We start from the raw sequence: 70,286 nt of genomic DNA, 5'->3' as shown, positions 1-70,286 counted from the left end.
GTTACACTGACTATGGAGGAACCTCGTTAAAATCTTGGTGTCTTTTCTATATTGTTCTTGCATTTTCATTTGATAAATTTCCTGTGGGCTAGATTGAGTTGGTTCCATAAGGTTTGGTGCTATCCTAGCACAACATTATTTGCCAACAACAATCTTCTGTTTCTCCAAGCTTCTTTTCAAGAATGTTGGCACTTGCAAGAAATCCTCCATTATTATGAAATGGCTTCAAGGCAATGCATCAATTTTTAGAAAAATGCAGTTTCTTTCAGCCCTAACATTAGGCGCGCAATCTAAGACCAACTTGCTACTTTCCTGGGGGTCACTCGTGTAGACGTTCAAGATCGTTACTTGGGGTTACCGCTGGTTCTTGGTTGTCGACGTTCTGAGTGTTTTGCCCATATTAAAGACTAGTTATGGAAGAAGCTCAAATGCTGGAAGGATAAACTTCTTAGCGTAGCCAGGAAAAAGGTTCTCATCAAAATGATCAAACAATCGCTCCCGGATCAATACAATGAATTGTTTTCTGTTGCCCAAGACGTTTTACGATGATCTACAGCGCATTCTATGTTGGTTTTGGTAGGGGGCACAACGAGAATTCATTGGCTTTCATGGGAAAACTTGTGTCGTCCAAAAGATGAGGGTGGGCTCGGCTTCTGTTCCCTCTATGATTTCAACCTTGCTCTTTTAGCTAAGCAAAGGTGGCGGCTCCTTCACAACCCACATGGAAGGTAGATCTGATCAATGCTTTATTTCCTCCAGGCGAGCCGGCTTTAGCTCTTTGTATTCCGTTAAGCGGAAGGCTTCCCCCGGATATATTAATGTGCCACTATGATTCCAAAGGTGTTTTTTCGGTTAAGAGTGCCTACAAAGTTGCCTATGGTATGCGGGATTCACCATCCACATCGTCTGCAAGTATTCCCACAGGTCCGATATGGAATTGCATCTGGAAAGCTAAGGTTTGTTGAATTATAAGTATTTGAGCTGAAAAGTTTTTTAGAATAAGTTTCTGTTTTGAATTGGTGTATTCACTTGTGCAAATGAGGCAAAGTGTAAATGTCTAGTTTTGTAAAAAGGCCATGAGTGCCATGTGTTGAGTGATCCATGAGATTAGAAAGATGTGTGTCTAGGATGAAATGTAGTGTATGTGTGGTCCCAAGTGTTAGGCCATCAGTTATGTAAAAGCATGTGCTTCGTGCTTTTTCATTAACACAGAAAAAATATTCCTCTGCAATTTGACAGAGAGAAGAAGAAAACTATTCATCTTCTATTGTGTTCTTCGGTTTGTTTTTTGCTCTTAGTTAAGCTTTCTTTCTTAAGTTTAAATCTCTTGAATTCAGAAACACTAACATGGCCTCAGAGCCTGGTTGGATTTAACAATCTGGGCGTAAATCTGTGAAGTTGTCGAGCTCAATCGAAGCTCTCTTGAAACTCTGTGAAGGTTGTCGATTCAGATCAAAACCATGTCTGGATCTGGAGGCTCGGAAGTGAGGACTCCAATCTTCTCCGGTGAGAACTACGAGTTCTGGAGAATCAAAATGGTGACAATCTTCAAATCACATGGGTTGTGGAATCTGGTGGAGAAAGGAGTTAAAACGTCGGATCCGAAGAAGAAGAAGTCTGAAGGATCGTCGGAGGATGATGGAGATGAAGAAATGTCAGATGTGTTGATGCAAGACGCAAAGGCTTTGGGAATCATTCAGAATGCAGTCTCGGATCAAATCTTCCCTCGAATCGCCAATGCCGAGTCAGCGAAGATGGCATGGGATTTGTTGTATGGAGAGTATCATGGTGGTGATCAGGTACGATCTGTGAAATTGCAGAATCTTAGAAGAGAATTTGAATATGCTAGGATGCGAGATGATGAGTCTTTGTCTAGCTATCTTACACGGTTGAATGATCTAATAAATCAGATGAGAACATTTGGTGAATCTTTGTCGAATGAGAGACTAGTGCAGAAGGTCCTGATAAGTCTTAGCAAACCTTATGATTCTATCTGTTTGGTTATAGAAAATACAAAGTGCTTAGAGACTGTGGAATTGCAGGAAGTAGTTGCAATCTTAAAGAGTCAAGAACAACGGTTCGATTTGCATATGGTTGATGCAAATGAGAGAGCATTCTCTTCACTCTCTGTGAATCCAAAGGAGCAGAACAAGAGTGGTGGTCATTCGAGTTCATCTAGAACTCAGAGAAATTGGAATTCTAAAGGCAAGAAATGGGAATCAAAACCCAAATTTCAGCAGAAATCTCCTCTGCACAATTATCAGAGTGCAAATGCACCTCAGTCTGTGGGTCAGGAGGTTGCAAAGCCTCAGTGCAAAGTGTGTTCTAAGTATCACTTTGGTGAGTGTAGATACAAAGGGAAACCAAAGTGTTTCAACTGTGATAAATTTGGGCATTGGGCTATGGAGTGTAATGTAGGCAGGTCAGTGCAAAAGGCAAATAATGCAAGTCAACTGGAGATGACAGGAAATCTGTTTTATGCAAACAACACTGTCACAGAACCAAAGGTGAATGGAGAGTGGTATGTAGACAGTGGTTGTAGCAATCACATGACAGGAAATGTCGATTTGCTTGTTGAGGTTAGAACCAATGTAGCTGGTAAAGTCCAAATGCCAACTGGAGATCTTGTGAATGTTGCAGGAATGGGATCTTTAGTTATTGATACAAATAAAGGGAGAAAATATGTTAGAGAAGTAATGTATCTTCCCGGGTTAAAGGAGAACTTACTCAGTGTTGGTCAGATGGATGAACATGGATACTTCTTGGTGTTTGGAGGTGGAATGTGCAATGTGTATGATGGTCCATCACTAGAATGCTTGGTTATGAGAGTGAAAAAGAAAGTAAATAGGTGTTATCCACTGACTTTGTTCTCTGAAAATCAAATGGTGCTGAAAGCAAGTGTTACTCACTCCACTGAGATTTGGCACAGGAGATTTGGACATCTACATTTTGGTGGTCTCAAACAATTGAGAGACAAGGAAATGGTACATGGTTTGCCACAGCTTGCAGAGTACAATGGAGTCTGTGAAGGATGCCAATTTGGTAAACAGCACAGAGAAGAATTCCCTAGAAATCAGGTGTATAGAGCAACTGCTCCACTTGAATTGATTCATGTCGATTTGTGTGGACCTATGAAGACTGAGTCACTTGCTGGAAATAAGTATTTCATGCTGCTGATAGATGATTTTACCAAAATGATTTGGGTCTATTTCTTGAGATATAAGTCAGATGCGTTCAACTGTTTTAAGAAATTCAAAGCTATGGCAGAATTACAAAGTGGTTTCAAGATTAAAACATTGAGAAGTGACAGAGGAGGGGAGTTCAAGTCTGCAGAATTTGATCAGTTCTGTGAGAAAGAAGGTTTACAAAGACAGCTTACTCTTGCATATACTCCACAACAAAATGGAGTAGTGGAAAGAAAGAACAGAACAGTGATTGAAATGGCGAAATCTATGTTGCATGAGAAGAGGATGCCATACTTTCTCTGGGCAGAAGCTGTGCATACATCTGTGTATATTCTGAATAGATGCCCCACAAAGGCCTTAAACAACATTACACCTTTTGAAGCTTATTCTGGTAGAAAGCCAGGAATAGCTCATCTGAGAGTATTTGGATCTCTGTGTTATGTTCATGTTCCAAGTGAACAGAGACATAAACTGGAACCAAAAAGTCTAAAAGGAGTATTTGTGGGGTATGCAACTTGTGAGAAGGGGTATAGGGTGTTTGATCCATTATCTAAGAAGTTGTTCTTGTCAAGAGACATTGTGTTTGATGAAGAAGCTGTCTGGAATTGGGAAGAGAACTCAGGGTCAACATTTCTTAATACTGGAAGTTTCATGCACAGTGATATAAGCACAGAGAGTAATGACAGAATGGTGTTGTCCCCTACATCACCTATTCTATCTCAGTCTAGAAGAACTCTTAATAGTGAAGACTATGAATCTGAATCAAGGTCACCTATCTTAGGTGAATCTTCAAGCATGTCAAATGCAATTGAAGGACAAAATCAAGCATTTGATAATACACCTTTGAAATGGAGAAATCTGAATGATGTATTGGCTAAATGTAATCTGTGTATCATGGATCCAGAGAAGTATGAGGATGCCAAACAAGATGAGTCTTGGTTAAAAGCTATGGAGGATGAGCTGTTTATGATTGAAAAGAATAGCACCTGGAAGCTTGTTGACAGACCAACTGAAAAGCCTGTCATAGGGGTTAAATGGGTTTACAAAACCAAATTAAACCTTGATGGTTCAGTGTTGAAGAATAAAGCCAGGCTGGTGGCAAAAGGGTATGCACAAAAGCCTGGTTTGGACTACAATGAGACTTATGCACCGGTTGCTAGGTTGGACACCATTAGAACCTTAATAGCTTTGGCTGCACAAAAGAGCTGGAAACTGTATCAACTAGATGTGAAATCGGCTTTTTTGAATGGAGTTCTACAAGAAGATGTCTATGTTGAGCAGCCTGAAGGTTTTGTAGTAAAAGGCAAGGAAGAAATGGTGTACAAACTTCATAAGGCCCTCTATGGTCTAAAACAAGCTCCGAGAGCTTGGTATGGAGAGATAGACAGTTATTTCTCACAGTGTGGTTTCAAGAAAAGCTTGAGTGAACCAACACTGTATATAAAAGCAAGGGGAGAGGATATTCTGATTGTCTCTATCTATGTAGACGATATTGTCTACACTGGCAATTGCAAACCAATGCTAGAAGAGTTCAAAGAAGATATGAAAATGAAGTATGAGATGACAGATTTAGGTCTCCTTCACCACTTCCTTGGGATGGGAGTGATACAAACTGATTCCTGCATCTTCATTAATCAGAAGAAGTATGCTAGCTCTTTACTGAGCAAATTTGGTTTAAATGAAGCAAAGACTGTCTCAACTCCTTTGGTAGCTACGGAAAAATTGTCTAAAGATGATGGAAGTGGATCTGCAAGTGATGAATTGTATAGGAGCATTGTGGGAAGCCTTCTATATCTCACTGCTACAAGGCTGGATATAATGTATGCAGCTAGTTTATTGGCAAGGTACATGCACTGTCCTACCAATAGACACTATGGGACTGCAAAGAGAGTACTCAGATACATCAAGGGAACTCTGGATTATGGCTTGGAGAATGTGAAAGGAAGAAAATCATGTTTAATTGGCTTCTGTGATAGTGATTGGGGAGGTTCATTGGAAGACAGCAAAAGCACATCAGGATATGCATTCTCCTTTGGCAGTGGTGTGTTCTCTTGGGCTTCTGTCAAACAAAACTGTGTGGCATTGTCCACAGCAGAAGCAGAGTACATAAGTGCATCCGAAGCCACAGCACAAGCAATATGGCTGAGATTTGTCTTGGAAGATTTTGGAGAATTACAAACTGTAGCCACTCCTCTTCACTGTGATAACACATCTGCCATTGCTATCACAAAGAATTCTGTGTTCCATCAAAAGACAAAACACATTGATAGGAGGTATCACTTCATTAAGGATGCACTGCAAGAAGGAATCATTGATTTGATATACTGTCCCACTGAAGAACAGATTGCAGATATCTTCACAAAACCTTTGGCTAAGGATCGGTTCAACTTTCTCAGGGATATGCTTGGTGTGAAATCAGCTCAAAACTTAAAGGGGAGTGTTGAATTATAAGTATTTGAGCTGAAAAGTTTTTTAGAATAAGTTTCTGTTTTGAATTGGTGTATTCACTTGTGCAAATGAGGCAAAGTGTAAATGTCTAGTTTTGTAAAAAGGCCATGAGTGTCATGTGTTGAGTGATCCATGAGATTAGAAAGATGTGTGTCTAGGATGAAATGTAGTGTATGTGTGGTCCCAAGTGCTAGGCCATCAGTTATGTAAAAGCATGTGCTTCGTGCTTTTTCATTAACACAGAAAAAATATTCCTCTGCAATTTGACAGAGAGAAGAAGAAAACTATTCATCTTCTATTGTGTTCTTCGGTTTGTTTTTTGCTCTTAGTTAAGCTTTCTTTCTTAAGTTTAAATCTCTTGAATTCAGAAACACTAACAAGGTTTGGGGTAAATCAAGATGTGCATTTGGAGAGCTTGCCGTAATATACTCTCTACCCGTTCGGCGCTGTTAACCAAAGGGGTGGCGGTGGACAACACATGTCTTTTCTGCAGTTTCTCTTCAGAGTTGGTGCTACATGTGTTTAATTCTTGTCCTTTCTCCCACTCTATCTACCTTGTTGCCAACTTGAACCTTGTTGTCCCTCATAGCGTGTCAACCCAATTTTGTGAGTGGTTCCTATTATTGTGTGACCTTGCTTTCTACCGATCAATGCAATATGTTTTTGGTGCTCATTCACTCAATTTGGCGGGCCAAAAACACGTTAATATGGGAGGATAAACTTGAGAACCCTGCTTTGGTAGGCTATATGGACAATCTTTTTTTTTTTTTGCACAATTTCCTCAAAGCCCAACCTGCTGTTCCTCCCAAACCTTTGCACTCGCCATCCCGCTAGTGTCTTCCCCCCTCCGGATAGGTAAAAACAAACGTTGATGGGTCTTTTTGTTCTACTGCGAATTTGGGGGGTGTTGGTGTAGTTTTTTGTGGCGAAGTCGATAGCTATGTAGGAGGTTTCGTCCGAAAAATACCACACGTGACTAACCTCAACATGGTTGAACTTATGGCTGCTCGGGATGGGATTCTATGGGTTGTGCAGTGGCACTGGCAACAGTCGTTTTGGAGTGTGACACCCTACAGGTGGTTCAAGACATTGGTAGCTTGTAGAAGGGCTTCTCGCCTACTGATCTCTTGGTTGAGGATATCAGAGAGGGTCTGAGAGTCTTTGTTGAATCTAAGGTTTGTCATGTTTGTCGATCAAATGTTGCGGCGCACTGTATGGCCAAGTTGGCATTGTCCTCTAATTTCAATTCTTGTTGGTTTGAGGAACCTCCATATTCATTGTCGGAGGTTCTTCTACAAGACTGTATGCTTTCTTGATTTTTGATGAATAAATCACTATCTTTTTTTCTCCAAAAAAGAAAAAAAGAAAAAAAAAATTAAGTGCACAATAAAAAGATAAAATGTTAGAATCACAAATTCGTTTCTCTAGTTTCCTAATAAAGTTATGAAATAACACTGTGGAAGCAAGAACCAACAAACTGATAAAAATACGACATGGACGTAGCCAATGGTTTGACTTGATTGTATTTTTCTTTAACAACCGAAAAGAGGGTCAACCATTTGCTTTGAGTTTGAAAGTTGGTTGAAAATGGAAAAATAAAATTTTGGGCATTGCAATTTTAACCGAACTGCTAGAGTGGAGGAAAACAAGTAATAAAAAGGGCGACCTAAAAGTTGTGGAATGTGTCATGGTTGAGGGGAAAACCGAATGTCATACGTTTGTTGACATACTCATGTTGAATATTTCAAGAATATATATATATATATATTTCATATATATGTGATTGGTGCTGCATTGTGCAGCATGTGTGTGGTGCTGCAGTGCGCAGCATGTGTACAGTCGGCAACTCCTTACAAAATGTTGGGTTTCATTCAACCTTTGTATATTTTGTTAAACGGTTGCAACTTTGGTTAAAAGACATGATGCTTACTCAAATTATATGAGTAAAATTAAAAGATATAAATAATCAATATTTATTCTCTGAAAATTCTAAATAAAAGACATGTCTTTTGGGTCAACACTATTAAGAAGAGTTATATATCTTCAACTAAAATGAAATGACTCGATGAACGGGTGCTTTAATGCCTATAAATACATATTGTGGCATAATGTTTCACATACATTTCAGAAATTTGTTGTCTAAATAATTTCTTTGCTCTCTTTTCGCTCTTCATCACATTCATACAATTTCTTTCTAGTTATTTCTAAGGGAATACAATTCGGTTTTGCTAATCAAATATTCCATACTTTATTGTATCATGTAAATGATTTGCCAAGAACCCTTTAGCAAATTCATTCGAGTGTGGGCAAATAACACTTTAAGAAAACGATTCAAGTCGTACCTCTCATTCGGATTATTCTCTATATTTCTACATTTACTCTAACAACTCATGACATCAACAAATTAGATAAAATCATACGTTTTTAGAATAATGAGTTATTCTTCTTATATCACGACTTAACATTATTTTATTGTATAAATTACATTATTCGAACAGTTGAGTCAAAATGACTATCAAAAATCAAAGGGAGATCACGAACATCTTTCAAGAGCATATCAAAAGTTAAGTGTAGTTAGAGAGCATTGAAGTATGCTATAATATTGTGCGACACAACGATGACATCATAAAAAAAACAACATTAGTTCCAAAATTATTGTAATAAGGTTTTTGGTGCATTATATGGCTTTCATGTATTAACTCTTGAACAAGTAATTTTTAGCGTGAATGTAACACATGTTAAATTGGAGTGAATTAGTAAGACTATATTAAATGTTAGATGGTGTTATTTTTAGTTCTTTTTTCTCTTTCAAGATATAAAATTAAAATAGTCCTAATTAACTTTTTATATATAAAAAAATTATCAATATTAAGCGGAGAGAGAGAGTTCGAAACTATTATAGTAATTTAAGAGAGGTAGGAGGAGTTTCGTACACAGTACTTGGATAAAATTATTAGTAAACTTATACTACCACTCTTCCTATATTTCTTGTGTGACCAAGAAGGAAATTATCTACATCTCTATGCATCTCTTATTATACTAGGTGGCTACTAGGTGTCCACGTTATCACTGAACGCCAATAATATTATCACTTCACGCTGTTGATCTAATAGAAGTCTAATTTTCAAAATGTTATGTAGTCTTATCAAATGTTTTAAAAGGTTGAAACCAATTTGAAATCAGACGAGGTAAGGTGGTTATCTGTATTAAACCTAAAATCCATTCTTCTTTTACCTGTTCATTTTTTAGGTAAGATAAAGGAATTGTTTACGAAATATGACAAAACGAGAGAACTAGGGAAGTGCACACAATAGTCAATACCCGGACATATCCGGATTTTAGGTCAAGCAATGCCATTGCTTTGCCATAAGGATCTTTAGCAGAGAATTCAAACCAAGGTCATGAAATCTTGTTCATTTTTATGTTTGTCAGAATGTTTAGGTTCATAGTCCAGCTTTCTTCCACGAAATATTTTGACCTATACCAAGAGATAAATTTAGGAGACATAATCTAGTGCTACATGCAAGCAGCCCTCTTCATTTCGTAGTTGAAGAGGCCGTCTGCGTATATTATGCAAAGAGGGGAGGGGAACTAAAAATATAGATAATTATATATGATGTAATTCGGAAACATGCGAAGTGACTGGAGCATGGATGCATACCATTTTGTATGCGTTTTTACACACGAAGACAAACAATTAACGCTCAAAATTTGCAGGTTAACAAATTAAAATATAGGACCCTTAGATCTTCACAACTTGACATTTAATGCACCACCTACATAGAGTAGCATACTAAAACTTTTTTTCCTATCAACAAGGTATTCAACAATGAAGTGGCAAGCGTTCAGTCGAGAAGGTATGCCTTTTCAGAATGGTACGAGCCGAGCATCTCCCTCGGCCTTGGTTATCTTACCCCGTCTCTCCGAGTGCTGCTCTGAGCACATTTATGTTCCATCTTGTGGGCTGATTGTCCTCTGCCAGACTTGCCCCAAGAGACTTGTGTCATAAAGCTGTCAGCCTCCCACGTGCCCCTAGTGATTGAAAAGTTCTTTACATATCTTGGTCGAACTGGGTTTATAAGCAATCGACTTTAGCACGCGGGATCATTCTTTTCTAAGCTTATCTAGCCTTGGGCTTCTTGAACTTCTTTGGGCTTTTCATGACTTCTTTTCGGGCCTACACCATTATATGGGCCTAAAAGTGCCTTGTTAACAGGCAATAATGTAATTTTGCATATACCAAATTTTGCTTTTTTTTTTTTTTTTTTTTTCAAATCTCATCCACATATCATCATAGCATCTTTAATTTTTTATTTTTATTTTTAAACCCACTCTCTCTCTCTCTCTCTCTCTCTCTCTCTCACTCACATTTCTCTCTAACTACTCTCTTTTCCATATTATAGTTTTTTTAAACTTTTATATTTACACACACAATAGGTGAGCTTCATCTAGTTATAACAAAATAATATAAAATGTTGAGTTGGCAACTAAAATACTGATGTGAAAAGAAGTCAAAAGACTTGATCAAAAGTTGAAAAGATACAAGTTTCAATCGAAGTAATATCATCACTACAGATAGGCACTTAAATTTCCTTTTTTTTTTAATTTTTTGAAAAGGCAATGTAAGCTTTAATTAGTACAACAATATCATTAACCTTCAATTTCAATTCCAAAAATATTATTCAAATTTTTTGGTTAAAAAGTAAAAAGTAATGCTAGGGAAATTAAATTTGGAAACTAAAACTGCAAACTAAATGATATGTCACCAATAGAAATGAGCATGTCTTTCAAGACTTAAGTAATAAACTAATCATTAACTTTCATGTCCTTTGATTTTCAAAATTTAGTCTCCAAATTGAGTCTCTGTAACATTACTCAAAAGTAAAACATCACTACAAAGAACAAAAATTAAATACAGGACATATCAATACCAATGTGACTGCTGAACTTATCAAATATAGTCTCTCAAAAACTTGCATACCAAGTCTTATTATTTGCTTAAAAATAATTGATTATGAATATAAAGTGTGTTGTGTTCATTGTCTTTCAGCACCAATTGATCATTAATGCCAGCCGCGAAACACTGGGAAGACGGGGAACCTCATAAGCCCGTCCTTACAATGTAAACCATCATGTTCACCGCAAGCGAAGTAGTAAGGCCGCCACCTCTTTAACACAAACTCAAAGCCGTCTCCGCCTCCTTGTGTCTGATTTCCCACCATTCTTGCTCGACTCAAGTTACAGTTCCAGAAGCTCTGAAAGTCTTGGAACAAGTATACGCTGTGAGGACGTATGGTGTTGCTTGGTGGTTCATACTTGAAAACTGCAAACATCCAAAACACCATTTATCATGTAAATACTTGTTCACTTCTATTTACAAAGGAAAAAGCATTGCTCATATCGAAACAAATTGCGGAGACTCGATGAAAGTTTCGTTGTTATAGATCAACCATTTGACACATCATGTTACCAAATTGTTGATATATAATTTACAACAGGAATTATATTCTAGACTTAAAACCTCTTATTTACAAGTGAAGAGAGATGTTACTAGATCGTAGCACTAAATGGCAAAACTAGAGAAGCTAAATAAGTGACATCTTTGCAAACAACAATTTAAGGGGGGAAATGTACAACAATTTTGAGAACTCACCTAGAGTATCCTTGATGTAAATTGGACCATTCTTCAATGCCCAATCTGTGTAGTTAAATCCGAAATGCCAATTTTCCGAACCACCAACTACGATCTTGTTGGGTCCTTTGGTCTTATTGAGGTGGTATGAGCCATTGTTGAACCCCGAGCCAGTGTAATTACCATATTGCCAATCTTTGCTGGCTGTGCTAACTGCCAGCATCGAAGCAATTAGCACCATTGCTAATGTAATCTGTGCAAAACTGGAACCCATTATTTTCTATCAGATGCAAAAACTCAAGGAATGGAGTGGTGAAATTTAGGGATGAGGGGTATGAAACTTAAGATTGTGGTGAATGCATAATTAGTAATGTGGGTTCTTTTATAAGCCAATTAAGTAGTGCAAACCGGCCAAATTGAAACCTTTTCAACATTGGTGGGTAAGACAAGGAAAGGAAATGTTGTAAAATTATAATGCTACTCCTAATTAAGTTTAAGTCCCCCTAAGTTAGTCTTCCACTTAATGTCTTTCTATTAACATGAATTACATGCGTCACCTGTTTGGTATATATGTCAAAATTAGATTTATATTTTCTTAATGGCCAGAGTTAATACTTGGTTTCTTTGGAGGTCCTAATTTCTGCTTTATAACAAATAAGTCTTTAGACTCTCAAGTGTAGCACAAGGTAAGAATAAAATTATGGATGTAGAGATGACGCATTTTACCAAGAGAATTAGACGTATTCATTTTTTCTATTTGATTTGAACGATATTCAAATTAATTTAGTATAAACAGTGCAAAAAATGATTCATAGTTGAATACAAAAGAGAAAATGACACTACTCTAATCAAATTGGCTAAACATAAGTTTGCTAAGCGTCCACTTTTAATAAATAGTAAAATAGTGACAACCTCCAAAGTCTTATTGAGGGCTCTTAGATAATGTGTTTCTTTCTCATTTGTATCCCTTTAGTTAGGTTTCCCTCTTTAATTAGTCGACAAAAAGAATTTTCTTATATATAGTGTAAATACGAACTTCGGCCCTCTGGTTTTCTAAAGAATAATTAAGTGCAAAAAAAAAAAAAAAATAGGTAAAATGTTAGAATCACAAATTTGCTTCTCTAGTTTCCTAATGAAGTTATGAAATAACACTGAAGCAAGAACCCAACAAACTAAGAAAAATAAGACATTGATTTAGCCAAGTTGGCTAGAGTAGTGTGCTATCTCTCTCCGCACCCAAGTTCGAATTCGCCTCTCATTAATTTAGATAAAACTCCTCTTAGTAACTTAGATAAAACTAGTGTAATTATTCTATCGTTTGTAGAAAAAGAAAACGTATTCCAAACAAATAAAGGAAGCTAACATAATCGATATTTTTCCAAAAATGAATGGTAAGGGAGCCAATGGGTTGACTTGATTGGAGGGATTTTGTCTCTAACAACCGAAAGGAGGGTCAACCATTTGTTTTGAGTTTGAAAGTTGGTTGAAAATGGGAAAATAAAATTTCGGCCATTGCGATTTTAACCGAACTACTAGAGGGGAGGAAAACGAGTAAGACTGGCTACCCCAAAGTTGTGGAATGTGTCATGCTGAGAGAAACGGAATGTCTTACGTTTGTTGACGTACTGATGACATCTACAAATTAAACAAGAACAATACCTGACTACTAAAAAATAAGTAATAATTCTTACTCAAAATTTTTAGTGTTTTAATCACAGAGCTTTGTACTTATGATCAGAATAGTTCATACTATGAATCACACTGTAAAGATTCATCTCTGCAAAAATAAAAAAATTAAAACTAAGGTCGTTTAGTCAATCTATTATAACAAATACATAGTTGGTGTGTAATACTTTTACCAATACCGTTCATTTGTTTTTAAACAATTTGATGATTAAACGACTTTAGTTTTAATTGATTTTTTACAAATTCGATCTTTATAGGGTGATTTATAATATGAACGGTTCCGATTATAAAACACGAGGTTTTATAAATTTACAACAAATAATTTTAAGAAATTTTGAGTATGAATTTTTACTTATCTTTAAATAGCTAAGTATTATTCATTAGACAAAATCATACGCCTTAGACTGAGGAGTCATTCTTTTTAATATGATGTAATATTATTTTATGATATAAAAGTTATATTTGACCAGTTAATTCAAAATGACTATCAAAAAGCAAAAAGGATATCACAAGGGTCATATCAAAAGTTAAGCGTAGTTAGAAAGCAACGAAGTATGTTATATTATTGTGTGACATGACAATGACATCACACACAATGTTAGTTCCAAAATAATTGTAATTGTAATACTGTATTTTGTGCATTATATGGCTACTATGTATTAACTCTATGACGAGTAATTTTAGCATGAATATAGCACGTGTTAAAATTTGAGTGAATTAATAAGATTAGATTAAATGTTAGATGATTTTTTTTTTCTTTTCATGATATAAAATTAGAATTGACACATCCCGACCTAAATCAGGACAGGCTAGCCGTCACGTGAGGGTGACGTAGCCATGTGGCAATAGAGATATAAGGAATTACGAAAAAACAAAAGCCAAATCAACTAGAATACTAGATAAGATAAGGTGCAAGTGCGAGATTAAGTGTGAAATACACAATCAGAGCATAAATAGCCTAAGTGTAGTCAGGCAGGACAAGTACTAATTATACAACACCTAAAGGTGATCCTGCATTTATTATGTTCTGTCAGAACCACTGTCGAAATCCCCGTGAGCCACCAAAGCACTTCTACCTAAAACCTGGAGGGGTGCAAAACCAGAAAGTGTGAGTGGGAAAAAACAAAGCTTCTCCAAAATCATTTCATTTCTCAAAAGTTCTAACCCCTCGTTGTAAAACCTGTATAATTTCCCAAAAAAAAATATATATATATATATATAATAACAGAAATCATGCTCAGGATGAAAACCCATAAAAATATACCATGCCAAAGTATCTTAATGAAATGCCATAAGTAATCCAACTAAAATATATCAATGTCAGATATCATATCAACCGAATCCAACTAACGTTACTTGCACGGCTAAGTATATAGCTCATAACCAATCTCAATCATATCAAATCCTGCACACAAGTCGGAACCACCTAAAGTGGTATGTACGACAAGACTATGTGTAAAATAAATATGCTCTAATGCTACGATCACGTGAAGACTGTGCGAATGATCGCGAGTCATCTATGAGTCGAAACCACCTAAAGTGGTATGTGCGACAAGCCTGTGCACCTAACTTGGATCCAATGTGAGCATATGGTGTGGGAGGTGAACATCACGTGAAGGACTGTGCCCTAACTTTGGACGGGAGCACTACCACCGGGGTGCAGGTTTATGAGCTCTAAATACATCATATCATATCTCACATAACTGAAGTAATCTCATATCTTTAATTTATGAACTTACCTGGCACTTACCTGTGCGTCCGTAACACCAATCATAAATATATGTAACTACTAATGTATAAATAAAATAGGCAGATACTTTCCATGGCATTTCAAAACGTAAAATCATTCAAATTCAATTTTTGGGAAAAATCTCAAGTATATAGGTATATACGGAAAACCAAAAGCCCACTCACTGATATGTCGAAGGGTCGTAGCCCCCGAGCCTCGATTGATGGTGCTCGTCCTCAAGATAGGTCTCACTTATATGCGAAATAACTGAATAAACATTATTTAAAGCACATATATAAAATTAGGAAATAACTTCTCATACAATGCTCAAATGGGGTGTTTGAATATACCAGTGTGATCTACTCAACACCACGAACATCCCCATATTTTTAGAAAAAATTTCCGAGCACCCATGCGCCTTCACGCGCCGACCAAGGCACGACCAGACGGGCGGCTCACGCGCAGGCACGTGCCTGGCACACCAAACGGATTCCCTAACGGTGTTAGGGAATATTCTGTTAAATATAAGCATATACCGTTAATTATACCTGACGCCATTAATCATCGTTAGGAATATTCCGTCAAAGTTAACGGATATTCGTCTTCTTTTCCGGTGAGTCACCGGATTCCGTCACCTTTGCCAGAAACTGGGAAAAGTTTCTAAACTTCATATATTCTTCATTTCTCAACCAAAATTCATGAAAATTAAACCAAAATGAAGCTTACAACGAGTAGAACAAAACCTTATCAATTTTAATCCCTAAAATCCACGGGATCTTGCCAGAAAAAGGCACGATAATCCGGCCACCTCTACAACTTGTCGAATCCGAGCCTCCTGACGTCCAAATCACTCCAAAGTTACTCCCCGAGCTTCGTGAAGATGTTTTAAGGCTTCCTATGACCTTAAAACTTGTTGAAAGATCCATATTTACGACTGCATGAACGGTGCTTACGATCGGGGTTCTCTGGTTTTCGGGTTTTCGAAGGTTTCACGTCTAAATAAGGTTATGGATGAGCTCCTGAGCTCACAAAGAACACGAACACCACCTTCATAGCCTTGATCAGTGACTGGAAGTGAAGGTTTGAAGTGTGTCCGTACAATTGTACGGAAATGGAAAGAAGTCCGAGAGAGGGAGAAAAGAGAGAGAGTCAACGGGTTGATTGGGTGTGAGTGTGTGGTCCTAGTTTGGGCTACCAACCAAAACAAACAAAAGTTTAAGTTCTAATTGGGTCCAAAAACTTAGGAACTTAATATATTGGTCCACCTCTAAAAGCATGTCACACATAACACACCTCAACGTCCAAGGGCAAAATAGACATTTCACACTGACGATAAAATAATTCGGGATAGGCTGTGACAAAAATAGCCTTAATTAAAACTTGTACTACAATTCTTCCTATATTTTTTGTGTGACCGAGAGTGAAGTTATCTTATAAGTACTAAAGATGGCTACTATGATCCACAAAATCATTGAACGCTAATAATATCATCACTTAACAATGATGACTTAACAGATGTTCAATTTTCAAAACAATAAGTTTTTTGAAATGTTTGAAAATGTTAAAACTAATTTGAAATGAGCCAAAGTAAGTTGATTATTCGTACTTAATCTTAAAAAAAAAAATTTAAAAAAATGCTCCCTAAGAAGAAATTGACAATAGTTCCTATGCAGGCGAATGAGGCAAGGACGCACTTGTACAAATGGATCAACGCGGCTTTGGATATTTCTATTGGCGAATCACTTTTTGGCTCCACAATATTCAACACAATTACATTAAAAGCTTCATACTATAATATATTCAACCTGAATTATATTCAAGGGTATGTAAATGCCAAATACAATTGAGGAGAGTTCAAGGCTGAATTATGATATTCAACCTTAATTATATTTACATGTTCCGATAAACATAAACGAAAAGACTTCAGAGGAATCGAGTTCTATATACGCAGTTGCATCGATTGATTTGCAAATCGGGGCTGCTTGATGGATCAGAAAGATGAAGCTTTATTTATCGTAGATAAGATCACACAACAGATGGAAACTGGGCACACAGCAAGTATGAACAGGGGAGGGGGCGTTAAGCAACTGCTCCCTCACTCACATGACTGGGTGTTCCCCTTTGGTGTTCCTCGGCGCACGAGTTACCAGAAGTGTTTTCACTGCTCTTGAAAGGGCTTCCACATCCACCACCACAACCACCACAGCCACCGCAGCCACCACTCTTCAGCATGCTTCCACAGCCACCGCCACAACCACCACTACCTCCACAGCCACCGCAGCCCCCACTCTTCAGCATGCTTCCACAGCCACCGCCACAACCACCACTACCTCCACATCCACCGCAGCCCCCACTCCTCAGCATGCTTCCACAGCCACCACCACAACCACTGCCACAGCCACCACTCTTCACCATGCTCCCACATCCTCCACCGCAATCACTGCCACATCCTGCAGAAGCCTCACTCCTTGTTACATCTCCACAGCCACTACCACATCCTCCACTTTTTTTCAGCATCATTGCATGTCCTTCAGCCACACCATTGTTCTGCTCAACCTCGGTTACTCCTGAAGAGGTCAAGTTGGTTGTTTTGACTCCCTCATGGGAGTCATGGTTCTCATTAATTTCCTCAGCTACACTGCCCATCTCCTTGGCATTAACAGCAAAAATGTCATATCTTTCCTTCTTCAGCATATCAGATAATATAAAAGCCAGCGTGATCCCAAGAACTAGAATCCATTCTTCCTTTACCTGTTCATTTTTGAAGTAAGATTAAGGAATTGTTTACGAAGTATGACAAAGCAAGAGAACTAGGGAAGTGATCATACAGTACCTGGACACATCCGGATTTTAGGTCAAGCAATGCCACTGCTTTGCCATAAGGATTTTCAGCAGAGAATTCAACCAAGGTCATGAAATCTTGTTCACTTTTATGTTTGTCGCAATGTTTAGGTTCATAGTCCAGCTTTCTTCTGTGGAATATTTTGACCTGTACCAAAGATAAATTTAGGAGACAGATCTAGTACTGCATTTAGGAGACAGATCTAGTACTGCATACAAGCAGCCCTCTTCATTTCCTGGTTGAAGAGGCCGTCTGCGTATATGTATGCAGGGGGGGAACTAAAATATCTATAATTATCATGTAATTTGGAAACATGCGAAGTGACTGGAGCATGGATGCATACCATCTTCTCTCCGTGGAGAACAAAGAGGTGGCCATCTCCATTGGAATTCTTTTCACGATGAAGGGACCAGTGAGAATCCATCAAAGTCCAGCCAGTCCCAACAGACTTTGCAAGAGTAGATATTTTTCCAGACTTGGTGATTCCAATCACCTCTTTCCCAAGAATGGTGTTTTCCCTTGCCTTTGCCTTTTCAGGATGCCTGTACATACAAATATCCAGGCCGGCATAGAGCTTCAGAATAAATCATAAAATGCAAAAACATTCACAAGTTGAGAAGGATATATTGTTCTGGACATACTTAAACGCTACATATGAATAATTTTCCTTCCAAACTGAATGCAGCATGTAAAATGAAAAGTCTCAACTCAAGAAATATATACTTTGATACCTCATTTGCAGGCTGATAAGCTTTGTACCAGTTTCATCAATCACATGAGTCAAATTCTTGGCATCTACTACCTTCCCAGGAAGTGGTAAAAAGCAAGAACTTTTGGACAATGGTCGAGAACGAACCATGTTGAATGTGCGTTGAGCCAAGGCTGGAATAGTAAATGACACGGCAACACGAAGGTAGATTGGTTTTGAGTTCACAGTTCCAGAACTTGGCACTACCTCCAACCATTTTTCTGCATCTAATTTAGAGAGTGGGACCAGAAAGTCTTGAAGAGAGAGTGAAGTAGAACCTAATGTTTTATAGGTCCTTATCATTGGTAAGTGGGAAGGTGAATGAGATATCAGTTCAAAAACCAGCTCTCCAGTAGGTTCACATTGGAAACAAGCAACCTGTTTCTCTCCAGACTCGGACAAAATACTCAGTCTCCGCTTTGCGTTAAAGAAATAATCATTTTGGGTCTTACTAAATGTGACAAAGAGACTTCCTTTGTGCCCTTCTGGTAAGTTTCTAACTTCCACACACTCCAAAAGGACCTGGAAAAAGGTATAGTAAAACATATTAAGAAAAATAACAGCTGTGTAATTTGCTCAGGCACGTGGCAGCATAGGTCCCTAATTATATAGGAGTACAAGAAACTCGTTTATATGTGCACTGCCTTAAAATAATTGAGGTGTAACAGAAATGAAATCCAGCTGTTGTGCTTAGTTATATATCAACAGTCTGAATTCAAAAGCATGCTCAACATTTGCTGAAGGTACTATCTTGGTTCTAAGTTTTCACTGGAGGAGAAACATTCAATCTCGACACGTACATTATGAATCTGAAGAATGAAATGATGAAACATTTCTAAACTCCTACAAAGGCACTTCAAAAGTCATCAGCTGCCTTTAATGAGGTCAACGATTAAAGTGAGAAGCCACAAGCAAGATGCTGTAGACAAAGTTAAATGTTTATATTTTCATCGAACAAAAGTTCAATGTTTATATTCACCAAACAAAAGTTCTATGTTTAAATTGGGGGCTTCGCTTCCTGTCATTTCTATAATATTTCTTTATTGCAAAGAAAATAAAAGGGAAAAAAGCATTTGATTGAAAGAAATCTACCTCCACAGATTTAACCTCTGGAAGCTGAATTAGTTTCTGATACTCGATGGATGCAGCTACATCCTTGCTCATCATGCTAGACTTGTAAGGAGTGGTCATAACAGGACATGGAGCACTACCTCTATGCATTGCTCCTGCCTTCCAATACCTGATACCAAAGGTCTCTTCCCATTGCTTGGTAGTTCCAGAAAACCCAACATCAAGTTTCTTCCCTTTAGTTCTGTCAGAGTCCATGTCATCATGCTCCAATACCTTGCCCATTAGTTCATTCAGGTCTTTACAATAAGATACAGGATGCAATTGGTGAGTATGCCAGATAAGGTCAACATCGTATGTCGGAACACAGAAACGTTTTACAGACTTCTCTCTGTTTCTCTTGATTAGATGAAGAAAGCCTTTATATCTAGCCACAGCCCCTTCGATAAATAGATCATGGTTCATGTGGGGTCTGGATACCTGCCAAACATAAAGAAAAACACATAAGCCAGAAGAAGCAAAGAAAATGAAAAAAGAACAATGGAATGTTAAAGGGGAGAACCATTCTGGCAGGTCTGATATTTACTTGTGGGTGTAGGTGTAGGTGTAGGTGTTTGTATATACGTTATGCAACTAAACCTAAAATGCAAGCGGGTAATGGCATATGATATGAACTGTCCTTGGATCCAGTAACCACATAGAAATCTATGGATGGCCTCACAACACCAATAATAAAGAAGAAAGTATTCCAAACAAAAAGTTCTCAAAACGGAGTTCCTTGTATAACCACATAATGGAAACATATAAGAACAGTCCAAGAGAAATTAATGATAACACTGGATGATCCTATAGATACAACAATGTTCCCTTATATCGGAACCCCCCAAACTCTCAAAAATACTTGCATACAAAGTGATCTAGAATCTGAATTAGTCATCAAAGATGGACCCCTTGATAACTTAGAATAAGTATATTAACAAATGTATTGGCCACAATCTCATATTACCTGGTAAAAGAAAGGACTCTGTCTTTTAACAGCTGAAACCAGATCATATTTGGTGCTTTTTTCAAGTCGAGCAGATCTTTCAGATATATCCTCTGAGAACACCTTCTTTAAGTCTAAGTCGTATGGTTCTTCTGGATACAGACTATTCCAAGTTTCTTCAGTTTGCCTTTTACAAGAGTCTTGAACAGACGATAAAACATTAGAATTGTCAAGGATCTTTCCATAAAGTTTCTCACAGTCGATCTTGTATTGAACCTGAAACATATTCAAAGCGCAAAGCTTAGCAATTCAATCTGTCGGTTAAAGATAACCAAAACTACAACAGTTCAGCCAGAGAAGCATACTGGATTTAGCCTGTGACAATGCCAAATCCATTCACAATCAAGAGGTACAACCAAAGGTCCTTCAGAAATCTGGGACTCTGAATGTTTGGCAAGCATCGGGAGCCAACAAGCATTGTACCTGTAATTCCAATTTGACATATAAAGATCAAATGGCCAGACAAAGTATATGATTGCAAACCCAATAAGCTCAAACTAAGCAAACATTTCAAAAACCCCGAATTGAAAACAATAGGAAACCAGAACACAAACCATTCAAACTAAAAAAAACAAAACCGAGAAATGTGATCTAATAATGGCCAAGAATCTAAACTCTAAAGCACCCAAAAACACAAGAACTGAACCAAAGCTACAAAGCAAAAAATCTGCAGGATTTGTTGTACCTATAGATTGCCCTTTCAAGAGCAGGCCCTTCATAGAGATATCGATTCCGATCAACAGCAGCAAGAAACTGAAGCTGCTGTTTGGCTGCAGCAACAAGGTCTACGCTTATTCCAATGTTCTGAGCTTTGATCCACTCAATCTCTTGTTCCTTCTCCATCTTCAACTTCAACCAAAAACATACCAAAATTTTCAGTCCTTCCACATCTGCAACTTCTATTTTTCGATATCGATTTCATAGTGCAATAAAAGCTTCAAAATTTTTGGTAATCAAGAACTCAAAACAGAGTCAACGCATAACCATTGTAAAAACTAAGCATACATACAATTTATGCACACAAACTTACGGACAACGTCTCTATATCCATTTCTATTTTCTTTTCCAAATTTTCTCAGCAACCAAACAGAAAACTTCGAAATTGTAGTCTACTTTACCAACTAGTAAATTGCAATTCAAGTTAAAATTTGAGAAGGAATGATTGCAATTTACCGAAATGGATTGGAAATCCAAGTTTGACCAGGTCGCCGGAAAGCTGGCTGCGCCGCCTGAATTTTCTCCGATGACGGATGGTTAACGCGCACTTTTACTGATTGCCAGAAGCTTCGGGTTGCCTTCCCATTACAAGCTGTGAAGGATATCGATCGCTCAGAAATATAGGAGGGAGCTTGGGAGTTGTAGCAGTACAACGTAGGAAAATCATTCGTACAAGTATGCTTTAATGACATAATTAACCTTTATGGTTCAGATAATTACCAGCCACACATTGCTTTATTGGATTGATAGGCCTCGTAGTGATACGATAAACGGAAATTGCCCCTTAAAGAAATTAGAATTTATGTCCTATGATAGAAGTTTGTTCAAATTTAGACCCAAAATGAAAATTTCGCTAACTATTCGTTAATTGTTAGCCTATAAGGCTCACATGTAAGGCTAAAAAGATAATATTAGCATCACATGTAAGCTTCACACCCAACATTTAACGAAGAGTTTTGTTTTAGCCTTATATGTGTGGCTCACGTACTAATAATTAATAGAGAGTTACAAAACTTTCAATTTTGGTTCTAAATCCTAATAGACTTCACCACAGGAACTTAAATCCTAATTTTTTCATCACAGGGACTATCTTTCAACTACTCTAGTACAACGGGACTAATAATCCTATTAGGCTTGTTTTTAAAACAAACCATATAAATTACTAGAGGTGTGCTATCAACACATCCCATTTTACTTCTCTCACACACCCCTTAATAATTTATGTCCGTTGATCTTTTTCAATTCATCCGATCCGACGGTCGAAAATTAAAAAGGTATGTGAGAAATAATGGGGTGTGTGGATATCACACCCCAAAATACTATTGTTAAAAGGAAAAATATTTAAAACTCCAAGCCTATAAACAAACACTCTAATAAGAAGAAAAAACACTTTGATTCTCCTTTTAATCTTGTCTCGTCCCTCTATCTATTCTCTCTTTGTTCTATACTTCATATTTTATTTCCAACACGAGCAATATAAATTAGATAAAACAATGGGTTCTTTAATCCAATTTTAACAATGCTATTTGGAATTTGTGTTAGTTTCATCTATCGTTGAGACCACAATGTAAGAGGTATAGCCAAAGCTTCAAATCTTTTCCAACTTATGTCAGCACCTAACACGACACGTCTTGAATTCGATTCTTGGCACTGATGAATCACACAATAGTGGTCAGAATAAGGCTGAAATACCTTTGTGACTCTTTCCAACCCCTGATGGAGTGTCATGACGAACCCACCAATTGGTTTGCTTTTAAATAAAAAAGGAGGTAAGCATCCAACATCTATATATGATCCAACATGAGTGAGCATATGTGACGTACGAGACACTCAAGGGTTTACAACTTGGCTAATTATTCATAGCTAGCAAATTTTCAAATTGAAAAACAAATCATGTATACGATACATAACGAAAGTCACTTGTCAACTACTAAAGCGGGACAGCTTTTCTTTATTTCTCTCTGTTTGTTAGGTGAAAGGCAAAAGACAAAGTGAATGACCTAAAACAAATGGACGTTACTTCCCAGTATTATCCTTATGTAATCCCAAATGGAGCAACAGACAAATCGAAAACACATGAACAATGTGGAAAAAGATGCCGATCACTCACGCTTAACATGCAAACCCTACACGCCGTTTGCCCTGCTTTTAGTAGTACGAAACAGAGAAGAGTTGCAGTACCATACACTTGCAGTACAACATATGCCAGGATACGACTTCAAGAATCATACTGAGCATCACCAAACAGTTGTTGGGAGCAAAAATAATCGGATAGTACTAGTAACAGTTTTGTGATAAATGATTTGTAACTCAATTGATTAAGACATTCGACCATTCACTTGAGGTCCTGTGTTCGAATTTCCCTCCTTGTAGCTTAGATGAATTTAGTGTAAAATAACTTGAACTTTTTCTACCAAAATAAAACGAGGGAACACTTTTAATGCCGTAAGAAGTGTTTTACAACGTAGGGATGGACGACGGTGAGACATGCATTTTCTTTTATTTCTGCACAACTCTATTTATTTATGTTCCTTTATTTTCTTTTGATTCATTTAATCCAAAAGCCAGCCATAGAATAAAAATAGTTTGTTGAAATCACATCCCTTATGATAGATCCAATGTACGGAGGCGTAGGCGAGGTGTTCCATGGATAACCCCGCCTAAGCATGAGGTGAAATCTCACAAGACCTAAATAACTTAATATATTACATACATAATTATATATATATATATATATATATAGTATAATATCTTAACTATCTTGTGTGAATTGCAGAAATATAAATCTTGACAGGAAGGAAGACCATGAAAAGCAATCTTGTGTGAGAAGAAAGAGCTCAGAAAATCCTTTAGAGAGAAAGTGTTTATTACAACATATCCAACTGGCTACAAATGAGAGAGGGAAAATATATTTATACAAGGTATTTCGAAGACTACTTAATTCTAAAGCTATCGTTGACATGGCAATTGCCTACGTGGCATGTATATCCAATATCCCCCCTCAATTTTAACCAGAATGTGCTAGATTAAGATTGTGACAATGTTTGAGAAAATCAAGACCATGAAGTCCTTTTGTAAGGATGTCAGCCACTTGATCCTGTGTAGGCACATATTGAACATCAAGATCACCCTTTTGCACCCATTCTCGAACAAAATGAAAGTCAGTTTCCAAATGCTTGATCCTTGAATGATGAATATGATTCATGCTTAAGGCTATGGCAGACTAATTATCACACAATAACAGGGGAGGATTAGGAATAGTAGCACACATATCTTTAAGCAGAAGTCGAATCCAAGCTATATCCACAGCAGCATGTGCAAGGGCTTTATATTCAGCTTCAGTGGAACTTCGGGACACGGAACTTTGTTTCTTGGAGTGCCAGGAAACATGATTATCACCAAGATAAACAACATATCCTGTAATAGATCTCCTGGTGTTCACATCTGCAGCCCAATCCGAATCACTATATCCTTTAATATCAATCCCACTGCCAACAGTAAATGTTAAACCACATTTTATTGTACCATGCAAGTAGCGAAGAATTCTTTTAACCAAACCAAAATGTATATCAGTAGGAGCATTCATAAACTGACAAACATTATTAACTGCAAAAGTTATGTCGAGCCTTGTGAAAGTAAGGTACTATAATGCTCCCACAAGACTCCTATATTGTGTGGGTTATGCCAAGACTTCACCCTTAGGAAGAAACACAGAGGTATGAGGTTTACAAGGTGTGGCACAAGGTTTGCAATTATCCATTCCAGCTTTGTGAAGCAAATCCTTAACATATTTCTCTTGATGCACAAAGAGATCCCCATTTGATTTGTACTGCATTTGCAAACATAGAAAATAGGTAAACTTGCCCATATCTTTAAGATCAAACACACCTCCCAAATCATCAACAACAGATTGAATCAAAACAGGATTGGAGCCGGTAAGAATTATATCATCTACATAGAGTAGTAATATAATGACATCAGACCCAACTTGTTTCACAAATAAGCTAGAATCTGAAAGAGAAACCTGAAAACCAATCACTGCCAGATAACTTGTAAACTTGGCATTCCAAGCTCGTGGAGCCTGTTTAAGGCCATAAAGGGATTTCACTAGCTTACAAACATGTGTAGGACATTTGGAATCAACAAAACCAGGAGGTTGTTTCATATAAACCTCCTCATGTAACTCCCCATGCAAAAAAACATTTTTTACATCAAGTTGTCGAAGTGACCACTTATGTGTTGTAGCTAAAGCCAAGAGCATTCTTATAGTAGTGTGCCTAACTACGGGACTAAAAGTCTCGGTTTATTCTAAGCCTTTTTCTTGACTGAAACCTTGGGCAACTAATCCTTGGGTAACTAATCTAGCTTTATATCTAGAAATAGACCCATCAAGATTTCTCTTCAGTTTATATACCCACTTACAACCAATTATGTTTTTATCATGTGGAGAAGGTACTAGAGTCCATGTACCTTGTGTTTGAAGGGCATCATACTCTTCTTGCATAGCTACATGACACTGAGGAATTTGAGAAGCTGTCTTAAAAGTTGAAGGCTCTGCAGAATCAATGATATCTGCAATAAAAGTGAATTCGCCAGAAAAAGAATAATCTTTATCTAAAATAAGAGACGTGACTTCAGGAAATATAGCTATCAATGCTAAATAATCATTTCAAGTAATGGCACCAGTTCGAAGCCTAGTTTGAATGCTCTGAGTAACATGTAAATCTCTATCACCAGAAGGCAACATCACTGCTAAATGTGGGTCAGAATGGACAGGCAACATGTGGGGAGTGTTGGAAAGAGTAGCAACTGAGCTGGAAGAACCAATAGGATGATCCTGTGTAAACACTTGAGCAGGTTGTGAACTAGAACCAATATCAACAGTGGAAGGAGACTGGAAGCCATCAAAATCAAATTGAGGACTCATGGATGCACCCTAAGATTGATCAAATGACTGTGCTGCATGTTAACTGAGAGAAAAATCATCCAAATGAACTATAACAGGTCGGGAAGAAATATTAGAGGGCTGACCAAATCCTTGAGATGAAAAGTTTACTTCAGAATTAATATTGACAAATGGAAAACAACGCTCATCATGAATAACATGTCTGGAGATTAACAGTTTCCTTGTTAACATGTTGTAACAAACAACACCTTTATAACCAAAAGAGTACCCTAAGAACACACATTGAGTAGACCTGGGTTGAAGCTTGTGAGTGTTATATGGCCTGAAGTAAGGGTATATAACAGAACCAAAAATCTTAAAGGAAGCCATATCTGGTGATTTGTGAAAAAGCTTTTAAAATGGAGAAACCATACTAAGATTTCTACTTGGCATACAATTGATCAGAAATACTGCATGTGCAATGGCATGATACCAAAATCTATGTGGCATACTTGCAACATTTAATAAGGTAATACCAGTCTCCACAATATGGCGATGTTTCCTTTCCACAATACCATTTTGTTGTGGAGTGTAGGGGCAAGATACCCTTACTAGCTAGATAATCTTTAAATACAGTACTTAGAAATTCTCCACCACCATCAGATTACAAAACTTTTATCTTAGTATGAAATTGATTCTCAACATAAGCAGAAAATTTGACAAAGGTACCAAAAACTTCTGATTTATTCGGTAAAGGAAAAAGCCATACAAATTGAATAGCTTCATCTACAAACGACACATAATATCTGAAGCCTTCAATAGACATAACTGGTGAAGGACCCCAAATATCACTATGGATCTTATGAAATGGAATTTCTATTCTATCTAGCTTCTCTTGAAAAGGCAATCTACTCATTTTTCCACTAAAACAATTAGAACAAACCTGACCATGTTCATTAGAACTAAAAGAAATATCAGAACTCCTAAGCATTTTCTCCAAAACTTCATTTGATGGATGCCCCAGTCGGTGATGCCACACTGAAGATGTAACAGCTTTGCCTAAGAATGCAGAGGAAGAAGATGAACTTTGAGTCAGCAGCTTTGGAAAAATATGCATAGGAATTCTAAACAGCTCATTGTTGCTACTTTTTCCTTGGTAAAGAATCATTCATGTTGCTTTGTCCTGCACATAGAACTCAGACTCATCACAAATAAACCAACTATGGTTGTCCTTGCACAATTGTTTCACAAATAGTAAATTCACTATAAGCATAGGAACATGCAAAACATTTCTAAGATACAAAGGATGTGAAGAACTAGGTAACATGGTAGTGCTAACATGTTTGACAATCAAACCTTCACCATTGCCACCACAATTTTTTTATCTCCTTGATATGAAACTGCTGAGTTCAAAATAGTGACATCCGGACTCATGTGATGTGAAGCTCCAGTGTTAACTATCCATGAACTATCATTGGAAGGGGTTTAGGCAGTCAAAGCAGTTATAGGAGATTGCATGGTATGTGCTTGATTATCAATGAAAATAACAGAGGACTGGCCTTGATTCACAGAAGGTGGAAAACCAGGAGGACCGTGTAGAGAGTTGGAAATGACACCTTGATATTCAGAGGGATCAAACATCTGTAGAGAGGTCTGAAAACCAGAATATGAAACTTGAGAAAAGTACTCTTGAAATGCATAATTGGCACTCAGAGAATGAGAAGGAGGTGCACCTTGATATGCATAGTTACCCTTATGTCTGTAGTCAATGGCTATATGACCTCATTTTCCACAAATCTGACCTTCTTGAACAACTTGAGTATTTTCACTACGAAACAAACAAGTGACAGCAGTGTGACCTTTCCTATAACATATCTGACATTCTGGAATGACATGCTGTCGAGATGAAGTATTACCAGACCAAGATCTAGACCTATTTCCATTGAACTTAGGCCTATAACCACCATTGCCTTTGCCTCTGTAACTATTCCCACCAAAATTATTGCCAGATGAATTACCATAAGAATTACCAAAAGATTGATAGCCATTGTTACCAAAAGACCTATGCCCCTGATTACCAAATTGATTACCATTTGCATTATGAGTTGAAAATGGTGGAAAAGGCTGAGAACCATTGGAACTAGACCCCGAATTAAAGGAATCAGGAGCAGCAAAACCAAAACCAAAGTTTGATGGCAACTGAGATAAAGAGATAGAACCACTGGAAACACCTGATGCATTAGAGGCAGGATGAATATTCAAATTAGCACTAGCAGATGTTGGAATTGACCCATTAACATACATGGCAGCCATGCTTTGAACCATATATTGCATCCTATTCTCCAAACTTTTTTCTACCCCCAACAATTGTGCCATGAATTCTTTGAGAGAAATGGGTGTGTCTCTAGCTAATATTACAGTATGAATCATATCAAAATCAGTTGGAAGACCAGTTAAGGCAGTAATAACAATGTCATTATCTGTAATTTTCTCACCAGCAGCAAGCAACTTATCCTTATTGGTTTTCAATCTCAACAAGTACTTATCAACATTATCACTCCCTTTCTCTATAGTATGCAACTCAATTTTCAGATGATTTACACTAGCACTTGACACAGAAATATACCGATCATGCAAAGCAGTCCATACTTCATGTGCAGTTTTGCAACCCACAACATATTCCATAGCATCGTCGCTTAAAGTAGCAATAAGAAGACTCAAAAGAGCCATATCAGCCTTAACCCATGTTTTATACGCAGTAGTAACTTCAGTAGTAACTCCTAATGTAAGAGAAAGAACATACTTTAGTGGACAAACAGATTCACCAATAAAGTGATCAAAAATATCATATCCACGAAGAACATAACAGAATTGAAAATTCCACTTGATAAAATTTTCATCATTCAACTTGATGGTCAGCATACCCAAAAGATTCTCGAGCTTAATAGAATTAGATATGATGTCACAAGATACAAATCACAAAAGGCAAAGTAATAACCCAGAAAATACCCAAATACAAATATGTGAGATAAACTTCCAAAACACAAGAAATTCACAATATCGACGAACACTAGAGATGAATCACTGGTTATCGACCTTAATTCATCAATCGTTATATGATTTTTGGCATCGGCCTTGAAGAAATCATCAACCCATATACAGAAATCAATCAATACGACATATTATCTTGGTATTGGCCTTTAGCATGTATGAATTGCACATTGTATGGAAGCATACTCGACTTCGAGATTCGGAAAAAAAAAATTCCCAAAACAAATTGAACAAATCAAGAATCTAAAAATTTAAGAAAAAGAAATCCAAAAACCTTCACCGAATAGAGCAGCGGAAACCCCAGCCAAGATCAACGCGCAAGCATAGTTGGCTCGATACCATCTTAACTATCTTGTGTGAATTGCAGAAATATAAATCTTGACAGGAAGGAAGACCATGAAAAGCAATCTTGTGTGAGAAGATAGAGCTCAGAAAATTCTTTAGAGAGAAAGTGTTTATTACAACATATCCAACCGACTACAAATGAGAGAGCGAAAATATATTTATACAAGGTATTTCGAATACTACTTAATTCTAAAGCTATCGTTGACATGGCAATTGCCTACGTGGCATGTATATCCAATATAATACTTTGTAAAAAAATATAATTATAACTAAGTCAAAGATAATATCTTCTTCTTCATCACTAAGTCTAGTTGTACTTGGAAATTATGTCATATAGTATTAAAATGTTGTAAGTATTTATTTTATTGTAAGCAATTAGAGTGAACTTGAAGAGAAATAAGGCTGAGTGACCACAATTATATGAAAGGAAATAAAGACGGAGTGTCGCAATTATAGGCAATGCAAAAGGAAATAAAGGCTAGGTGGATCTATCATAGAGAATTTAAAATGAAATAAAGATTGAGTGGAGCAACCAGACAGGTGCAGGTAGCTTGACCGCCTTACCCGTCATTGAAACACAAGCCGGAGACGTATCGGCCTATATTCCAACCAATGTGATCTCCATTACCGATGGACAAATCTGTTCGGAAACAGAACTCTTTTATCGCGAGTGTCGCAATTATAGGCAATGCAAAAGGAAATAAAGGCTAGGTGGATCTATCATAGAGAATTTAAAATGAAATAAAGATTGAGTGGAGCAATTATTATAGAGAATTTAAAGAAAATAATTTTATTGTAAGCAATTAGAGTGAACTTGAAGAGAAATAAGGCTGAGTGACCACAATTATATGAAAAGGAAATAAAGACGGAGTGTCGCAATTATAGGCAATGCAAAAGGAAATAAAGGCTAGGTGGATCTATCATAGAGAATTTAAAATGAAATAAAGATTGAGTGGAGCAATTATTATAGAGAATTTAAAGAAAATAATGGCTGAGTGGAGTAGCTATAGGAAATTTCAAGAGAAAAAAATAATCTTTGCTAATCAAAATGATAGGTGACAGAATCGGAATGGACAATAATTAATAGTTTGTGTGAAAAAGAAATAGAAAGAGAATATTAGAATAGAATCCCCCAACGAAAGCACACTTAGCTTTTCTCATCTTCATTTCTGTTTTTTTTTCTTTTTTTTTTTGTATTGAATAAATTAAAGAAAAGTCAAATAAATTGATTGAGAGAAATGTGATAGTACTAGTGACACACCCCGATTTGGAATGTCCACTAGGACTCCGAATCGAGCTGTGCTGGCCGACACGTAGAAGGTGACGAAGCCATAAAGTATGATGATGTGGAAAATGTGAATATATTTGAACCTAAGAGTGCCTAAATACTAGAGTGCACTGGTGAGCAGGAATGAACCCACTTCACACCTGACGTTGGAGCATAAGTAAGTACAGTTGAGTGGAAAAGGATTATACCCTCAGAAGTAACCACCTATCCTGAGATTTGCCAAGAACCTCGTCGATACGAACTTTCAGCAAATTAAACCTGGATGGGCGCAAAACAGAAAGTGTGAGTGGGCAAAAACATAGATTTTCAAAAACCATTTCAGTTATTAAAGGTAGTAACCCCTCGCCGTAAAACCTGTATAATTTCCCAGAAAATAGAATATATACATATATCGAAACCATACTCAAATTAGCAAAATCCATATATATGCCATGTCAAATATCTCAGCATCAATAATGAGTAGACCAGGTGAAGTAAATCAATGAAAGTAATATGTCAGCCGGATCCACCTATTGTGGCATGTACGGCTAAACCTATAACTCATCAAGTATACCTGCACACGAGTCGGAACCACATATAGTGGTATGTACGATAGGACTGGATGTAAATACATACGCTCAAGTGCTACGAACGATCACGTGAAGACTGTGCAAATAATCGCGGGTCACCTACGAGTCGGAACCACCTATAGTGATCTGTACAACAAGCTTGTGCACCTAACTTGGATCCAAGGTGAGCGTGCGGTGCGGGAGGTGAACATCACGTGAAGGCCTGTGCCCTGGCCATGGGCGGGAGCACTAACACCAGGGTGCAGGTTTATGAGTTCTCAATGCATCTCAACATACTCATCAATTCACATAAACAATCTACAACTCACATGGTACTTACCTGAGCTTCCACATCGTCAAATCACATTTATGCATACTATACTAATTCATAATCTAAGTATAAATCATGAGGCATGGCATTTCAAAACATAATTCAATTTAAACGCATTTTCTGGGAAAAATACCAAGCATACACATATACTGAAAACAAAAGCCCACTCACCTGGAGTTCACGCTACAATTTCCTAGCACAACCATAAAGGCGTCACGAACGATTGGCACCTAGAATAATTATCAAATCACAACTCAGAATTCTTATCAATAAAATATGTAACTTACATAACACACATCCCTACGTCGTTTGATTCGGAAGATCCGCATCATGGATTTTAGATCCCTTACTTCCAAAGATACACATTATACTTCTAGAACAACATCCTAAAGTTCCCATATGATCCAACAGTCAAATCTCCACTAATTGCCAAAACCAAGTGGCGGTTAACATTTTATTTTATAAACTTACAAATCCAATTCGGGAAGATCCATATATCGGATTCCCGATCCGTAAGTTCCTATGGTCCTCAAATATTACATACTATAACATATTAAATTTTGGTGACGATCCAACGGTCGGATCGTCGATTCACATCTTTACCAAGTAACATATCTTAATAAATTTAGGTCTAAACGATCAACCTACGTTATACAATTACCAAAAATGAACTCAAGACATCTAATTTAGCCTAAGAATAACATCGAAGATCCCTTGGCCATGCGATGCCGCGGGTGGCGGTTAGCCGCCCCGACTCGTAGGAAAATCCAACATTTTTCAAAAATTACCAAAATTTACAGGAATGAAGATCTCAATAAGTAGAGTAACTTTCATACCTGTGACCAAGGCCAATTTGGCTGGGAAGAGCTTCAATTTCATTAAAACCCGTTGGAAACCTTATACTTAGGTGTGCTCGATTCGACCTCCAAACTTGTTCCGACGCCTCCACCACTGCCTGGGTTTTGTTCCTGGGTTCTAGGGGAGAGCTCTAGTGGTGGTAATTGGCTGAGTTAGCTTCACGTTTTATGGATTGCCGCCATACACCTACACACACCATCGGTGCATTCTTCCTAAAATTACCACCAAATTCCTTCTAATTTTGGATGGACATGGAAGAGGGAAGGCTAGGAAATTGTTTCTAGGTGGTGGTTTGCTTTGATTTTCTGGAAAAATGATCGAATTTTACCGTGGTGCTTGTCAGGTCAAGAGGGTCAAGGGGAAACCTGGTTTTCCCCTTCAGTTTCTTCTCCCTCTTTTCCCTCCTTTTCCCATTCTCTGATTGGTCACTCTCTCCTCTCCCATTCATCCACCCTCTCTCCCGATTCTACATGCTCTCATCCACTCCTCTTCTTCGCTGCCATCAGGCAGCCTCTCCACCATTTTTTTTTCTTTTTCTTCAACTTTAAAAATAACTAAAAGATAAAAATATAAACGTTATAATATATATATATATATATAAAGACTAAACAAAAGTACTTCTCGGGTTTACAGTTTCGTAAAACTTTAACTGTAACCCTAAATCCTCTTCTGCTTGCACCTACGAGTCCGTAATGTCAAGTACTTCAGGAAAATACTAAAGGATTAATTCATACACCTCACTATACGTTGATCAACGAAAGTCAATACCCTCGCCTCTTAGGGCATTTTCGTAAAATCATGCTTTTAAAATTTGTAAAAACATAGAATTAGGGACGGGTTGTCACAATTAGTGTTCGTTTTAAAAATTAGTCAGTGTTTAGTTTACAAAATAGTGATAATACTAGTGTTCTGTTTAAAAAATAGTCAATGTTTAGTGTTCCATTTAAGAAATAGTTGGTATTTAGTTTACAAAACAATGATAATACTAGTGTTCGTTTAATAAATAGTCAGTGTTTAGTTTACGAAATAGTGATAATACTCGTGTTCAGTGTAAGAAATAGTGATAGTACTGGTGTTCGGTTTAAGATATAGTCAGTGTTTAGTTTAAGAAATAGTGATAATATTAGTGTTCATAAAATTGAAAAAAATATTTTTTGTTTTGTTTTTGGTCCTGTAATATTATTACTTAATTTGTTCTAAAAAAAATTACGAAACAATGATCAAATAAATAAATAATAAAATACAAAAATTAAAAATATATTTTTCATAGAGTGAGAGTAGAAGGAGATTTGGTAGAGGTGAAAGGGCTGAGGAGAAAGAAAAGAAAAAGTTAATGTGGATGGAGGATGTGAAATGAGAGAGAAAATGATAAAAATATGTGAAAGAAGGGAGTGAGGGAGGGAGGGAGGGATCAAATAAATAAATAATAAAATATATATTTTTTATAGAGTGAGAGTAGAAAGAGATTTGGTAGAGGTGAAAGGGGTGAGGAGAAAGAAGAGAAAAAAAGTTAATGTGGATGGAGGATGTGAAATGAGAGAGAAAATGATAGAAATATGAGAGAGAGAGAGAGAGAGAGAGAGAGAGAGAGAGGATGTTGGGGGTAGGGGTTTGAAGAACACAGATCCTCCCCGGATTTGAACTTAGGGATCAATAGATCCGGGCCATTGAAATTGGATCCAACGACTACAAATAGAGGACCTTCCTAAAAGTTATAATAATTGTAACCGTTGTATCAAATTTCAATAGCCCAAATCTATTGATCCCTACAATCAGATCTAGAGAGGATCTATGTTAGGGGTTTGATTGTGTGTGATGTGACGTGCGAGATTCGCACCTTAGTTTTTGTTTTTTATTTCTTTTATAATTATTATGTTAAATTTTTGTCTTTTTTATTCAAATTGAAGGTATTTTAATTAAAGTTTAAATTTTTTTATTAAATAAAGTTAGTAGATGATTTTTTATTAATAAAAAAGCTTAGGGAAACCTTTTCATTGGAGCAATTCCACCCCTAAAGACTTTGCACCAGCACCCATCACATTTATCCGCTCAAGTGAACAGTAATAGACCCTAGTGAACAATAATAGGCCAAAGCATCTTCACCTCTAACAAAAGATAGCCTAGTCAATTTTATGAAAATATTATTATTTTTATTATAAAATAATAAAAATAATAATTTTATTAAAAAAAAAAAAGTCAGGAACCTCCACTACCCTCTATACTCTCCCTCTACATCCCCAACCGGTTCTCTCTCTCTCTCTCTCTCTCTCTCTCTCTCTCACTCATGTGAGTTCTCCTCCTTCCTCTTCAAAACCTTCAACAAATCAAACACAAATTATTATTTTTGTAATCCCTGGAGCTCAAGGAACCCAACCATGGCCTTGCATGCGGCATCGGTGCATGGTGCAAGGTCCTACCATTAAAGCCGAGAGCTTGAGCTCTCAATCTCTAACCAAGGTGATGTTTCTATCACTGTACTGTGTTCTTGAGCTTTAAATCATGTTGTGTTGCAATTTTTGCGGTTAATTCGAGGGCTTAATTCCTTGCATGTGATTCCGACAAAGGAAAACAGACAACTCCGATGAGTTCAAGGTCTAATCTCAATGAAATCTCTTGCATTTCACCTGGGTAAGTTCTCAATCCTATTCTTATGGTTTCTAACATATAAATCGTGTTGGAAACCTTTGTGTTGATGCAAACATGCTATCGTTGCATTTTTTTTCAGATTTTTCGACGAATTCGGGCCATTACTTTCAAGCCATTTGCCTTCTCCCTCCGTGGCTTCTTCCATCCCTGACGTCAGCATGGTGTCATACAGGCCGGTCCCAAGGTTTGTCAATTTTGGACTGGCCTGGAGACCAGCTTGGGCTGGATGCCAGGCAATCCCATGGGCTGGAGAGACTTCCCTAGGTGCCGGGTCATTTTTTTGGCTGTGTGCCGGCCTATCCCACCCCTAGTGGAAGTGCTCTTAAAGCTTCCTTTTTTAAAACACTTGATGGATCCAATGTTCAATTTCTTCCAAGGTAACCCGAAGACATAGAACCAAATTAAGACAATGAGGATCCTCTTCAAATCCTTTTTGTGAGTCATGTCCGTTTATCGACATCGTGCGGTAGGAATCATTTTAAATACTTTTATTTAAAATTAAATATGAATAGTACTTGAAGAAAACTGACCGTACGATGTACAATGAATGGACACAATTTGAGAATTCCCAATATCCTCATTCAAATTAAGAAGCCGAAAACTCTAGATGCCAGATCGGCTACTAACTTTTTTTTTCTACAACTGATGCAGCATGATATAGAGTGGAATCATACGATAACCTTAAAGCATATGAAACTGGAATCCACACGAAAATATAAGTAAACTTCAAAGTTGTTCATTGAATAATATGAAATGTAGTACACAACTCTAGGCTTGTTAAGAATCTTAATACCAACCAAAATATGAAAATAACAAAATATCGAAAAGTTGTTCAAAATTTAGAACACTGTTTCGGGCTAGTAAACATTAGAATGCGGCTACAATTGCCTATATGTCAGGGTGAAGCACTGAGTCTAGTCTGTCACACGTTCTCTTCAAAACGGCTGGCCACGGGCTCATATCGGACACCAAAGTTCAAATCTGCAATGCTTGGACTTTGCTGTCAAATTTGCGCATTCCAATCCGATTCTCGATCTACTCCACCAGATGTACATCAATAACTAAGATTCTTCTCCAACAAGAAGATGACGTCCAGAATAAAGCTATTAATGAATATGGGTGCTACTAGAACTCCTCTGGTTTAGCACCCTCTGCTTGAGACTCCTGCTCTGTGCTTCGTTCCAAATATTCCTGTTCGATAGTTTCCTTGAGGATGAACAGCCTTTGTATAACCACAGGCTGAGTCATCTGCTTGGCTTCTCTAATGTCGGTTTCTTCCGCATTTAGATGGTACGCATCAAGCATGATCTTAATCCACCTGTGAAGCTCTTTCGGAGTACTGCTCAGCCACAAAAAGGGGCATACAGAAGATGTTATCTCGCAAAAGTGTAACTGAAGTTTTTATTGATGAAAAATCATCTGAAAAAGAAAGGGGCTCTCTTACGTATATACAGCTTTGGGGTCCTTGGCTTCAGGTCCATCTCCAGGGGAGAAAGCTGTTGCCAATGCCGAGAATCGCTCTTCGGGATCCGTGATGTTCAGCAAATGCTTGAGTAGTTTTATTTCTTTTGGTGCAATGCTCCGAAGACTGCTTTTTGTGGCTTTGTACAAATGATACATTACGTCTTTGACCTGCACTAAGACATCTAATCTTGAGGTAACAGACAAGGAAGAGCAAGCATTCAAGTTCATGAAGGCCTAAAAAACTTCATAGTTAAAGATTTTAATATTGGTGAAGCTTCGCTTGAAGAAGCCAGAGTTGTTGATGTCCTAGTGCCTCACAGAACCTCGATAGAAGAATATATATTTTTTGTAGGAGTTACAACCGATCAACAAGTATCTACACATGTCTTCGTCACTATATATGTTCCTTTCTTGAAGGGATAATGTGCAAAAGGAAACCTTTGAAATCATTCTAAATTCCATTAAACTTGATAGCTGTCAGAGAAGTGTTCTTTCGTTTGAAGATACCTACAGTCGTATCCTCGTAAGATGAACTCATTCAACAGTATCTCGTGCACCCTCTATAATGACTTACACCCATTAGTACCTAAGAACAGAACAATGCAGTGCTTGGCGTATTCTTTAAATGCATTATACTGATTTATCCTTTGCTTGAGTTGTGCTTCTCTGACGCATTGATTGATTATGATAATTATTAGGAAAACCGATGATATGCTATAGGTACAAGGTTAATGACCATACCTCGTTTTTCATAGTTGTGGACTCCTTTGCTGAAGCCCAAGCACTGTTTATCAACAATACTAATGAAGAATCAAGCGCCTTAGCCTTGGCAAGGCTTTTAATCTTCTCACATGCTACATCCATGGAAGGAGAATTTAGGATTTCATCAAATTTGGCCTGAGCAGTATCTAATGTCTCCACATATTCCAGTGTGTTATCATAAGCACTGACAGCAGACAAACACCTAGCCCCCAGCCGGGCCATCGCTGATAAAAAAAATTCAGACAATCATATAAGATAAGTGAACAAACTACAAAACTCGATCTCCAGATCGAAAGAACTGTCATGGAAATTCAAAATTCGAAATGATCAATTGAACATCATATGTTTCCACCCAAAGTCGCACAGGTCAGATTTGGGAGAATTCGTGAAACTTTGTGCATTTGAAAAACCATATTGAAAAGAAAACTAGAGACACTCTCAAATATTTATGAACGTCAAAATCAAGTCATCAGCAAATGATTTCATGAAAAATAATCCACATACAAACACTGAAGATGATTGTGCAATTGTAATTACCATCACGATCCTCCAAACTATCATAAATTTCCGAAAGTAGGTTAAGGTGGCGAAAGAATTCCTCTGTGAAGTCTTTACGCCTCCGTGCAACTATTGCATTAACGTCAGTTGGATTGTCTTGTATCTCATTGAGAAGTTCATTGTGCCTTTCCATTTCATCATCAATCTGCAATGCTCACTCCTGATCAAACATAACCGTAAAAGAGCTCTAAACTCAAACAAGCATATATTTACACGAATCTCTACCTGTTCTTTCAGATGTTAATAAATAGAAGAATAAACAAGAATGAAGTGTATAATCCTAGTAGACCTGGAAAACTAAACCCACCCCTAAATCAAGTACAATGCTTATCTAATTTTCGGTCTCCAATGTAACTAAAGGCATGGTTTCAACTTTGTCCTTCTAATTCCTCACATATTACAGAAACAAAGAAAGAATCATCAAACCAAAAGAACTCGATAGAATAGAGACATCAACATACCTTCTTCACCTTTCTTCCCAAAGAAGTAAACTTTTCCTTCATTGTTGGATCAACCTCCGTATCTGCTCGCGTCCAACACCGGTTGTAAAAATTTTCCCTGTACTTCTTCCAGTCCTCCCTAAACACCAAAAACTTCCTCCAATCCTTTGTCCGGGGTTTCTCATTCATGAAAATATCAATAATCTTATCACAAAATTGAGTCATGGTGTAACCCTCAGCGACTTCAACATCTACTTGCTCTGCCACTTGGGCACTGGCTATGTTACTTGCTTGAGTACCTGAGCAACAAATTCACCTTCCCAAAATTAATATAAAAACAAACCAAAAAAAAATTACAGCAATTTTGAGCCTTTTGCTATATATTGTTTTGGGTTTTCAAAAAATTCAAAAACCCACCTCAAAATACTCAATTTAGTGGCAAATTATCTAAAACAAATTCTTATTTTCTCAAATTTTCACCATTTCTGCTTCAAGAACCAAAGTAAGACAGGCAGTGCTGAAATAAAAGAATGAAGGTTAGAAAAGACTCACGGGTAGTGGAGATTGATTGGATTACTCCTGTCTTTCTTCTGTGCTTGGACTGAAGGCGGTGTTTGGGAGGAGGGAAAGGAGAGGCAGAGGACATGGAAGGGATTGGAAGGGTTGCTGGGGAGAGATTTTCAGCGAGTGGGAAGAAATTAATGGCGTCGAAGAAGAAGGTGGAGGGTTTGGTTATGGAGGCTGAGAGCTCCAATCCCATGAAATTGCTCATAGTGTAGCTTCGCTGCTGCTACTGCTTTGTGCTGCTGAGTGTGTCTGTGCGCTTTGAAGCAGAGCGAAGCGGATAAGCAGCAGCAGCAGCAGCAGCAGGAGGTACTGATAAGATAATGCCGTAAATACTGAGTGCTTGCGGAGAGACCATCTTGTGGCGTCGTTTTATTCATTCACCTATGCAACCTAACCAGTGTCGCTCGACTCGACTCACCCACTTTATTTCTTCTCTCCCGCACACATGGGTTGTGCATTGTCTATCTCGGACCGAATATATGGAGCGACTCAAACGACACGAAGTCCATAATATATCAATATTAAAACGTTATATTGACATATTCGTATCGTATCGATGTCGTATTAACAATATGGTGCAACCAGTATGTATATTGAGGAGGAACTCAATAAGTGTGGATTGCCCTGGTTGTTCAAATGTCATCTTTAATCTATTGTGTCTTAAGTTTAAATCCTCTCCTGCTTATAGTTTAAATAAATTTCGTGTAGATTTTATTTCTTGTGAAAAAGGAAGAATGGAAATAATAGCATCTCTAATGTAATTTGTTTTTCAAAAAAGAAAATTGTAGCAATGATCCCTCAACTAAAAATCCATGACTATTATTGGTCTCTTAACTCATCAAAATGTGCAACTATGGTCCTTTTCGTTAACTCTGTCAAAATTCCATCAAAATAAGTTATGTTGGGAGGGTCATTGCTACAATTAGGTTAAAATTGAGGGACCATTACTCTAATTGGGTTAAAGTTGAGGGACCATTGCTACAATTTTTCTCATTTGGTTTTTCATATTTGCTCCTCGATTCAGCCTCATGTGCGTGGCATGTGATTCATTTTGACGGAACTTTTAACGGAGTTGAAGAAAATGATCATAGCTACACGTTTTGAGCAGTTAAGAGACAAATAGTCATAGATTTTTAGTTGAAAAACCATTACTCCAATTAGGTTAAAATTGAGATATCATTGCTACAATCTCTTGGTTGGATTGCCCCAACCCACATCGATGCCATGGATGGCTTGGATTAGTTGCTATCAACCCTTTACACCTAGATAAATGTGATGAAAGGAACGGAAATACTCTCTTGAATATTAGTGACATTTGAGATTTAACTAAATGAGATATAGTAAAATCTCACCGATCGATGGTTAATGGGTATCCATTTAGTGAAATGGAGGTCCATTTAGTTAAATGTAGATATGTGTTAATTATGGTGGTGAGTGATGATATTTGTGCTTGTGACCAAGGGTGGAGCCAATGAAGGCTTAAAGCAATCACATGACCATTCTCAAGTTAACAGATTGCGTATTTGTATATGTTTGAATTTGATTTTGTTTATCATTCTCAAGGAATGACCCTTCTCACCGACTAGATCTTTAATAAAACAAAAGCTAACATACATTGCACAAATATGCAAATTTTGAGTTGCTTACAAAAGAAACTCCTCTTGGTAGTGGTAGACTTGGGATTTACCCGTTTTAGACAGAATTATCCATTAAAACAGCCTAGATTGGTCAAAATTTAGCTCCTGCCAACAGGTTTCTATTTGTTTTAAAGAAAAGTCAAGAGCAAAAGGCCGGCTGTACTTATTGTACCATCCGAAAGTTAGCAACACCCAATGCACTCTCTGTAAGTGAAAGCTGTACATTTCATGAGAAGGACAAGGACCTCTAATTTTTATCCACGCACAAGTAATGTGGAAATTATCTCTGAATTTTACACTTGAACCTAATCACACAAATAAATTTCCGACACCAACGGGTACGAGAATTTCTTATTTGGTTTGAATAATTAAGGCCTAAAGTCGACACAAACAAAATTAATGAAACATTGTCATGTTAGCTGTTATTTCAAAAATTGGTGTAATAAGTTGGTGTCTCTAATCGTAAAAGTTGCGACAAATTCAGTTCATACAAATGCCAATTCCATAGGCACCAATGAGCTTCCATTTGAGTAACTTTTCATGAACTGGGGGAATCTTGTTTGATTGGTCTAAAAATATTGCATGCTCGGCAAAAATGGATTTATCTACAACAATGAGTTAAATTCCAGGGCAATTCCATCACTCAATTACAAACACAAATGCCAAAACCAAACGATGAAAAGCAAGGAAACCATTTTTTTCAATCTTTTTCGATTGAAACGAGTGAGAAACGGATTTATCAAAGAGGACAGCCTCCTCCTAGCTTTGGAACTCACTCCTTGATATGCTCTTCACCAGCTGTAAGGAGCCCTTTGCCCTCACAAACTCCTTCTTTTTAATTCCCCATCTCTACTTTCACCCTAAACCTGGGAGATCCCTAACCACAACCGGGGAAAAAAAATCAAGTTCCTCTCTCTATATGCCACATAAAATCCCATACCACTAGTTGCTTTGATTTTTCGGTATACATGGCTCCTAGTGTTGATCGTCGGCGTGATACAGTGATTGACATAGGGAAGCCGTCGAGCTTCACAGGGGGACTTGAGTTTTCCACCCTCACGTACACGGTGAAAAAGAAAACCAAGGATGAGGAGGGAAAATGGATGACGCAAGAAGTGGACTTGTTGCACAAGATCACGGGATTTGCTCCAAAAGGGTCTATCACGGCTGTGATGGGTCCTAGTGGTGCCGGGAAGTCTACGTTCTTGGATGGACTAGCCGGGAGGATAGCGAGTGGGAGTCTTAAGGGAAAAGTGTCCTTGGATGGCAAGGAAATGAGTCCAAGCTTGATTAAAAGGACTTCAGCTTATATTATGCAGGAGGATAGGCTTTTTCCAGCTCTTACAGTTTATGAGACTTTGATGTTTGCTGCTGATTTGAGATTGGGACCGGTTTCAACTGCAGATAAGAAGCAGCGAGTCGAAAAGTTGATTCAGCAGCTTGGATTAACTGTGAGTAATTCTTTTTCAATCTTTATTCTTATGTTTCTGGATATATCCATCGGGATATTTCAATCTGGATTGAATATTTATATGAATTTTCAGTTTAATCAATAGTTTAGATTGATAATTTGATAGCAAAACAAGTCATACTATCAATAAAAAAAAATATTTCCGGCATATATGCATGTGTTATAGGGTCATCTTCCAAATTAACTAAAATCTCAGTTTCCATTTCTTCGTTGGTTTACCGAAAACCCTAGTGCGTGCTTACATCAGTTTTTTTTTTCTTTTCCTTTTCATTCTTATTGCAGTCTGCTAGAAACACCTTCATAGGTGATGAGGGAACCCGAGGAGTGTCTGGTGGCGAGCGTCGGAGAGTTTCAATTGGAGTGGACATCATTCATGGACCATCGATCCTCTTCCTTGATGAACCCACTTCTGGTCTAGATTCCACCAGTGCTCACAGTGTCATCGAAAAGGTGCACCACATCGCACGCTGTGGAAGCACTGTAATCCTCACGATTCACCAACCCTCGTCCAGAATTCAATTGCTTCTTGACCATCTGATCATCCTTGCTCGAGGGCAGCTCATGTACCAAGGATCACCAAAAGATGTTGCTACCCACCTTGGTCGAATGGGGCGCAAAGTGCATAAGGAAGAGAGCCCCATCGAATACCTCATTGATGTGATTCAGCAATATGATCAGTCTGAACTCGGGGTTGAGGCACTAGCCGAATTTGCACGTACTGGAATGAAACCCCCGCTGTTAGTTGATGTGGACGTGTCACTTTCGACTGCTATGCCAACACCAACACCACCGCGCCATGGCGGACGTGGAAGTGAAGACCTCGAGGACAAGGGAAGGTCTGGAAAACGCCTGCACTTACAAACTAGTACACATGCAGTCAATGATTTTGATCACAGTGTGAGAAGTCCTTACAGTAATAATAATTCAAGGTCATGGACTCCAAGCCATAGTGGAGTTATGCAGAAACTGCAGATGTTTACCCCTTCAAGGCAACGAGCAGGCCAAAAGATGCAAAGCCCCATGAGGTAAGTCAACATAAAAAAAGTCATGTTTCAAATTTGATGCTAAATTTGTTGGATTAATTTACGTTGGTTCTCATTCAATTAAGCTTGAATAGTTGTCTTACATGATACCAGAGATCTATGCACTTATAGTGTCCGCATTTTACGCTTTTGGGGGTCGAGTATATTTCATATGCGTGATTAATTTTTTCCACCGAATTAATCACATTTGTCAATAGTTGATCAGAATCTTCCTCAGGTTTTTATGCTTAATTGAAAATTTGATGTCTCAAAGCCTAAATAAAACCGCATTGTATTATGTTGCAGTGCATCTCCAGGCTACAACTATTCGAGTGAGATTCTTCCAAGCACACCAACACCCCATAGCAGTGACTACACAGTGGACGAAAATGACTATCGGACCCCAGATCTTGGTCCAAACACCAAGTCATACCACCATCTTGGTCCCAAATTCGCCAACTCATTCTTCCCGGAGACTTGGATTCTCATGAGGCGTAACTTCATCAACATCAGGCGGACGCCCGAGCTCTTCCTCTCAAGACTGGTAGTCCTTACATTCATGGGCTTCTTGATGGCCACCATGTTCCTACACCCACCAGATACCAGTCAAGGCATAACCAATCGCCTCAGTTTCTTCATCTTCACTGTCTGCCTCTTCTTCTTCTCATCAAACGACGCTGTCCCAGCCTTCATCCAAGAGCGCTTCATCTTCGTCCGTGAGACTGCTCACAATACCTACAGAGCCTCCTCATACACAATTGCAGGCCTAGTAACATATCTCCCCTTTCTTGCGTTGCAAGCATCTGTTTACGCTGGCATTGTTTGGTTTGCCTTGGGACTTAGAGGGCCATTCATATACTTTTTAGTGGTTCTCTATGTTTCTCTCCTCTCAACCAATTCATTTGTGGTGTTTGTCAGCTCAGTTGTGCCCAATTACATCTTGGGATATGCAGCCGTCATTGCCTTCACTGCGTTGTTCTTCTTGTTCTGTGGCTACTTCTTGAATAGCCATGACATCCCTGGCTACTGGGTATGGATGAACAAAGTCTCCACCATGACATATCCATATGAAGGGCTTATAATGAATCAGTACCAAACTGACGATACTTTTGGAAAAAACTCTGACGGGACCAACATTACCGGTTTCGACATCTTGGAAGGGCTTCGCATAGATTACGGCGGACAACACACCCTCTCTGAAGTAAAGAAATGGGAGAAGGTGTACATAATGTTGGGCATGACTGTTCTATACAGGGTTTTGTTTTACTTAGTCATTCGTTTCGCGTCCAAGAACCAGAGGACGTAGAGAGAAATCACAGAGGGACAAGAGAGTGTGATCATCATGTAGATCAATTTGCTTTTCTAAGTTATGATTTGTGAAAGTGAACTGTTAATTTCTCTTGCTAGCTTCTTTTGCTTAATATTTGAAATTATGTTTAGAGCTGCAATAGATTGTTTTTATGTCCAATTGCAGGAGACTGGTGGTGCGTGTAGCATATTGGTAACAAATGTAAACCACATGAATTAGTAACAACAGGAAACACAGTTGTTTGGTTTTTCTTTCTTCGTCAACGAAAAATAAGAACGAAAAGAAACTGCTTGTTGAAATGTGTAAAGAGATTACAAACTCTAAATCATCATACTTTTAGGTGAAATTATGCATCAATATATTATCTGAAATTAATTTGATAAACAAAACATGTCAAACAGTCTAAATAAAAAGAAAAATAATTACATAGTAGAGGGAACAAACCAAAAGAAATGTTACCCTGTCAATGTTTTGGCCAAATTATATTGAGAACTGACAAAGTTTAATACTTGTTTTGTGAAAACAAAGTTGATGCTTTGGATATGCGAGCAATGTGTTGGAGGCATCGAACCCACACGTTGCTGTGCACAGAAGACCAGACTACAACTTAATAGTTAATATATAAATTGTCTGACCCATATAAAATCAAAATCCATGGCTTTAGTCATAGTTCATAGGTCACGGTCGGCATTAGCAAAGGGGTACTATTCTTTAGGTTAATGATTTTGCTTAATTAATATTTTGATGTTAATCAACGGTCAAACAGATTATAAGCCCGGAATCTTTTTCATTTGGTATACATAATATGTAGTAGAACATTCTGCCCAATCATTGTTCTTTAATGTTTTTTGTATATAATTTACAACATGTTTAAGGGGGAGCAAAGATAAACTCATATTTCACCTAATAAGATTAATAAGTGAAAGGCGGGGTTCAGCCCCCTGGTCAGAAAACAACCCTAGAAGAAAGAGGAAAGCTTGCTTAGTGGTCGTCAACTCAGCCATGGAACCTCCACTTTCCTTTCTGTCAAGACGGTTTTTCCATCCCTAATTCACTTATATCATTCATGCATGAAGCTTTGCTAACGTTATGGCTCATAGATTAGCCAAGTTAGCCTTTTTTATGATGTTGAGTTTTTTTTCTATTTACCCAACATCTGGATATTATTCATGATGTTTTACTTGAAGATTGTAACGCTTAATTTTTAATAAAATTTCTACCGTTGTCACCTAAAAAAAGAGAGGAATTTGTTGATTAATACAAATTTTCCCCAACTTACTTTTTTGTTTCAAAAGCAATTTCCAAATTTTGACTCAAAACTTATAAGTTGTACATATTTAAGTGAAATATTCTAAGCTTTGCAAGTGTGGGGCCATGAATTTTCCTGAACCAAACTAATGAAAATGGCTTGAAAACTTTGAGTTTTAATGATAAGGACAAAATAAAGGGTAAAGTGAATAGTACCATGATTGATTTTTTAGTGTAAAAATGTGGTTTTTCGTTAAAGTGAACAGTACCGGGTGCTTTTCGTTAAAGTTCCCTTGTTTAAATGGCTTCGATTGGACTAACAGTATAAACGGACCAATGGTACCACCACACCCAATTGGGTTCTATACTAGTTGGTAAGGCCCGCAAGTTTTCTCAAGAATGACCATGCTTGCTCTGTAAGGCACGACATTCGTTTCGACTGAATGGTATTTGATGATCTTGGAGATTCCTACAATATAGATATTGGATTCAGCCTCAAGGAATTACAATCTTGTAAGGAAAGAATATCTATTGTTAGATACAGGCTAGGATTCTCCTGGTTTACATGGATTCATTATCCTAAAAGGACTCTCACCCAATCACTGTAAATATACTAGTTTAGGGCTCATCAAAGGTGCATTGATAACGTGCACTCTGCTACATATCACTCTCTCGCTCTCTAGCCTACTGCTTGAGTTCTAAGACCATTACTACCTTGACTGTTGGAGAACCTTTGGCGGGTACCATACCACTACCTTAGGGATTCACGGTTCATGTCTCTCTTTTGCAAATGGTTGTTCTTGCACTCCTCCGTCTACTGCAGTGCACAAATTTGATTTCAACAATTTGTACTTTCATTGAGAACCAAATTCTTACTCATACTGCAACCGAGTGCTCACCGTGTCCACTTGCAACGAAAATAGCTCCGTTAACGCTAACAACCAATGGATTGTGCTTGGTAGTTTTTCCTAAAGTTCATATTTTTCCTTATCACCATATTAAAACCGATATTTAATATGAATTTACTCCTTCTGTTTTCATACAATATAAAATAATTGGAGACAAATCCAATTCAAATAATGAAATCATACTATTACTATGTTTTTTTTTCTTACCAAAATGATGCCATAATTTAGAAGAAAAGTTGACGACATGTATGGAGAGTGCCTTTTCAAAGGCTTGACCCTCTTCAAGTTGAATCTCTTTTCATCAATTAGAGCATCCTGAGATGTTAAATTTTAAATATAAAGTTTAATTTGATAGTTTATGTGGCATTTTGACATAGATTTGAAGTTGCTGTCAATTTTGGCACTAAGGGTGAGGGTTGCTTGCTTGCTAAACCCAAGTGCAGGTGTCGCGTAGTAGTATAAACTTGAAGTCCGAGTGTCGTATTCCTCAAAGAGCGTTGAAAAAGAATGCAGAATTATCAAGACTGAAACAAAGAACAATATCGAATGAGATGTAACTTATAGAAGAAAAGTTCAACAATTAAAAACACTAAAGCATCAGGGTTCCACCCATATACAACAATGCAATTTCACTATTTCGATTTCTTTTTATAACTCAACTGAGATGCCAGCAAGAAGTGATCTCAACCGGAAAATATAGCAATTAAGTTTTCCTCATATAAAACTTCATATAAAACTTCTTGAAAAGTGATTTTCATTGTAGCTATTCAAAACAAAATGCCCATTCAATTTCTTATAGAAATAATCCCAAATATAATTTGTACCTAAGGCAAAAAAATATTAAGAAATTACTCTGTCGAAATCGTACCAATCTACTAATTTATTCAATTCAGTAAAAGCATGAATGTGAAACAAACTATAGGAAAACATGATTAAACCTATGAATCATAACCAACATTCATCAATCCGAAAATAGAATAAATAAGAAATTCCGTTGAAAATCCACAATGTAAAATTGACATTGAAACTCCGAAATAGAATCGAAATAATAAAACTACATAATCGTAATATAGGTTGCCCCCCTAGCCTTAGCTAGGGGGATTAGTTCTCCATAAACTAAATAGAAAAAGAAATGTCTAAAATTATGAAAGAGCCGGCTCATTTGGAAAACAATCAAATGGAGATTATATAAGCTACTGCCACAGCCAACCTCCCTTCATATTCTTCTTGAATAATGGTCATTCATCAACCCATTATGAATATGTTAATGCCAATCCTCATAACCCTCTGAATAATGGTCATTGATAAGCCTTAATGCCATATTGAAATGGTAATGTCTGGCCGTTTCTTTTCTTCTTCTTTGCCTTCTCCTTTCTTCATTTCTTTTCGGTAACCGACATAGTGTTAATCACCAATTTATTGTCTTGTGCCTCACCCTTTAATTGCCTTGCAACATTCTCATAGTCTTGCACATTAACATTAATATACCATCAGTCAAAAATTAAAACAAATTAGATATAAAACCTATTTGACCAATTATACATGATAAAGCACAAATTTGATAAATTACTAGAGAAAAACATGTAACGGGTATAATCAAAGCGCATTAGACATGCACTTTTGAGCAATTATCATTACCAATCCATGTCATGCACATCAAAATTCACTTTTCAGTTGGAAAATGTTGTTTTTGCCGTTCTTGATTGTTAGTGCTGATTTGAATATTTTGACATCTCATTTAGAGATGTTTTTAGCAATTTTCATAATATGTACCGGAAAACACATTTGAAAACTAGTTAATGAGTTACCATTGTTGTTGATAAAGGTAATAAATCTCTTAACTTTTGCATTAGCACAAAAGGAAAATTAAATATAGCAAGCATTGACCTCACGTTTACATAATTAACTTAGCATCTGCACATAGTGCTTTATCGCATTAGCGGAACGCAATTATGCATATGTCATTTAGTGTGAATTCGATCCCGCTGATTCCACCCCCCAACTCCTAAAAACTAACTATTCAACCACCAATGCAATCGTTGTACTAAAAAAATTAACAATATTAAAATACAATATGGTTTTTAACCGGAGAAAGCCAAAACCCAACTTCTGTGATGTTGCGTCCATGGTAACAGACAAGGAGACAGACGAAGGGTTGCTCCACCTTGTTATTAAAAAACATTTTGTTTAATTGTAGAATTTATAATAAGCATCATCCACCAGTATAAGAAACAACTATAATAATTTTTTAAATAATTGTTTGATTAAACATTGTATTATTCTAATCCAGAAACACTCATTCTTCTTCCTTGTTCTTCGGTTTTGCGCTGCTCCTCCACATTACAAGTCAAACCATTTTCCCAGATCTCTTCCCTCTCCTATCCACCCCACCCTTTTGATTCTCTTTTGTCTCTGCAGCTTCAATATCCTTGCTACATGTACAAGTTTGTCACATGTGTGTATTTTTCAGCCACGATCATGATGCTTAATTTGTTTTACTAATTACATGTAAGTTGGTGGAAATTAGTCGAAGATCTCGGTCAAGTTGACTGAGGTGAGGAATTTCGCAAGCCGGAAAGCGGGTGATTTTGATGAAATTTATAAGAGCTTGTTGTGTATAGTTGGTGGAATTTGAAAAAAGGGTCATAAATGTTGGCATGGTTATGAGTTTGATTACCAAATGGGGCGACGTCGGCCTAAGATAAAATGATGAAGGAATTTGATTATTGGGTTTTAAGACTAATCGAGTTTTCGATCATCTGCCTCTTGATTCTTGTTCCATCCACTTCTGCAGATGAAGGTAAGCATACAAATGAAATTCATGACCATCATCAAGAGATTAACATAGTAATTATGGTTTTCAGTTTTGTACATGATTCTATAATTGTATTTTAAGTGTACTAACTTTGATCCATATTTAATCCTGTGAGACAGTTTCAAACCTTCTGATATGATCAAGAAATTAGGTAGAAAGAAAATGAGTCAACTCTTGTAACATATTGATTTTTCTCATGTCATAATATTGGAGATCAATGACCTAACATTTCGCAACGGCAGATCTTTTCGAAGATTTGAAACTAGGGTTTCCGGAATTTAGTCACATATAATTTGATTCTTCCTAACATGTTCCGGAGTAGGTTTAATTTCAACCCCAATGTTCTTAACAAGAATTGATGTAGTATCTGCTTCGTTATGCAGGCAGTTTTGTGAGCATTGCGTGCTGCACTGAATCGAATTACACGGATAGCAGAAACATTAGTTGGATATCGGACTATAATCAGTTTCCGAATGCCACAGGCTGTCACACAATTCAGTCAGAGGCAGACTATTCCGGTTACAACAGAAGTAGAGCATTCTACCAAAACTCAGGCCAGAAAAGATGTTATAAGCTATCAACAGAAAAGGGTGAAGACTATCTGATTAGGGCTACATTTCTATTTGGACACATTTGGAGCTCTAGTTTTTCAGTTTCGGTTGGTGTGACCCCAATTAGTGTCGTAGATTCATCGGAGGACTCAGCAGTGGTTGAAGGGATTTTTCGGGCTACCGAGGACAATACATACTTGTGCTTGGTGTATGGCAAGGGAGCTCCTTATATTTCAGAGCTTGAGTTGAGGCCTCTACAGAATTTGAAATATTATTTAGAGGACTTCCCTTCAAGCGTTCTGAAATTGGTTACAAGAAATAGTTTTGCAATTACAAAAGATGATATCAGGTATGCCTTCTATTTGATTTCTTCAAAGCCAAGGAACAAGGGTGTTAGCTTAATGTGTAATTAAATAAAAATTAGTACCTGAAAACAATGATTATGTCTTCTTAATTCACAAATTTCAATCATCAAAACTGAAATACATACCTTAGTTTATGTGCTAGACTGCTTAGTTACACATATTTAAAAGGAGTTTAGTGCTTTAAATTATGCTAAACGCAAGTAGATAAACCCACATGTAAACTTCTTTATGCTATTGGTGACTCGTGACATGTGACACGCTCCCATGCATCTACAAATGAGGATATTGTAATATTAACAAAAGAAACAATGGCATGTAGGAATCGTATACAAAATGGAATGTATGCTCTTATGTCTCATATACATTACTATTAATGTATTATGGACACATTAAGTTGTAAATATTATTCTAACGAATTCAAATGTGTCACAAGAAATTATAGGACACTCCGTATTCCATTATTTCCTCAACATTCAATTAACTTATGCACAATTAATGGGTAGAATCTTATTCTTTAGCCTACTACGTCCCAGATTCAAACATTATTTCTCCCCTTAATCTAGTATTTAGAGTAGAAGTATAATAAAAAATAACCTGTACAAAGAGGCAAAAATTTGGATAGAATTGTCATACCACATTATTATCCGATACAACGAGTCTAATCACTTGAACAAAATCGTTGTTAATATAAGATATCATGACATGTCACATACTGTGTATGATAATCATGTTTTACATATCATTACATTAGTAAATGATGTAGGTTGAATGTCTTTTAGAAACTTTTTCCATAATTAAAAGTTGAAAGTACAATTACGTCGGCAAATATGAATTAGATTAGTTGGTTAAGTCAATATTTTTTTCTTATTTTTATATTTATTATTTAATTATATATTATTAAATCGAAACAACACAAAGTGTAAAGTTGCTCTCCTATTGTATTTTATGGGCTGGTAATTTTTAGGTACCCAAATGACACGAGTGACAGAATTTGGAAATCAAATCCAAGTGCCGACCCAGGAACCGGAACCGGAACCTATCACATATCACAACCCAACGTCTCCATTTCCGGCAACGCCACCGCGTCTCCGCCCGTGCAAGTACTACAAACAGCTCTAGCGGCTCCAGACCGACTGCTCCTTCTCCACAATGGCCTTCCCACAGAAAGTTACCAGTACCTCGTGTTCCTCTACTTCTACGAGGTCGATCGGACGGTCCAAGCCGGCGAGAGGGTGTTCGACATTTTCCTCAACGATGAGCTGAAAAAGCGGAGATTTGACGTCTCGGGAAATGGGTCCAACTACAAGGAGCTTTCTTTCACTGTCACGGCAAATGGGTCTCTGAATTTGACTCTGGTTAAGGTCTCCGGGTCGGAAAATGGACCCATTTGCAATGCTTATGAGATCTTGCAGGTACTTCCATGGCGTCCAGAGACTAATAAAAGTGATGGTAAGCTGGGTTTTTTTCACTGGACTTTTGTAGCTTCCAATTGGGTGTTTGTAGTAATTAATTGAGTGTTCTAATCACTGTCAATTTTTTTTTACAGTGGAAGTGATTTTGGAGGTGAGAAATGAGGTGCTGAAGAGTAACCAAGAGAGTGAAGTTTGGGAAGGGTGGTCTGGAGATCCATGTCTTCCAGTTCCATGGGATGGTATTACTTGTGAATCCGTTGCTGGTTATGCTGTCATTACTGTATTGTAAGTTATTTGTTTCCATTTTCTGAGAAGTTCTGCAAATAGCTTTCATGGAATCATGAGAATATGGCATTTGTATTGAATTATACTAGTTTTCAGTGCTGTGGGATGCTTTGGGAGTGAAGTTTTATCGGGTTTTTCGACAAAAATGTATTGTTAAAGACTATAAATCCAGAATTGTAATAAATTCCTTAAAAACCATAATAAGTTTAACATAGAATATTTGATAATGATTTTTTAGGTTCTTGTTAAATTACTAAAAAAGGTTTGATTGCAACGTAGGTAAAAGAAGACAGTTATCAGCTTTCACCGGAAATTGATAATTCATTAGATTAATTGCTTTTGCTTTCTTAGAGGTATTTCACATATAACTTTGCTCATGATTTCGAATTTCAGGGATCTATCGTCAGGTATTCAGAGGGGGGGCTTTCTTAAAGGGCCAGTTCCTTCAAGTATCACTAAGCTGACCTATCTAAGAGTCCTGTATGTTTGAAGCACCCTTTGGGTTTTGTTATGTTGCACTTGACCGAGTAACTATAACTCTTATTTCAATGTATTGCTTTCTTTTGTTTGTGATGTGCAGGAACCTTAGCCACAATGACTTTACTGGCAACATTCCAGCATTTCTTCCTTCCTCCCTGTTGACCTCAGTGTAGATTTCTCTTTCAAATTCAGTCTTGAATGGCAGTTTCAGTTGGTGATTTAATAAATTGTTATCCAACTCCAGCCATGGAATACTAACATTTGGAATATTTATTAATAGAAGAGATTGGTCTAAAAATTGCGAACAGCTTGTATTGCTTCGGTAAAGTCATTTAAGGTCACGGTGTGATGTATAGGAAAGGCCTCCATATGTTACCTACTACCGTTACTTACTGCCATTGTATAATCCCTAAATATGGCATGACATAAGCCAATAACGTAAAGCTTTCTAAACTGGCTTAATCCATAAATCTGGCCTTGATCTGTAGGAAAGTGTCCTTTTCTTTCATGGATCAATTGTGGCATACCTGTGTTTGGCATGCTTAGGAAGATAACATCCCGGATATTGTGTTGATACTAAATTTACAAGGACATTGACACATTTCCAATTTGTATACTTGCATGAAAACATACCATGTGAAATTCTAAAATATCTACTAAAATAGAAGTTGAAAAGTTGTAGTTATTTTCTGGTACTATCTTTTGGAGATAATGTGATGAGGACTTTGATGTTTGATCTTCTGATTTTATAGTTTAGATAAAAAAAAGTTGTTAAGACTAGCTGCTCAATTTCACTTTTTAATTTTATAGTTTAGACAAAATAGCCGACCCCACTTAGTGGGAAAAGGCTTTGTTGTTGTTGTTGTTGTTGTTTCTGTACTTCTCTTCAATTTTAGGTATTCTGAACAGTCATAGCTCTGCATGACTCATTTCCGATTTTGTTTTTTGTATCCCTGATTACCTTCATATCATTAGGGATCTGAGCTTCAATGACCTTGGGGGATCACTTCCAACATCTCTTATCTCACTGCCACATTTGGATATACTGTAAGCTCTTTTATATTCTTTGTCGCAAACAAGTTTAGCTACATAACATTAGACATGCCTCCATAAATTCATTTCCATGTGGTTCATCGACAGAAATATCAGGTGCAACCCTCATGTCGCAAAAGATATTCCCTCCAGCTTCAATGGCTCAACACTTACCACGGGGTGTGATTTTTATTGTCTATCCATCCGAATGAAATTTTTTAATTGAAGAATAACTAAAAAGTATTTTAAAAAAATTCTGAAATTTGTTTCTCTATATTACAGCCAAGAAAGTTGCAGTGCTCAAGAAGCTTCTAATCAACGAATCATCATTGGTGCTGCTGCTGCATCTGGGTCTCTACTATTAACCATTGTAGTTGGGATAATTTTCTACACTTGGAGACGACACTTTCTGCCTCAAGGAAAATTTGATATGAAACAACATCATATGACAAAGAGTGAGTGCATTAAACGCTTTATTGCTCTTGGTATTGCACTTATGCTTTTAGGCTATGTTTGGATGAGAGATTCCCAAGTCATGGGATTGTAAACCAAATTATAAAGAAAAGAATCACAAAATGTTGAACAGGAGGGATTAGGCATGTAAGAGGGATTTGCGAATAACACCTTCCAATGAGGGATTAGCTAATTCCGCTCATATGCCTTTGTAATGCTCATATTATGCACTTCCTAATCCCTCCTATCCTACAATTTGTGATCTTTTCTTTCATTAATTGGGTTTCAATCCCATGACATGGAAATCCCTCACCCAAACATATCCCTAAGATTCTAGGAACAACCAACTTTGTTTTTATTTTGACATTAAAAAATAAAAATAAAAATAAATTGCTCATCTGAAATTTGTCCCCACCACAATAAAAGGAAATAAAAAATTCTTGCTTTCTAATAGTTCTTGCAGTTTTTAAGGTTAAATTAATACAAGTCAGACGACAATTATAGTGGACTCTAACTAGCATTAATATTAATGCTATTAATCATATGTTGTATTCGATGTTTACACTGTATTACAAATGTGAATTTTCATATAAATCTTGAAACGCGAAATCCTATTTTAATTTTATTTTACAATAATTATTAGTATAATGAATCAGAACTAGTTTTAATACATAAAGTATAGATAACTTGAGATTTCAACACATTTAGTCTATGTAAGCTTGTCAGAAGGTTACAAGCTTTGCTAGCTTGTTTGGGGACATGATTTTGCAAGTTAATCTAGTTATGACTGTTCTGGTATATAGCTTCTAGATTAGTTACGACGGAATGTATAAGGATATGAAACATGCCCTTAATTCATCAAGTGTAGTTATGACTGTCCTGGGACATGATTGACATATCTTTCCACATTCAGTAAAGAAAAAACAATGGGTGTGTTAATTAACTGCAAAGTGAAGACATTTTTCACGGTCAGGCTAGTTGAGGCACTTGTGGAGATTGTATTTGTCTTTTTTAAATCTGCAGCCTCTGAATACAGAAATCCTCAAAACTGCAGATTTAATTTTTTCGTTACCGAGCATGGATGATCTGGTTATGAAGTCGATATCCATAGAGACATTTACTCTTGAGTACATAGAGGCTGCTACCCAAAGGTACAAAACATTGATAGGTGAAGGAGGTTTTGGGTCTGTTTACCGTGGCACTTTAATTGATGGTCAGGAAGTGGCAGTGAAGGTCCGGTCAGCGACATCAACCCAAGGAACTCGGGAATTTGAGAATGAGGTTGGATATTCTATTTTTATTTTTAACCATTTCCGGTTATAGCTTTTCATTATTTTATGCAACAGTCCTACTATTATCTACCATTTGGGCGTGGTAATGGTGTTACTCTTTGATACTTGAAATATCCTTGTGTCCCTTTATTCTTCTAAAATGTGAGAGTGCCAGTATTGAGGGTGGGTTAAACAATTTGGGTGTGGTAATAGCGTTCCCATCTATACCTAGATTCCTCATCACTATTCTATATATTGCCATAATCAACCGTCATTTGTGACTTCAATATGCCTTAAAATGTAAATGACAGTTCTTTTAATGTACTTCACAGCTAAATCTTCTGTCAGCTATTCGCCATGAGAATCTCGTGCCCCTTCTCGGTTATTGTTGCGAAAATGACCAAGAAATTCTGGTTTATCCATTTATGTCCAATGGCTCATTACAGGATCGTCTCTATGGTACTGATCACGTCACTATTTCTTTCGACTAATACCGTTTAATGTTCTTTTAAAAAAATATCAAAATAAAAAATTACTGAAAACCTATTATTTTCAGGGGAAGCAGCAAAAAGAAAAATTCTGGACTGGCCGACCAGACTCTCAATTGCTCTTGGTGCTGCTCGAGGCAAGTGTTATAGAGTATTTGATACTATTAGCATATTCAGCCGTATTTTTATGCTCTACTCCTAGGCTCTGAAAATGGGAACAGAGCATGAAGTCCTGATGAATTTGTTACATGGCATGCGAATGTCCCTTACTCATTAAAAAATAAATGAATAGCATATTGATACGGATGCATTTTTCGTAAACTTGTAAGGTCTGAATGTGCAGAATAGATATATAACCATGGATTGATACTTGTTATCGTCGGACCTCCATATATTGAAGGACCTGAAATTTGGCAACTCATTTTGTGCTTTGGGATTTTGGTCTGGCTTTGGTGAAGTTCTACTTAGTAGCATTTTATATTTGTGGCATACCAACTCTAAATTTTCCTCATGTTATAACCTCATTTCTGGTTGTTTTATTGATTTCACCATCTTTTTCCTGAGAGCATTTAGAATATCAAAACCTCTGATGAGTACTTTCACTGTTCAGGTTTGACGCATCTTCACAATTTTGCTGGTCGCTGCATTATACATAGGGATGTGAAATCAAGTAATATACTTCTGGACCATAGCATGACTGCCAAGGTGGCGGACTTTGGTTTTTCAAAATACGCTCCTCAAGAAGGTGACAGTTGTGCTTCTCTTGAAGTAAGAGGGACAGCGGGATACTTGGATCCGGAGTAAGATTGTCTCCTCAACCTAAGTTGTTTACTTTGAAATTTTCTTGGGCTTTTAAAAGTATCTTATTTTGGTTTATATTCACAACTGGTATAGACTATAGATATGTTGAACTACAAGAGCACTCAGATATCAGTTAAGGTAGGACAGAAAGGAAATGAGATACAAAAAGGAGAGAGGAAGATCAAAGAGAGGTTGTGGAGGGAAAAGAGGAATTCGAAGAGAAGAATGAGATAGAGAAAATTACGATATTCTCGAATCTAAATAGCAGAATATGAAACCATATTATAGTATTTCCTGTTTATATTTTAGGAGCAATGCGAAGTGATAAAACAGATAAAATACTTAAAAATTAACATAATAATCAAATCTGGCATTAAAAACCTTAGTTGAGTTACTTTTAAACATTTACCAGAACCTGATCATGTCAATTTTCTATTATTCAGGTACTACATGACTCATCATCTATCAGCAAAAAGTGATGTTTTTAGCTTTGGCGTTGTTCTGCTTGAAATTGTTAGCGGACGGGAACCTCTGAACATACACAGGCCACGGCCCGAGTGGAGTTTGGTTGAATGGGTATGTTTGATCATGTGACGATCCAATTAGTGTTCCTAAGATGCTTTACGCAAAGCTCATTGACCTTTTGCATCACTCTACATTCTCCCATACTGGCCAAAGACTTTAACCCTTTTCTTTCTTCCACGAAGATTAAATATAATTGTGAAGATACTGAAGAAATGAAAACTAACAAAGAGAGCTTTGCATGCAGGCAAAACCCTATGTAAGGGAATCAAAGATTGATGAAATTGTTGACCCGAACATAAAAGGAGCGTACCATGCCGAGGCCATGTGGAGAGTAGTGGAGGTGGCATTGTCATGTATTGAGCCCTTTGCCGCTTCACGACCAAACATGATTGAAATCGTAAGGGAGCTAGAGGATGCTCTGATTATAGAGAACAACGCATCAGAATACATGAGATCCATAGAGAGCTCGGGATCCAATCGCTTTTCCATGGTGATGGAGAGGAGGATTCCGCCGCCCACTCCTTCAGAACCGTCATCTATTTTGTCACAAATGGCTCCTCCAGAGCCAAGATAGTGAATGGTTTTTATGAGATTTGCATCCGTTTGTGAATGATTTGTTTTGTTGCTTGGCATAAGTGATAAAGGAGAAAATTAGGGTAATTTCCAAATGCTCTTTTTGAAATTGTGCACCTTCATGTGTAATATATGTTGCTTACCCTTTAACATTCAAGGAATCTACGTAACGCTCATTACATTTTGCCTAAAATGATAGACTTTCCTAGGTGTCAGCACTTGCCGAGTGCGTACAAGGTATGCATTGGGAATTACTCAACGTCTTGCAAGGGATCATCAAGCCCTTAATCTTAGAGTAAGCCCCAATGCATACCTGGTGTGCATTGGACGCTTTGAATGGACTTCTTTTCTCTCAAGAAATTCTCTTTTGTTTCTACTTCTTGATGTTCTTCCTTTTGGTTTTCTACTCCTTATATGGGAAGTGAGCAAGTGGACGGATTAAATTTTTCCATGTCTACGGAATGCGCATTGAGTAATGAGGAAAAGAAAATACTTCCATGGATGTAATTCTAAGAGAAAATAAAAGATTCTAACCAGAGCATGCTTTGTTTCAAGCGTATAATTCACAAAATAACCTTACGACAAACAATGATACATCTTCTACTCGAATAAAACCAGAAGAAACGAATAGATTGATTTTGAACTGCGTTACAAGGCGAAGAAATATGTTCATGTCCACACTATAGACAGGAGGAATGCTTACAGGAAACCCGTGTACACTATAGTCTATGACAATGGCATGATTCGCTAAGCATCACGAGCAAAAAGCGAAGGGTTGGCTGATGCAGTACCCACCTGAACTTCAAGAAGTTCTAGCTTACGTTCCAATACATCAAGCTTCTCGTTTAACGACGCCAATTTGCTCTTTGTTGTGGCCTCTTAAATAACAAGAAAAACAAGAATTAGTCCAGGAATGTAATCCAACCCACCTCCCAAAAGAAGAGAAATTTCCATTTTGTCTAATAAACATTTCAACCTAAATCTAACCAACATACCAAAAGCAGAAAAGCAGATTCAAAACCAGATGCAAAGATTCCGGCAAACTAAATGATTACGTAACAGGGAACTGATTTTCACACCCTTATTCTCCCCTTACAGACCCCTGCTTATTTTCAACCTTTGGATTGGATAAATCAAACAGAATCATGGGACAAAAATAGGCAAGGGAAAAATCATTTCCGAACATAATAAACGATTAGGTTGAAGTCGGGGAAAACTAGTTGTTCAAACAATGCATGAAAGCAAAGATTCAAGTAGGGCTGCAAGAAGAAGAGATGAGTCAAACAAAAGCATAATGCTTGTACAAGATGATTAACAACGCCACATTCCTTCGATTCGGAGATCCAATCCGGCACATGTTAACTCTCATTTCTAACTATTTAGATATCGAAAATCGGGTAAATTAGAACCAAATCTTGGGTAAAACCAGGTGCAATTTTAGCTACGGTTCAAGTTAATATGCCATGAAAACAAATTGGATATGTATGATAGTCTAAAATCAGCCCCAAATCTCAAAAGTCATAGAAACCCTAATCAGCAAATTGACCAAAGCTATAAACTTGATTGTAAAAACAGTCCAAATCTCAGATGGGTCAGCACAAAATTCAGCAATAACCATGAAAGCAGCGCAAGTAAGTCAAGGTAAAGAACAAAAGAGAGGAGGGGGTTGAAATTACCGAATTGGACAAGGAAATCGAAGAGGCGGCGGACGTTGAGAGAAATGTGGGAGATGAACTCGCGATTTTCCCAATCGGCTTGGACCGCTATCCCTACGTTCACTGCGTTTGTTATCCCACCTGCCCGCGCCATTTCTGATCTCTCTCTCTCTCTCTCTCTCTCTCTCTCTCTCTCTCTCTCACACACACCAGGGAAATCAACCATCCAACAAACTCAGTACAAAATTGATTATTTCTTTCATCTACAGATTGCTCTATTGGAAAGGAAGCCAAGCAGCTACTCGGTTGGGTGCATTTATTATTAGAGCAAGTCCACCCCGAAGGACTTTGTGCTAGCACTCAGCGCATTTATTCACTCCAGTGAACAGTAATAAACCCATATAAACAGTAATAGGTCAAAGCATTTCCACCCCTAACAAAAAATAGCCTAGTCCATTTTATTAAAATATTATTATTTTTATTATAAAATAATAAAAAATAATAATTTGGCAGTGAGCTCTCTCTCCCTCTCTCTCCTTCACCATCACCGTGAGCCTTCTCTCTCACCCTCCCCATCTCCACCCTCCATCAAATCTCCACCTCCCCTTCACCCTCCGCTTCCTCTCCACCGCCCTCCGCGGTCTGACCCGCCCCAAACTAGTTGACATCGGCGCCTGGGCTCGCCAGCTCCAAACCCGCCGCCTCTGGACCTACGCCCTGACCTTCAGCTGCATCGCCGGATTTGATGTCATCGTCCTCAACAGCTTCCAAGACCAGCTCGTCCTCAACAGGAAGTTCTGGGTCGGCAGCCTCGTCCTCGAAGGTAGCGTCGTCCAGCCATCTTCCTCGCCGGAGACGGAGTTCGAAGCATCGGGACGGGGTTCCAAGCGTCGGACGCCACGCTGGCGTCAGATGGACTGGGCCACGCCTCAGTCAATTTTGGACTGGGCTAGAGACCAGCTTGGGCTGGGCGCCAGTCAATTGCGTCGGCTGGAGGGGATTCACTGGGTGCTAGCCTATTTTTTCAACTGGGTGCTGGGCAAAAAGCCCTCCGGTGGAACTGCTCTTACAGTAGTTGGTCTGTCGTTGGAGGTTATTTATTTATTTATTTATTTTTCTTCTTCTTCTTCTCTGTTTTATTTTATTTTATTTATTTTTATAGTAAATTATTCTAATTTACGAGAATTGCTTATAAGACATGGGTAAATCGTTACAGTGACGTTTCGTATCAATGAAATAAATATATGTAAGTTTTTGTCTAAATGGTTTGGGGTGTGCATGTATGTAATGTAAGTTATCTGAATGTTTGGAAGTGTATATGTATGTAAGTTGTTCTCCAAATTTTTGAATGACTGATAATTGGAATTTGAATGCATATATCAGACAAACTATTATGACCAAATGACTTAATTCACGTTAGTTGTTATTGAAATAAGTTGATTGATGTTGAGGATAAATTCCACACAAGAGTGAAATCTTATTTGTCCCTGAAACTAAGAAGGAAAAGATAGGCGAGACATTGTCTGCCAAATCGACAATTGAAATACTCGGGTGGTTATAATGTGGATCTTATTGGAAAGGCTGGTGGACTTAGTTTATGGTGGGATGAATCGGTTGAGGTGGACACTATGGATTCTTCAAAATTCTTCATTGATGCCTAATGTGGAGTTATTGAGTCATAGTGTAGTTTTAGATTCACGGGGGTCTATGGGAAGTCCTATAGGGCTGAGAAAGGGGATTTTTGGCAAGGAATGAACAATGACTTCTCCCCATCTATCACCCCTTGGATCGGTGGAGGTGATTTCAATGACTTCTTGTGGGATTGGAAGAAGGCGGGTGGTGCAGAGGTCTTCCTTAATCGGTATAGATACTTGGGGGAGTTCATGAACCGTATGGAATTAATGGATTTAGAGTTTAGTGGATCGAAATTCACATAGAGAGGAACTCGCAATGGTCAACTGGTGAAGGCAAGGTTAGACCGGGGTTTAGTGAACAAGCAATGGATGGATTGCTGGCCTAATACCGGTGCTATCCATGGTACTGTTTTGGGCTCAAATCATAACCCGATTATTGTCCAAGGCAAACCTGTTTGTGGCAAGGGTAAAAGACTATTCAGGTTCGAAGCTTTTTGGGCTAAAGAGACTGAATGTAGAGAAATTGTGGAGCGCTGCTAGGAAAGGAGTTGCGGGGGAGAGAGCATGGAGAGATGGACTAAAAAAGTGAATGACTGCCGCTCCAAATTGATCGACTAAAGTAGGCAAAAATTCAAGCTCAGGGGGAGGTAAATTGAGGATATGGTGATACACGTGGGGAAATTACAAGAAGATTGGGGAAAGAATAAAGCACAAGTTGAGGAGCTTTCTTTGGAGGTAGATAAGTTGAGGAGGCATGATGAATGTTTTTGGCAACAAAGATCACGAGTGAAATAACTTCAAGAGGGGGATGCAAACACTAATTTCTTCCACCAATCTACCTTGTAGAGGTGTAGGAGGAATAAGGTGCTTAAAATCAAGGATGAAAATAGAGTGTGGATCGAATGTCCAAGGAGAGTCAAGGAAACCATCGATGCTTATTTTGTCAACCCTTCACGTCAGTGGGCCAAAGAGATTAGGGAACAGTTTTGGAGTGTATCTAGCCAAAGGTGACTACCGAAATGAACTCTGTACTTGAAGTCCCAATCTTAATGGAGGAAATCAAGGAAACAACGCTTCACATAGAGGGATTGAAGGCTCCTGGCCCTGATGGATTCCAATGTATTTTCTATCAGTCATTCTAGGGAAGCATTGAGGAAGAGGTTATTTGGTTGGTTAATGATCTCATGATGGGTAATAGTAGTCCTACCCGAATTAATTCCACCCATGTAGTTCTCATTCCTAAAGTCCCCAACCCGGAATCTGTGTCTCAATTCATACCTATTAGCCTTTGTAACTATTCTTATAAAATATTGTCGAAGGTATTGGCGAATCGACTTCGACCATTTTTGCCAGAGTTAATTTCTCAATTGCAGGATGCCTTTGTTGCTAGAAGGCATATTCAGGACAATATTGGCATTGCACATTAGGGGTGGGCAAACGGGTACAAGAACCACGGGTCGGGGCGGGTAATCAAGATTCGGGGCGGGGCGGGGCGGGGCTTTCAAATTTTAAGTTTGGGCCGGTTCCAAAAGTATAGAAAAACGGGTACCCAGACCGGCCCGTTTGTAATTGCAATGGACGGACGAGATTTAAGAGATCATCTCACCATCCAATCTTAACCGTTAGTTTTAGGTCTCCTCGTCCTCGACCTCGATTCTGTCACTCGAGTCCTCGAACTCAATTCTCTCTCACCGTCTCATCGTCATCCTCACCATCTGAAACCTCTATTTCCTCGAGATGTTGAGGCCTTTCTTCCAGCATTACCACCTTATCATCGTCCAGGACGGCGACCCGTCGAAGGTGATCAAGGTCCCGGAGGGATTTGACTACGAGCTCTACAACCACAACGACATCAACCGGATTCTGGGTCCCAAGGCGTCCTGCATCTCCTTCAAGGACTCTACTTGCAGATGCTTCGGCTACATGATTTCCAAGAAGAAGTACATTTACACCATCGACGACGATTGCTTTGTAAGAATCACTTTCGGGTTTCGAAAACTTGGGATCTTAATTGGGGTTGTTTTGGATGTGGGATTTGATTTTTGAGTTGAAAAGGTTGGATCTTGGTGGGTTTTGTTGGATTTTTTGAAGTCTTGTTGTTCAATTGAATTTCAATTCGACTCGAATTGATTAGTTTGTGATGAAATTTTGTTGCTTTTGTTGTTTAGATCTGTTTATGTTGCTAATGTTTGACTTAACCTCATCGTTTACTTTTGTTAATGGACTTTACTTGCTTTGATCTATTTACGCTGCCAAGTGATGAAGTCAGGTCACTTGGAGGCTTTTGTTCAGATTGGAAAACCAGACTTAAAACACCATTGGAATAGAAATTTTAGATCTTGTTCAAATTGGCAAACCAGAATATGAATTAAAATTTCAAATGTTTGGTATAGTATGATTTAAAGCATATCCCATTTTGGCCCACAACTTGCATTTGACCCAGATCCCATTTGTTTGCAGGTTCGTCGTGGTGGTGGTGTGCCTCAGTGCAGCGAAGCAGAGAGAGGGAGGTCGAGAAAGTTCTGAGTTTTGCCTTCTTTCTGTTAGTCAAAACCGGAAAAAAAAAAGTAAGAGGACCCGTGGACCCGTCCCGAACCGGCCCGTTTCAAACGGGCCGGGTTAGGTCCGATTCCTGTTATTAGATTTACAATACCCGACCCGGCCGGTCCTGTTTCCTTTTTAAGTGGGTCCGGACAGGTCCCTCCAAATTTGAGCCCTGCCCGGCCCGTGCCCACCCCTATTGCATATGAACTCTTCCACTTCCTCAAAAGGCGAAGAACAAGCAGGAAATTTGAGTTAGGTGTAAAATTGGACATGCATAAGGCCTATGATAGGGTGGAATGAGATTTCTTATTGGCAGTCATGGAGAGAATGGGGTTCGGTCATAATTGGTGCAGTCTTGTTCTCAGATGCATTTCATCGGTTAACTTCTCCATACTGCTGAATGGTAAACCTGAGAAGAAATTTGCTCCCTTGCGCGGCCTTCGTCAAGGCGATCTTTTATCACCTTATCTCTTCCTGTTTGTCAGTAAGCTCCTCTCCCTGCTCATTATGCGGGCTTGTGAAAAATAGGATATTTCGGGGGTTCAAATCAATCCTCACGAGCCTACTATCTAACAAATTTTCTTAGCGGACGATACCCTACTGTTTATCAAAGCTGACAAAGAGAATTGTAGTAATCTTGTGAAATTAATTAAGGAGTATTGTGAGGCCTCGGAGCAACAAGTCTTCAAAAGTCTAGTGTGTTCTTCGGTTCTAATGTTCCCTCGGTTTTATCGGAAGAGCTTGGTTGTATCCTTGGAATTCCAATTGTTGATAATCCTGGAACTTACCTTGGTGTGCCTACCATGTGGGGGAGAGAAAAATGAAATGGGCTTGCTTATGTTAAGAACAGGATATTGGGAAAAATACAGGGATGGAAGCATGTTATCTTATCGTAGATTGGCAGAGACGTTTTGATTAAGGCGGTGGTTCAGGCTATACCGGCCTATTCGATGAACCTGTTCAAGTTTCCTGCCACAATTTGCAAAGAAATGGATTCCTTGATTACTAATTTCTGGTAGGGGCATGGTAAGAGGAAGAAACATATACAATGGGTATCCAAGGAAACTCTCGGACTCTCGAAGGCTCGAGGGGGGCTAGGTTTCAAAAGCTTCATGGAATTTAATGATGCCCTATTAGCAAAACAATGTTGACGTCTAATCCAGAAACCTGAGTCACTGTAGGCAAGGGTGTTGAAGGCTCGTTACTTCCCTCACTGTTCATTTATAGATGCCAAGCAGGAAGGCCGTGTCACTTAGGCATGGTCGAGTTTGCTCACGGGACGTGGCCTTCTGCTTAAAGGAACCCACTGACAATTTATGAATGGGAAAGATGTGAAATCCCGTTCCTAGATTTCACTATTATAATCTACGTATTTGTGTTATTGAGATTTTATATTATTTGTTTGGGAACTTATATTAGTTTATTTGAAATTAGATTTTAATTAAACTAGTTTCAAAGAGTGAAGTTTGGAAATTAATTATTTAAAATTCGTAGACCGTTCGAGGTCACAATTTATATCTTCCAATAGAGCTCGATCTCACGAACGCGTAGGCGTAAATAGTTCGTAAAACAGGGTTATAAAGAAGAAGTTATTAATGTTTAAAGTTAGGGATATTTTGGTAATTTTACTTCCATTTTAGAAGGCTCCAGAAAATCTGGAGCAATGGGTTGTGCCACATGTGTGGCTGGGATGAAAGAAAAAATGATGGACAACTGTGATTGAAAGGAAAGAATAGAAAGGAGGAAATGAAGGAAGGAAATAGGGAAGGGGGACTAATCGGAGGAGAGAACCGGGGGGAAAGGGAGAGAGAAGGGGGAACACCGGATTACACAGAACCCGACGACCCGACTCGTTTTCCCCATTTTCTCTGGTGGTTTTCATTGGATTTCTGGCGAACCACGTCAATTAAATCTTTGGAAATCATTTCACGACCTTCCCTGTAACCACTCCACTCCAAAAATCGAGAGAAAAAGGCATGGAAACCGTGAATTTTCACACGGTGGGTACGAGGTGCGCCGGAACTCCTTGATTGCGATACGCCATTTTCTGAAGCCAACTCCAACCACCATGACTATCAATGGACTCCTGATGAACCCAGGAACATGTCCCAAGCCTTGGATGAGGCGATAGAGCACCGAAGGACACGGATTGAGGTCACCCAAATTCTAGGGATCCAGCGAGTTTTAGTGAAATTGGAGCTTTTCTGAACCAAATTGGACTTGACCACAGGGATGAAAGTTGTTCCACTCATTGAGATATACTTGCCTATAAAATTTGGTAATTTTTTAAAATAGTTGAATTTTTAGGCGAGTCGGGGCGGTCAACTGCCACCCACGGCGGCGTGTGGCCAATGGGCCGATGATGCCTTCCTAAGTTCAATTAGATGCCCTGATTCCATAATTGATGTCTGTATTACGTAATTTGATTGTTTGAGGTTAGTTTTATTACAATACATTACTTGATCAAAATATGAATCGACGATCCGACCGTTGAATCGTCACCAAACTTTAATACATTATAATACATAATATTTGAGGACCATAGAAACTTATAGGTCGGAGATCCGATGTACAGATCTTCCTAAATTGGATTTCTAAGTTTGTAAAGTAAATTGTTGTTCGCCACCTAATTTTAGTAATTGGCGGTAATTCAACCGTCGGATCGCAATGGGATTTTAGTAGGTGGTTCTAGAAGTGTAATGGGGACTTTGGGAGGTTACGGATCAGAAATCTGATAGGCGGATCTTCCGAGTTAAATTGCTAGGGTGTGGACCCCATTGTTGATCGAGAGTTGACTTTTGGTCAACATGTCTCGAATCGTTCATACAACTAAAATTATTATTACTAGAGACTCAGTGAGGCTTTGCGGTCTTGTCTTGGTGATTACCCAATTCTTTATATTAATATCCTTTGTGGATATTACTTGGGTTTTATAAATGTGTTTTTTGTTAAAATGTGACTTAGTTTTATAAATGTGTTTTCTATTAAAATGTGATTCTTTTATAATTGGCCATCGATCTATTTTTATTAAATGTGAATTGATTCATATATTGGTAATATTTGTGAAAAAGTGATTTGAATTGTATATTGAAATGTTTGTTAAATTGAGGGCTAGTAGGAGACCATGACCCTGCTTGGTCAATTTGTGATAGGGGGTCACTAGTGGTCTTTCTTGGTTAATCCGCGATAGGGGACCATATTATTTATGGATCATGCTTGGTTAATCCGCGATAGGCGATCCTTATGGCCATACATACTTAGGAGTGATCAAGCTTGGTTAATCTGTGATAGGTGATCACTGCCTAACAGTTCCGTAAGTGTGACTCTGCTTGGTTAATCCGTGATAGGGGTCACTACCTACTTAGTTATCTTGGTCTTGCTTGGTTAATCCGCGATAAGGGACCATATTTTCTATAGATTGTGCTTGGTTAATCCGCGATAGGGGGTCACTGCCTACTTGGTTACTGCAGGGGTGGTTCTGCTTGGTTAATCTGCGATAAGGGGCCACTTCCTGTTTGGTTACATATGTAGGCTTCGGCTGAACTGCGTCCCTCTAGCCCTAGTTTTTAATGTACATATGAATGATGATTTTGAGAATCTTGTGGTCTGAATTAGAAAAGTCGTTGGATGTCTGGGTGACTCATTCGAAGTTTTCAGCGACTTGATTATGATTTCATAAAGCATGATTCTATACTTGATGCTTATAGATTGTGATCGATGATCTGTTTTTACTAAATATCACATACTTGTATTATTGTCACTCACTCGAGCCTCGAAGTTTATCTAAGTGTTTGATTGGCCCAATGTACCATTTCCATGATGTAGGCACTGATTATACATGTGACAGGTCTGAGTAGATTACGAGAAACCGCTTGATATTTTGGATTTCGTTGAGTGGTCCGGAATCCTTGCTCTTGCTCATTTCCATAAGGTTAGTCTAGAACCCTAGATTCAAATGGATGGGAATTACCCCTAATAGGCCTTGTGAATATAAATTAAAATTATCGTGTTTATTACTCATAATCCAAGTAGGGAATTATATAGAGTTCCTTAGTTAAATTCGTGAAATGATAAGTTATCGCATTGATTGATTAAAGTAAATAACTGCTAAGATCATGCATTTTTTATTCATGAATTGATTAATTGACGGGATTGCGGAATGACTTTGGATATGGATGTTATTATTATGATTATTCTAGTTGATCAATGTGGCTTGAGAAGAATATTGTGCTTCGTAATTGATTCTTGAACATATTGCATGGTGTTGATGCACAAAATCAATGAGGACTTTGGTACAACAAAAAGTGTTAAGTTTGTGACCTTCGCTAGATTGCTCCGGTCACTAGTGTGGATAAGTATGTAAATGATAGAGATAGGGAAGCAAACACAAGATGTACGTGGTTCACCTAGATTGGCTACGTCCACAGAGTAGAGGAGTTCTTATTAATTGTGAAGGGTTTACACAAGTACATAGGTTCAAGCTCTCCTTTAGTGAGTGCTAGTGAATGATTTAGTACAAATGACATTAGGAAATATTGTGAGAGAATGATCTCTATTTATAGAAGAGAGTTTCTAGCTTTGTTTTGACATTGACATGTGTCGTGTTGTGATTGGCTTCTGATGTTGACACGTGTCGCGCTATGATTGGCTTCTGATGTCGACACATGTCGCGCTGTGATTGGCTTCCTGGTTGGAGGGAAACTCTTCTGGGTCCTTGACAGTATAACGTTGACTGATGCTCAGTAGTTTCAGGATTGGTCAAGTATGGTACAAACAGTGCTCCCCTAAGTTCCTGAGTGAGGGAAGCTCCTCGGTTAGGGACTTGCAAGATCCAAGCCGCTGAGTAATCACGAAACTTCTAAGTACCGAAGTGTGGTATCGTCTTCACTTGCCTTATCTGTCTCATACGTAGATATGGCATCTTCTCTGGAAGTATGTTTCCTCCATCTAGGGGTGGTATCTTTAATCGATGAAGATGCACATGGTAATGTATCAATTTCACTTGAAGCTTACTTGTAGTTTTGGGCTTGGTCAAGTGCGATACAAAACCCTATAATAGGAGTCCCCCAAGTTGCTGAGTTAGGAGATTTGCCAAAAGAGGTAACAGACAAGATAAGCAATCAGACTCCAAGCAAGCAACCTGGATCGGAGGTTCGACTTTGGCTTCCGGTTGATTGTTCTCCTTCTCCTTGTGTCGTAAACAGCAACAAGGATAAGGAGAAGCAAATGGAGAAGAGATGATATGAGATACTTTTTCTTTTGAAGAAGTAACTTTCCACAGGCTTATTCTTGAACTGGGTTGGAGGGTTTTCTGGTTTCTTTCAGAGTATAAGGCTGACTCAAGAATTTGAGGGTCAAAACAAGTCCATCAAATCAAGAGTGCGTTGGACCTTGATGATATATGATACTTTTGCTGTTGACGAAGTAATAGATGAATCGACACGTGTTCTGTTGCACTTGTCTCCACATGCTTCCTTGTATCCTTTTCACTTGCCCTATCTGTTCCTCAGGCAGATGTGGTATCTTTTCTGGAAGCATAAGATGTTGAAGATGAGTACTCGAGAGCAATTCCAGGTAAGTAATCAGGCAAAGGGTTCCAAGCAGTTAGTTCCTGACTGTAAGCTTGATTCCAAGTGTTAACTGATTGCTCTCTTTCTTTTTGTCTTGTAGGTAAGAACAAGGGCAAAGGAAAAGACAGGGAAAAAGCATGATATGGGATACTCTTGCTTCTGACCCTGATGATATGAGATACTCTTGCTCTGGTGTGGTTGGTTTGCATAGGTATTATTGGGGGGGGGGGAAGAAAGCTGAGTATTTCGAGAGGCTTCGTTGGGAGTGCCCTCTCAGATATGAGGAAGGGTTGAGGATTTTTGCAGGTTTGCTGGTCCGTGGAGGATAAAGGTCGACATATATAGGAGTTTCCTTAATAACAAGTAGTAATGCTATTCCTTTACCTTCTTGGTTGTAGCAATGTAGTGAGAGCTGCAAGCTTCACGTGTTTTAACTTTGTCAGAGCACTTTGAAAAAGTGGTATGTGGTATCTGGAAAGTTGATGTTGCATGTGAAGATTGCAGACAAGCTTTATCCAAGGAAATCTGGCTCTCGAAGTTCGGAGAGCGATGCCTCTTCGGTTTTCGAACAAATAATCCTGTCGGGGATCTGGCTATTGAGATTCGGAGAATGGTGCTTCTTCGATTTTTGAGAAAGCAATCTTGTTGGGAGTCTGGCTCTTGAGATTCGGAGAGCAGTGCCTGTTCGATTTTTAGAAAATAATCCGGTTGGGAGTTTGACTCTCAAGATTCGGAGAGCGGTGCCTCTTTGATTTTTGAGCAAGCAATCTTGTTGGGAGTGTTTTCTTGAATGTGAGTAAAGGTTGGGCATTTTTGCCAGTCTACCTTGCCACGGAGCACGGAGGTTGACACATATAGGGACTTTTTCAGTTATCAAGTAGTGGTGATGTTCCTTTACCCTTGTGGGTAATAGTAGGGTAGCTGGACCTTCAAAATTTATGTGTCTAAACTTTGTCAGAGATCTTTGGCAAAGTTATCTGTGGTACCCAAGGAGCTGATGTTGCGTGTGAAGAGTGGTGCCTCTTCGATTTTTGAACCAACGGCCCTGTTACCCTTTCTTTTATAAGGGCACCAATTGTGTGCAAGAAGTACATTCAGAGAGTTATTGCTTGTAGGAATTTTCCCCTTATTTTTGTACTTAAGAGATTTATTGCACCTCATTTCTCCTTCATCATTTCTGAGAATGTCTGGCCTATCCGATCGTAGTTTTGACTTGAACTTTGGTGAAGAAGCAGCCATGCCTTCTCAAGACAATATATGGCGCCCATCCTTCTTATCCCCTACTGTCCTCTTACCGCTGCGGTGGTGGCCAGGAACCTTCTCACTCTTAAAGATAACAGACTACTTTCCAAACGGTCTGATGAGTTGGCTGTTAAGGATTCTCTGGCTCTCAG

The 70,286-nt window shown here is 38.0% G+C and overlaps 7 protein-coding genes across 8 annotated transcripts; 2 read left to right on the top strand and 5 right to left on the bottom strand.

Moving 5' to 3' along the window:
* Positions 1-10,475: 10,475 nt before the first annotated feature.
* LOC103452637 (uncharacterized) lies at positions 10,476-11,600 on the bottom strand. The gene is made up of 2 exons (XM_008392196.4): positions 11,287-11,600; positions 10,476-10,956 (listed from the first exon to the last, which is right to left on the bottom strand). Exons 1-2 carry the CDS (start codon positions 11,537-11,539, stop codon positions 10,697-10,699), a joined length of 513 nt encoding a protein of 170 aa, XP_008390418.2. The 5' UTR covers positions 11,540-11,600; the 3' UTR covers positions 10,476-10,696.
* Positions 11,601-16,383: 4,783 nt separating this feature from the next.
* LOC103447882 (glycine-rich domain-containing protein 1) lies at positions 16,384-21,760 on the bottom strand. The gene is made up of 9 exons (XM_008387127.4): positions 21,557-21,760; positions 21,069-21,232; positions 20,689-20,806; positions 20,345-20,599; positions 19,363-19,818; positions 18,254-18,792; positions 17,866-18,064; positions 17,514-17,669; positions 16,384-17,431 (listed from the first exon to the last, which is right to left on the bottom strand). Exons 2-9 carry the CDS (start codon positions 21,224-21,226, stop codon positions 16,760-16,762), a joined length of 2,553 nt encoding a protein of 850 aa, XP_008385349.2. The 5' UTR covers positions 21,227-21,232; positions 21,557-21,760; the 3' UTR covers positions 16,384-16,759.
* Positions 21,761-23,918: 2,158 nt separating this feature from the next.
* Positions 23,919-29,500, bottom strand: LOC114819688 (uncharacterized). 2 transcript variants are annotated; one of them, XR_011581894.1, is made up of 3 exons: positions 29,311-29,500; positions 25,571-25,672; positions 23,919-24,588 (listed from the first exon to the last, which is right to left on the bottom strand). XR_011581894.1 is itself a non-coding variant. In XM_070823356.1 (3 exons), exons 1-3 carry the CDS (start codon positions 27,151-27,153, stop codon positions 24,539-24,541), a joined length of 372 nt encoding a protein of 123 aa, XP_070679457.1. In that variant the 5' UTR covers positions 27,154-27,264; the 3' UTR covers positions 23,919-24,538. The 2 variants fall into 2 exon arrangements, 1 of the variants encoding a protein (XP_070679457.1); XM_070823356.1 differs by lacking the exon at positions 29,311-29,500 and adding an exon at positions 26,934-27,264.
* A 6,268-nt stretch (positions 29,501-35,768) lies between these two features.
* On the bottom strand, positions 35,769-39,342 carry LOC103417577 (uncharacterized protein At4g37920). The gene is made up of 6 exons (XM_070823352.1): positions 38,829-39,342; positions 38,298-38,575; positions 37,816-37,981; positions 37,258-37,502; positions 36,497-36,684; positions 35,769-36,391 (listed from the first exon to the last, which is right to left on the bottom strand). Exons 1-6 carry the CDS (start codon positions 39,046-39,048, stop codon positions 36,178-36,180), a joined length of 1,311 nt encoding a protein of 436 aa, XP_070679453.1. The 5' UTR covers positions 39,049-39,342; the 3' UTR covers positions 35,769-36,177.
* A 2,106-nt stretch (positions 39,343-41,448) lies between these two features.
* Positions 41,449-44,374, top strand: LOC103426298 (ABC transporter G family member STR2-like). The gene is made up of 3 exons (XM_070824100.1): positions 41,449-41,931; positions 42,234-42,976; positions 43,280-44,374. The coding sequence occupies exons 1-3, from the start codon at positions 41,449-41,451 to the stop codon at positions 44,277-44,279; spliced, it is 2,226 nt and encodes a 741-aa protein (XP_070680201.1). The 3' UTR covers positions 44,280-44,374.
* Positions 44,375-49,002: 4,628 nt separating this feature from the next.
* LOC103447700 (nodulation receptor kinase-like) lies at positions 49,003-57,682 on the top strand. The gene is made up of 15 exons (XM_008386922.4): positions 49,003-49,238; positions 49,637-50,153; positions 51,134-51,618; positions 51,716-51,866; positions 52,260-52,346; positions 52,447-52,515; positions 53,322-53,393; positions 53,487-53,558; positions 53,661-53,833; positions 54,886-55,112; positions 55,435-55,561; positions 55,659-55,727; positions 56,201-56,390; positions 56,835-56,967; positions 57,161-57,682. The coding sequence occupies exons 1-15, from the start codon at positions 49,145-49,147 to the stop codon at positions 57,488-57,490; spliced, it is 2,796 nt and encodes a 931-aa protein (XP_008385144.2). The 5' UTR covers positions 49,003-49,144; the 3' UTR covers positions 57,491-57,682.
* A 416-nt stretch (positions 57,683-58,098) lies between these two features.
* Positions 58,099-59,469, bottom strand: LOC103447792 (protein BRICK 1). The gene is made up of 2 exons (XM_008387024.4): positions 59,166-59,469; positions 58,099-58,367 (listed from the first exon to the last, which is right to left on the bottom strand). Exons 1-2 carry the CDS (start codon positions 59,368-59,370, stop codon positions 58,237-58,239), a joined length of 336 nt encoding a protein of 111 aa, XP_008385246.3. The 5' UTR covers positions 59,371-59,469; the 3' UTR covers positions 58,099-58,236.
* Between the last annotated feature and the right edge of the window lie 10,817 nt (positions 59,470-70,286).

Source organism: Malus domestica, chromosome 01 (assembly GCF_042453785.1).
Source record: "Malus domestica chromosome 01, GDT2T_hap1".
Taxonomy (NCBI): domain Eukaryota; kingdom Viridiplantae; phylum Streptophyta; class Magnoliopsida; order Rosales; family Rosaceae; genus Malus; species Malus domestica.
Note: the sequence above shows the minus strand (reverse complement) of the source record. Positions and strands in the feature narration are given on the sequence as shown.

Excerpts from the sequence above, each read along its gene's own strand:
- LOC103447700 (XM_008386922.4), top strand. The coding sequence starts at position 49,145 with ATGATGAAGGAATTTGATTATTGGGTTTTAAGACTAATCGAGTTTTCG. Across the intron at positions 53,394-53,486 it reads CTGCCACATTTGGATATACT|AAATATCAGGTGCAACCCTC; the intron begins GTAAGCTCTTTT and ends GTTCATCGACAG. Across the intron at positions 56,968-57,160 it reads AGTGGAGTTTGGTTGAATGG|GCAAAACCCTATGTAAGGGA; the intron begins GTATGTTTGATC and ends CTTTGCATGCAG.
- LOC103426298 (XM_070824100.1), top strand. The coding sequence starts at position 41,449 with ATGGCTCCTAGTGTTGATCGTCGGCGTGATACAGTGATTGACATAGGG. Across the intron at positions 41,932-42,233 it reads TTCAGCAGCTTGGATTAACT|TCTGCTAGAAACACCTTCAT; the intron begins GTGAGTAATTCT and ends TTCTTATTGCAG. Across the intron at positions 42,977-43,279 it reads AAGATGCAAAGCCCCATGAG|TGCATCTCCAGGCTACAACT; the intron begins GTAAGTCAACAT and ends ATTATGTTGCAG.
- LOC103452637 (XM_008392196.4), bottom strand. The coding sequence starts at position 11,539 with ATGGGTTCCAGTTTTGCACAGATTACATTAGCAATGGTGCTAATTGCT. Across the intron at positions 10,957-11,286 it reads TTACATCAAGGATACTCTAG|TTTTCAAGTATGAACCACCA; the intron begins GTGAGTTCTCAA and ends GGATGTTTGCAG.
- LOC103447792 (XM_008387024.4), bottom strand. The coding sequence starts at position 59,370 with ATGGTTGATTTCCCTGGTGTGTGTGAGAGAGAGAGAGAGAGAGAGAGA. Across the intron at positions 58,368-59,165 it reads CGATTTCCTTGTCCAATTCG|AGGCCACAACAAAGAGCAAA; the intron begins GTAATTTCAACC and ends TTGTTATTTAAG.
- LOC103417577 (XM_070823352.1), bottom strand. The coding sequence starts at position 39,048 with ATGAGCAATTTCATGGGATTGGAGCTCTCAGCCTCCATAACCAAACCC. Across the intron at positions 37,982-38,297 it reads TGGGAAGAAAGGTGAAGAAG|ATTGATGATGAAATGGAAAG; the intron begins GTATGTTGATGT and ends TGAGCATTGCAG. Across the intron at positions 36,392-36,496 it reads GACCCCAAAGCTGTATATAC|TACTCCGAAAGAGCTTCACA; the intron begins GTAAGAGAGCCC and ends GTGGCTGAGCAG.
- LOC114819688 (XM_070823356.1), bottom strand. The coding sequence starts at position 27,153 with ATGATTCTTTACCAAGGAAAAAGTAGCAACAATGAGCTGTTTAGAATT. Across the intron at positions 25,673-26,933 it reads TTTTAGTTCTAATGAACATG|ATATCATTGATTCTGCAGAG; the intron begins GTCAGGTTTGTT and ends CTTTTATTGCAG. Across the intron at positions 24,589-25,570 it reads TGATGCCCTTCAAACACAAG|TGGGATTGATATTAAAGGAT; the intron begins GTACATGGACTC and ends TACTGTTGGCAG.
- LOC103447882 (XM_008387127.4), bottom strand. The coding sequence starts at position 21,226 with ATGGAGAAGGAACAAGAGATTGAGTGGATCAAAGCTCAGAACATTGGA. Across the intron at positions 18,065-18,253 it reads CTTATCAGCCTGCAAATGAG|GCATCCTGAAAAGGCAAAGG; the intron begins GTATCAAAGTAT and ends TTGTATGTACAG. Across the intron at positions 17,432-17,513 it reads TAAAATCCGGATGTGTCCAG|GTAAAGGAAGAATGGATTCT; the intron begins GTACTGTATGAT and ends AAAAATGAACAG.